A 71,115-nucleotide genomic window follows, 5' to 3' on the forward strand; every position below is an offset into this window, starting at 1 on the left:
GAAAACGACGTTGAACACCAAATAAAGAAAGAATGAACAGAAACCGCTAAAGGTACAGGGTCTTTTTTTTCATTGAAGAGAGTCATGCTCGCCGTCTTAGAGCTCTCTAGGTTATAACACCGTGTGGCAAGAATCAGACAGCAGAGCACATCCTGCAGGCTTGTCCATACCACAGTGCTTGAGGGACACCATCTGGCCAGAGGAGACAGCGCTACAAAAGAAGCTATAGGGCCGCAGAGAGAACTTGGAGAGGACAGCACGTTTCGCCCTGCAGTCCGGACTGACGATCTAACAGCGAACGACAAGAAGAAAGAAGAAGAAGATATCACATGGGGTAAGACCATCCAACCTCTTGAACGCATACCTCAACTCAACAACCTTGCTACTTCCTGAACAAAGTTGAAATTTTTGACGAATTTCTGTACCGAGAAAGCATCCAGAGTGTTGATTTGTGGTATGTGACCAAGTGGAGGGATGGCCTTTCCCCATATAAAGCTTGGCCAGGTCTGAGATGGTGAGCTGTATCGTTTCCACGGGGAGGAATGTGCCTTTTATGAAGAGAGAGGGAGGTTGTCTGTTAAGAGAAAAAAGATCATTCATTAAGTAGCCTAATACTGCCGATGACTGATGTGAAAGACAGCCCAGAGGAATCAACACTGATTGGAGTAGGAACGACACACATGGTTGCAATGAACATATGTTTTTTTATCCCCAAGATTACCTTTCAAGGAACACCAAACAACGCGTTCTACAGCTGTAACAATTGTCACAAATAGTCAAAAAGAACTTTTTGTCTAAATGCCTGTAAAACCCCTACATGTCAGCAATACCAACGTCAACCGCCTGCACAACCATTCATACAGTCACTACTACCACCACAATCGTTACCATCCAACCACCTCCATCACCACCACAACGACCACCACCACCATCATCATCATTATCATCACCGTAACGACGACGATCAACACCACCATCCCCATCACAACAACGACGACGATCGCCACCCCCACCATCACCGTAACGACGACGACCACCACCACAACCACCACCGTTACGACGACGACGCCAATGACCACCACCATCACCACCACCACCACAGCGACATCCATCCACCCACTCACCCTTGACCCTCTTTCCAGCAGAGCTTGAAGCACCCCGCATCCTATGCCGGTGGCACCGCCAGTCAGAAACACTCACCCTTGCCCTTCTTTCCAGCAGAGCTTGAAGCACTCCGCGTCCTATGTCCGTGGCACCGCCAGTCAGAAACACTCACCCTTGCCCCTCTTTCCAGCAGAGCTTGAAGCACCCCGCGTCCTATGCCGGTAGCACCCCCAGCCAGAAACACTCACCCTTGCCCCTCTTTCCAGCAGAGCTTGAAGCACCCCGCGTCCTATGCCGGTAGCACCGCCAGTCCGAACCACTCACCTTTGCCCCTCTTTCCAGCAGAGCTTGAAGCACCCCGCGTCCTATGCCGGTAGCACCGCCAGCCAGAAACACTCACCCTTGCCCCTCTTTCCAGCAGAGCTTGAAGCACCCCGCGTCCTATGCCGGTAGCACCGCCAGTCCGAAACACTCACCTTTGCCCCTCTTTCCAGCAGAGCTTGAAGCACCCCGCGTCCTATGCCGGTAGCACCGCCAGCAAGAAACGCTCACCCTTTTGCCCCTCTTTCCAACAGAGCTTGAAGCACCCAGCGTCGTATATACCGCCAGTCAGAAAGGGTGTCACTAAAACTCGAAAAGACACGAAAAGACGCGAAAAGACACCTTCTTGTAACAATCACCTCCTTACTTTTCTTTTCTTTATTTGGTGTTTAACGTCGTTTTCAACCATTCAAGGTTATATCGCGACGGGGAAAGGGGGGAGATGGGATAAAGCCACTTGTCAATTGTTTCTTGTTCACAAAAGCACCAATCAAAAATTTGCTCCAGGGGCTTGCCACGGAATTCGCTATCTCTTAAATGAGGCTTTGATCTGAGCGCATCAAACATTCCCACACGAACGTGTTATCAGCGGCTACCCCGGGTAACTCATAAAAGTTACGCAACTGACCACACGCCAGCTGAGCTGGTATTCTATCCATCCGATCCGACAAAGGAATTAACATCTACTTGACAAAACGCCGATTCCCCCAACATACCCAGTCAAGCTGGCGGCACATTACATTACGACCACCTGGGGCCCATGCGATCCGTTTATGGCGAGCTTTTCACAAATGACCGCCCACTTCAAACAGATAAAAACTTCCTTCACCCAAAGGAGACTTAATTGTGTGCAGCTGGCTGGACACGGCTAGCGAATACCAACACACATCCACACACACACCCTCGTATACACACACACACACAAGCTCATACACACTTACACACACACACACATGCGAGAGAGAGAGAGAGAGAGAGAGAGAGAGAGAGAGAGAGAGAGAGAGAGAGAGAGAGAGAGAGAGAGAGAGAGAGAGAGAGAGAGAGAGAAAGAGAGAGAATGTGCATGTTTTGATGATTGTTTATATTAAATCACCAATCTCGACTAAAAACAGTTACATGTACCAGGACTTTTCGCGTCTTTTCGCGTTTTAGTGACACCGTGAAACACTCACCCTTGCCCCTCTTTCCAACAGAGCTTGAAGCACCCCGCGTCCTATGCCCGTGGCACCGCCAGTCAGAAACACTCACCCTTGCCCCTCTTTCCAGCAGAGCTTGAAGCACCCCGCGTCCTATGCCCGTGGCACCGCCAGTCAGAAACACTCACCCTTGCCCCTCTTTCCAGCAGAGCTTGAAGCACCCCGCGTCCTATGCCCGTGGCACCGCCAGTCAGAAACACTCACCCTTGCCCCTCTTTCCAGCAGAGCTTGAAGCACCCCGCGTCCTATGCCCGTGGCACCGCCAGTCAGAAACACTCACCCTTGCCCCTCTTTCCAGCAGAGCTTGAAGCACCCCGCGTCCTATGCCCGTGGCACCGCCAGTCAGAAACGCACCTTTTCCTTCCACCTTCATTGTACGTTTCTTTTTCTGTTTCCACCTTTGGTGATCAATTGATGTTTGAAATATCTATATTCTCTTCTCTGTGGGAGCAGTGCAGTGTACTGATTGTATTGGTTCACTGGCCTAGTTGATGGCGGCTGCACCATCCTCGACCATTATCAATCAAATAAATAGTGATAGTATAAATAATAGTATTGGTGATAATACTTATTTAGGTTAGTGAGGGTACCATCCCCATCAAGGAATATTACTATAATGCCTTGATTTGTTTTGTTTTGTTTTGGTTGTTGTTGTTGCAGTATGTAAGTGGACTGGCGGTGCTACCGGCATAGGACGCGGGGTGCTTCAAGCTCTGCTGGAAAGAGGGGCAAAGGTGAGTGTTTCGGACTGGCGGTGCCACCGGCATAGGACGCGGGGTGCTTCAAGCTCTGCTGGAAAGAGGGGCAAGGGTGAGTGTTTCTGGCTGGCGGTGCTATCGGCATAGGATGCGGGGTGCTTCAAACTCTGTGTGTGTGTGTTTCAGTGGTTTCTGTGCTTAAAGCATCCCGCGTCCAATGCCTTCCCCTTCCATCTGCATTTCACGTTTCTTTTCTTTTTTCACGGCTTGGATGTTTGAAATATCTGTATTCTCCACTTTGTGTGAGCAGTACAGAGTACTGAGTGTACGAGTATTGGTTCACTGGACTAGTTATTGGTGGCTGCATGCACCATCCTCTAATTATCACAATGTTAGATACTGATTTAGGTTAGTGAGGATAAACCGCCCTCAAGGGTCCTATCATACAGAGCTTTAAAATAAATGTAAGTGTGTGTGTGTGTTTCTAGTGGCTATAGTGTGGTTCAGTGTTTCCGATTGTTGTCTCTGCTGGGTGAAAATGCAAGCAGAAGAATCCGAATGGCGAGTAGAAAACAGAAAACAACAGACAGACACACGCTTGTATTAGTGTTGTTGTTTTTGTTCTTGTTGCTGTTAATATGTTATTGTTGTTGTCGTCGTCGTTGATGTTGTTGTCGTTGTTGAATGTTGTTGCTGCTGTTGTTGTTGTTGTTGTTGTTGTTGTTGTTGTCCTGCTGTGGTTCTTGTTGTTGATGGGGTCGGGTGCAGTTAAAGATGCATCATTAAAGGGAAAATTCAGAGTGTGTTTCAGTGGTATTGTGTTACAATCAACCAGCGACACATGTATTTGTGTCTTCAAAGAACAGGTATGTGCATTACGAATTTCACTAGCACTGGGCTCGTTAAATTAGCTTGAGGGCAGGTTATTTTCGGGAAGCTTCTTAATGCATAAATAGATCCTGTCTTTAATCAAAAGCAACATAACACCACAAACACCACAATGATATTAAAACTGTGCAAACTAATGCAAGTATACAGGGCCATTGTCAGCAAAACAATCAGTGATTGACCCACATTTCAAGTTATCTCTTCGTTTAAAAAAATCTCTATTCTCTCCCACACGTCTAGTCTGTGAAAAAAACAGCGATGGCTTATATCACTGGAATGCAAAACAAAGCAAACGCACAGGTTTGTTTTTGAGCTGTGCTTCCCCTGACCTCAAAAGATATCCAATGCGCAGTAATCACCAATAAAATTAAGTAGATGTGCAACGCCAAGGCACTGCATACCCCAGCGAAAGACAAACCTCTCTCTCTCTCTCTCTCTCTCTCTCTCTCTCTCTCTCTCTCTCTCTCGCTCTCTCTCTCTCAAACACACACACACACACACACGCACGCACACACACACACACACACATACACACCCCAAGTCACACACGCACACGTACACACACTCACTCACACGCACTCACTCACTCTCACAAAAACTTCATACACACAAAACACACACCCATACGCACATATGGACAGACAGACATACACACCTTTACAAACAAACACACATACACGCACACACATACACTTATGCACACACACACACCACACACACACACACGAGTACAGACTCATGCACGCGTGCGCGCACACACACACATACACACACACACAAATACACACACACACACACACCACACACACTCACACACACACAAATACACACACACACACACACACACACTCACACACACACACACGAGTACAGACTCATGCACGCGTGCGCACACACACACACACACACACACCTACGCACACGCACACAAACACACACACACACACGTACACTCACACACACACACAAATACACACACACTCACACACACACACACACGAGTACAGACTCATGCACGCGTGCGCGCACACACACACACACACACACACACACACACACACACACACCACACACACACACACGAGTACAGACTCATGCACGCGTGCGCACACACACACACACACACATACACACACACACACACACACACAAACAGTAACACTAACACATGTGCACAAAATGAACACAAACACACACACACCGCGCGAGAGAGAAAGACTACAGGGAGGCATGACGTCATGATGCATTAATTGACGTCAAAGACTTTCGACCTTGACGTATTCTTCTTACGCGAGCTTTATCCATAGACTTGGAAACTACGGAATTTCTACCCGTCCAAAGCGGCCTTGGGTGGCGTTTGCTCAAAAAATGGGGGCGCCAATTTTAGAATACCCACCGTATTTTTGTTAGTATGGTCCCAATTTTTGGTGAACTTCCATCTCCAACTGTAGCCCATAATCGGGCACAACGAATCCTTCTTTATCATGTATTATCCCCCCCTCTGCTTCTTTCTCTCTGTAAACTTGTACAGTAGGGCTAGTTATTTTTCGGTAACTTACCCAACAACCAAAATCACTTACCCAACAACGGGCCTCAATCCTCGATAGCTCATGGGTAGAGACTGTACACATTGTGGATCTACTTTTTGCGACTCAAAAGTTCAGAACACTCTAAAGTACAAAATATACATTTCTGGAGCAAACAATACAACCATACCGCATTTAAACCAGCAACTACAGGCTTGAACACATGAATCTCAATATAGAATTCAGATCTGCCGTGCACATGCAATCGTTTATCGCTAGCAAGTACTCCGGTCATATTTAGTTTTAACCTTAAACATAATACCTTTTTAATGTTTAATGTAATAATTTAACAGATTGTTATATGTTGTTTACACATATCAGGAATATAGAGTTATATAATGGGGGAAACAAGTACTAAAATTAAATCAAAGAAAATAAAATTTACATTTGAAAATTGTGACCAACTTCGCCGACCATAGCCGACACAAGGCGATCTGACACATCCAGGTCAAGGTTACTGTACCGCCGCACTACGTGCGCTGGCGCGAAAGCGTCGTCTGCTGCTGGTTCATTTTTGCAACAACAAAAAAAGTCTGTTTAAACAACTAACTGAAGCAGAGTTACTGAATGTGTATACTTCTGAGATGGGTATTGATTGTTCATCTAAATGCTATACAAATGGATGACATTAAACTGTAATTTAAGGCTTTTTTCATTATTCCGAAAACAACATTTGTGTGGAAGCCGACCTATGGCAAAACTGTATTTCTTCTCAGTTACTAGTTTTCAAAATAAGTAAAGTAATGTTGTATGAGATGGTTTAAACACTTCTTGAATATACTCCTTCACTTGATATAAGTGCTGTTTTGTCTAGATTGAGTACTTGAACAAAGCCGACATTGAGCAGGTCACAGTGCCTGATCTCTTGCAGCTCATTGCAAGCTGACTCGGTTTTGATAAAGACCAGGAATATGGTTCTAAATACACGAAGAAACAATTGGAAGACTACTATGGCGTTAACATTGTTTTTTCAGAGAAGAAAGGAACGCCGAATGTTTCTTTAAAAAAAACAGCCAGCGAAATTCTTCGCCAATTTTACAAACAACCTAAATCCGCAGATCCCGAGACCCCGAGAAATTACAATGTACGATTATTAAAGGCTGCAGCAAAGCTCATTCGCAATTACCGTAAACTACCTTGTATGCGCCCCCCCCCCCTCCTATGCACCAATTTCGCCCAAAAGTTGAGGGTGGGCGTTTCCTAGGTACTATACCCTTTGCAGGAGCGGTTTCTTAGCTAGAATAACGATAATTTGGTCATTTGGCATTGAAGTGTTCAAAGGATGCGTTATTGCACAAAACTTTCCTCTCTCACACTCTCTCTCTCACACACACACACACACACACACACACTCACACAGGGAATTCTGCAAGCAAACCACGAAGATAATCTTATTGCTTTAGTGTCTGTTTAACAAGTTCATAACTTCAAAATATCTTTGACGACGCGGCCCTCTACCCGTTCTTACTCAAGAAATCAAAGAACACGTAAATCAACCTCTTCAGATATCACTTTTCGCCCAAGATGAAGCTTTTGTTTCTTCTTTTCCCTCACAGTCAAAAATGTATAGCGATTCTGTAACCACTCTAGAACCCGTTTTCTGTCCACTCCCCGAAACATTTCCGAGGAAGGAAATTTATTTTTTCATTTTCCTTGTCTATTCCACTGATCGAAACTGGGAGGTGGGCGTTTACTAGGTACTGAACCCTGTGCACAAAATGTGACCAAAAGCAGGGGGTGGGCGTTTACTCGATACTGGGTATATACAAGGTAGTTTACGGTACATCAAATCATAGTGTTCCGTCTGAGGAGGAATTCGAGAATATTCTTTCAGACATCGAACATCAGCTACTTGCACACAAAGAGAAGTTGTCAATATGCAGAACCAGTCAACTGTGGCTACAGAACCTTGCCATGATGGTAGACATTCTCCGTCAGTCCATCAAAGATGAGAGAACAGGCAACTTTCGTCTGCATGTACGTACAGAGTGTCCTGGAAATGTTGCCACACTTTGCTGCATGGACACACCAACTACTTGAAATGTGCTTGGCAGTATCTTCAGCACATGTCTGAGCTACAAAGAATACAACCTGCTGTATATCAGCAGCTCATGAAAGGCCACCACAACATCCGGCGCAGCGATCGATACTGGGCAGGACTGTCCTCAGACCTCGTTATTGAACAGCTTCTGATGCGCAGCTTAAAGACAAATTGAGGTTTGACGAGGGGAACAGGCATAGGTGAAAGTGAAAGACTGGTGTGAATACTTGGCATGCAGCGTGTGACAGGTGTGCCTTTCATTACAAGTGACCAGCATAAGGATTCAAGCAAGTCAAGACAGAAAAGGGCACACGCGGACACTAAGAAAATTCTGGAGTTTTTCCAGAGGAGGAATTCATTCAGCGGAGACGGAAAACTCTCTCCAGCGGAAAAGTCGCAAACGAATCTGTAAATGTGGACACAGTAAACCTACTGGGACAAATCGTCATTCAAGACATGGTTAGTAGGGTCTTCGCTTGCCGACCGTTCACACTCAAGAAGAGTGATCAGGCTGTCCTCTCTGTGGTGTCCTCTCAAGGCGAGGCCATCAATGTTGACCCAACACCGCTGTTCCAGCGACTAGTCAGGATCTTAGAGGCCACTCCAGAGCTGCTGCCATCAGCCATTGAACATGAGCTCTCTAACATTCCAACATCTTTGTTTGAGCCCTCAGATCTGCCACGAGAAGCCAGAAAGCACATTCTGGCTGCCCACATTTGGTTTCTCGCCAAACATGAAGAGGAAAACGTCCACGACGTACACTACGTCATCAACGGCGGTTTTCTTTTGCACCGTTTGGCATGGGGAAGCTGATCGCAAGCTATGTGGACTACGTTGGACGAAGATACCACAAAGCCAGCGTTGTTTTGACGTCAAAACGGTATTGTCTGCACAGCCCTGTGACGACGAGGAGGACGACGTCGATCAGCTGTGGTGACGTTTTCTACTGAATTGCAAAACAAGGAATGGCTTAAACCCCTAACACTAACAGTGTAAAGACGAATCAACAAGTGACAGTATTTTGTTATCTTATGTATCGTCGTCATATTAAATAAACAAACTGTCGGGTGTCATACCCTCAGTTTAGTAATTGATCGCCTCTTTCACATTTAGGGGGGTACGAAGCGACTTTGCCTAAAATGATGTTTTCAAAACACACATTTTCTTGAAGCTGCTCACTCTGCTTTGGGGAAACATATATAAGTAAGAACAAATGCCTTGTATTATTTTATATTTGCACACGGTGGCATAGCATGGGCAAATCGAATAATTTTCGTATAAAATGTGACTAGTCTTTTTGGGTTGGCACGGAAACAATCTGACTTTACAAGAGTTACAGCTAACTATTTCCTACTTTGCCTTTTCTACTATCAAAAACGCCTTTAACGTGAAGCTTTATGAGACACCACGGCCTCAGTAACAGACCACAATTCGTTTTCTGTAGTGCTTGACCATTTTGGAAAAATCATGTACGCACATAATACTAAACAAGCAAAAAAATACGATTATCCCCCACAATATTTTTCTATATTTTGGATATGTGATTCTTGTATGTATATAGCACTCAAAAAACTTTAAATAGCTTGTAAAGGAATTATGTTGATGTTGAGGCAATATTTGTCAAAATATGACCGGAGTAAAGATTCCAAGGAAAAGTAACTCTCATACTTTGTCTAGCGACACGAGTAGTTCCCCTTCCAGATTTCGGCTTCATCGACAAGACTGCAATCCGACGGTCAGTTTTCAACAATATTTCATTTTATAAACAGATCATACGCAATCAATTGCAAACATTTAATCAACTTAAAGAACATGCAGCGGTTTCATACACTATTTTGCCCCAGACAACTTAACTTCATACAGTTTTTAACGTTGGAACACGGGTGTAAAACTTCGTCTGCTAGTCACATTCGAGGAAAGAACATTTTCTGAGCGATACCAAAACATGAACAGAACACACACTATCTGCCTTTACCGCCACAGCAGAATGACAACATAACTGTGTACTTGATTTTAGTTCAAAACATGGAAACTGACAAGAAGTGTTAACAAAATTGAATGATTTGCACGGAACTATACAACCGCGCATTAATCGATAGCCTGCGCAGGTAGACTGGTTGGGTGAATATGATTCGATCAAACTTTCGCACAAAAACTCCTCTTTTCTTTGAATAACTGAAGAAAGGAGGGATAAAGAGGTTACATACCTCGTCTCAGTGATTATCAAAAATAATGGTCTCAGTTCGCGGTCATGAAAAAGCTCGCTGAAACTCGCATTTTTCATGATCCGCTAACTTCGACCATTATTTTTGATAATCACTGAGACTCGGCATGTAACCTCTACTTATCGGTGTGAACATTTCTCAAGTCGATTACAGTATAGCGTTCGTGGGATACCTGCAGCTTCGCTGGGATAAAAAAATGTATATACAGTTTGTTTGTTTGTTTGTTTGCTTAACGCCCAGCCGACCACGAAGGGCCATATCAGGGCGGTGCTGCTTTGACATATAACGTGCGCCACACACAAGACAGAAATCGCAGCACAGGCTTCATGTCTCACCCAGTCACATTATTCTGACACCGTATGTGTGTGTGTGTGTGTGTGTGTGTGTGTGTGTGTGTGTGTGAGTGTATATGTGCGTGTGTGTGTATGTGTGTGTGTGTGTGTGTGTGCGTGTGTGTGTGTGTGCGTGTGTGTGTGTGTGCGTGTGTGTGTGTGTGTGTATGCGTGTGTGTATGTGTGTGTGTGCGTGTGTGTGTGTGTACGTGTGTGCGTGTGTGTGTGCGTGTGTGTGTGTGTGTGAGGGTTTTCGTTTTGACAAGCGAAGGTTGTGCGTAAAACAGCGTGGGAGAGCCAGTCAGAGCGAGAAACATGACCCCATAAGTGAATGCGCTCCAGCCCCATACAGCTTTCTTGAATTTGATTTGACTATTTGGACCCTGCGAGCGACTGCACAGAGTACACGAGAATGCCACGGCGAAGGTGTAAAAACGGATAGTCAACTAATACCCCCATTCCACACATCCGTTCTAGGTCCTGTTCCCGTAGCGACTAAGGAACGGCACGGGAATGGGAGGGGACCTTAATGGAACGCCAATGGACGTTAACGGAACTCCTTTGAACGGTAGGAACGGATGAGTTCGGGCTGCATGTTCAAAATGTTAGCCATTACCCGCCCGTTCCAAATGAACGGTAATGGAACCTTAACACGTCGGCAACGGAACTCATGGATCGTTAATGGAACGCAATGGTAACGCAACGCTAGCGCTCTCACACACTGAGTTGTCATTCTCCCATTCCACACATCCGTTCTAGCTGCCGTTCCCAGCCGTCCTGAGGACGGCTGCCACTACAGTCAGACGCTGCTCAAAGATGCCAAAAGCGGCCGTTTGCGCAGCGTCTCATCGCTGTGGCACCCGTCCTCGGGACGGCTGGGATCGGAAGCTAGAACGGATGTGTGGAATGGGGTTATACAATTTTGAACATGCAGCCCGAACTCATCCGTCCCAACCGTTCCTATATACCGTTCAAAGGATTTCTGTTAACGTCCATTTGCGTTCCATCAAGGTCCCCTCCCGATCCCTCCCATTTCCGTGCCGTTCCTTGGTCGCCACGGGAACGGGACCCAGAACGGATGTGTGGAATGGGGGTATTCGCAGTGGGCGTTAACTATAATCAAATTGCGGTATCAGTATCACACATAGTAGGACACGGCCAGGAACAAGATACGTTATGTTTAATACATAACATCTCATGCGTGCAGTAGAGCTATTGCCCATGACATCTAACAAATACACTGTAGAGTGGAATGGCTCCTTCTTTTCGGCCCAGAAAATAAAATGAGCAAACGTTTCTCGAAAACCGCGATCTACAAACAGAGGTGACAAAAAACTTGGGCCAGAGCATTTGTCAGATTCCCGATCTTGATTACGAAAATCCCCACAAGAGTGCCCAAAAATAAAGTGGGTTTTTTTCTGAAGTAAAATTACCTGTAGCTGAATCTGGTTTGTTGAATCGAGATCGAGATTGACACAAGGACTGCTGCCATTGGTCAGAATCGGTTTATTTGTTAACTTTTTTTTAAAAACACAACCAGCCTAAGCCCATGAGGCATACGCCATGTTGACGTAATTTACCTGTGTATAGAACGGAAACTATCTGTATATATTTATTTTTGTATTAAGCTTAAGCCTATAAGGCTTAGGTCCGCATAGGTAATCCAACCGCCCTCCCTACCACCCCCCCCCCCCAAAAAAAAAGTCGGTCGACGAGAATCAATGTGAAACATAGCATATATCAAAGCTGAAATAATTGTAAGAAAGCACGATATTCTATATAATAAAAACACCATAGATTGGACTGCTTTCAGTGTGGAACCAATGTAACCGTTTATTTATCACTATGTTTAAAAGAGTGTCTTAAATCGACTAAAATGTATTTTAGTTACGATATATCGCCATATACAAAAAGAAGAACAAGCTACAATGGGAGCATATTTTTGGCTCACGTAAGTGTAGCCTATGCGATCGTAACTTTGTCTGTCTGTGCGTGCGTGTGTGTGTGCGTGTGTGTGTGTGTGTGTGTGTGTTTGTGCGTGTGTATGTCTGTGGTAGAAACTCTAACATTTGAAGACGTCACATTACATTGACGTCACATTATGACGTAAGAGGGTTAGACGTCACGCGAAGGAAGTACTGAAAGTCTCGGTCATTATTATTTTGAGCGGGCCGAAACTAGTGTGCATGCAGACAGACAGATCTAGATCTAGTGTCTCGCTTTCTTGCACAGTTTCACCTATTCTCTTTCTCTCTCTGTGTGTGTGTGTGTGTGTGTGTGTGTGTGTGTGTGTGTGTGTGTGTGTGTGTGTGTGTGTGTGTGTGTGTGTGTGTGTGTGTGTGTGACGGAGTGATTGAGGTTGTGTTACTACTGTTTGTCGATTTCTTACGTGAGCCTTGATGGCTTCGCCTCTTGTTTACCTTCATTGCACCTATCCGTTGCCTTTCAAATTTGCAGATGCATTAGCTGAAAGTTAGCTGTTTTCAGTTCCCCGTGAAAATAAGATAAACAAACATTTAAAAAAAAACCGGAGGTCTACGAACAGAGGAGACAAAGAAAAAAGGCTCAAGCTTTTTCAAATTCCCGAATTTAATAATGATAAACATCACAGGAGTATTTAAAAATAAAGTGGGTTTTTCTGCAGCAAAAATACAGGTGACCGAAGAATATGATCTGATTTAGTGAATCGAGAACGAGTTCATCACAAGGACCGCTGCCATTGGTCACAATCGGGCTTATCCGTTATCTTTTTTTTAACACTCGAGCGTAAGCCCGTTTGGCCTCAGCCATGTTGACGTAATGTTGCCTCTGTAGCTTAAACCTATCAGGCCTAGCTGGTGTGCATTAGTAATCGCTTACCCAAGGACAGTCGACTCACTCAAGTTTGAATATAGGATCGTTTGGAAAGCTAAGATTGTATGTGAGGAAACATTTGCACGCTAGGAAAAGTTCTGTGCTCCCTTGTTCCCGGTTCCTTGGGGGCCCGGGTAGCTCAGTTGGTAGAGCACTGGACTTGTGATCGGAAGGTCGCAGGTTCGAATTCGGGCCGGGACGGACACGGGTCAACTTTATGTGCAGACCCAGAGACGGTATCCATCTCCCACCCCCGTGTCACCACAATGGCACGTTAAAGATCTTGGTCATTGTGCCATAAGTGCAGGTGGCTGAATACACTTAAACACGCAGACACCTGGGTAGCGCGACTCCGTTGCTGCTAGCTTTTCACTGGAGGAAGCGACCCGAATTTCCCAGCGATGGGACAATAAAGTAATGAAAATGAAAAAAAAAAAAAAAAATGTTCCGCCTGTTTTACGCAAGCCCCCCTTTGACATGCGAACGTATCAGTCTTCATAACAACAAAAACTTAGACTTTCAAACAGTCAAGCTAGCGTAAAACAGTCAAGCTGGGCGGGGATATAGCTCAGTTGGTAGCGCGCTGGATTTGTATTCAGTTGGCCGCTGTCAGCGTGAGTTCGATCCCAGGTTCGGCGGAAATTTATTTCAGAGTCAACTTTGTGTGCAGACTCTCTTCGGTGTCCGAACTCCCCCCCCCCCCCCCCCCCCCCCCGTGTACACTACATTGGGTGTGCACGTTAAAGATCCCACGATTGACAAAAGGGTCTTTCCTGGCAAAATTGCTTAGGCACAGTTAATAATTGTCTACCTATACCCGTGTGACTTGGAATAATAGGCCGTGAAAGGTAAATATGCGCCGAAATGGCTGCAATTACTGGCCGTATAAAATTTCATCTCACACGGCATCACTGCAGAGCGCCTAGAACTGTACCCACGGAATATGCGCGATATAAGCCTCATTGATTGATTGATTGAAAAGGGGATCATGCGAGAAAACGGATTTTATAGGATGGGTGCACTTACTAATATCCTTACAGATATGAGTTTGGACGGGACTGGCTCGCTTTGAGGTTGAAGTCAACGGCACACTCCAACTTGCATTTGTGACAACTTCGCTGCTGACGTCGGGGAAACTGTATAGAGCTGAGACCCCCATCTGTTGGAAAACTGACATACTACTTTGTGCTTAAAATTACGTCCTCACAGACTTCTAAATATACTAGGGATGTCAGTTTGGTGATAAGCCAAAGGAAGGTAAAAGTGAAGACAAACGGAAGACGACGGGGAAGGTAGTAAAGGAAATAACGTTAAACATCACATAACAAAGGTTTCTGGCATTAAAGTTACTTTATCTTTGAGCGCGACTGCTTTGTTTCTTCTCCGAGGGATACGGGGTAGGGAGTTGTGTGTGAAAAAAAGTAAACTTTCAATTTTCCCCACACGTGTTTAGCATTAAGCGATACCATATCAAAGACACCTGTAGCAATTGAAACATTGTCGTCGTTGTTTGTACTGCAGCCACTGTTGAGAAACGCCATCAAATCACGTTAAATATGGCCATGGGAAGACTTAGCAACGGAACAGAAATGTGCATTTCAGACGAAAACAGGGGCAGGCGCGTAACACGTTCAGTCGACATGATGCGCCCGCGCGCAACAGGAGGCCGACAAGGCTATTGGTTTTGCACCTGCGAAAAAGCGCGGCAATGCTTGTTATGAAAATACACTGTCATGGATTGACAGACGTTAAATCACTAGACGATGAACATATTCAATGAAAGCTACCATTGCATATCATTTCGCATTTTAAAATACGCATTAATACTAAGAATGCGATATTCTACGACTGTATGTTTGAAGTTAATGTGAGTCAAAGTGTAATGGCATTGAATTCTGAAATTCCTGATTAATTTGTCGGTCTTATTTCATTTTAACTTGTGTATTCATACAACAGAAACAGTTTGCGGTTCTTCCCTTTCAACGTTTTTATTTTGATTGTTTATGTACCCGAATTAAAAAACAATGTCTACCTAAACCATTTTGCCTGGTCTTGCTTTAACAAATATGTCTAGCAGTGGAGAGACAAAATTCTCATGCTTCTCCGCAACAACTGCTTTAACATTCGAATTGAGTTCAAGTCATTATGTATGCTTTTACGTACACTCATGTTCCCCTGTCAAAGGGCCGGACGGCAAAAAAAAAGGCAAAGCAGCGGGGCTGGCTTAAAATACTCGGATCTCTCTCTCTCTCTCTCTCTCTCTCCCTCCCTCCCTCCCCCTCTCTCTCTCTCCCCCTCCCCCTCTCTCCCTCCCTCCCCCTCTCTCTCTCTCTCTCTCTCTGTGTGCTGTATTTAGAGTGTTTAATGGTCCTGTAGTACGTATATGTGAATGTTCTGTTTTATATGTCTGTCTGTTGGTCTTCATGTTGTGAAAATAAGTATGTCTTGTCTGTCTGCCATCTGCATCAGAAACGTGTTAGAATGTAGTATATAAAGTTGGTGTGGTAGTCTTTAGATATTCGTAAGTGCCTGATATTTATTTTATGAATCATAATATTCTAGTCTTTTTTTGAGAGGCTAATGTTGAAGGATGGATGACAATTAATTGTGTTGTTAAACGCCCCTCAATCATGTGCTTGGCACACGAAAAATAAAAATGTGACCCTCCACCACGGTATGAGTCGCATGTCACCTCGCGCGGTTCTGCGCTAGGCTTGATATAAGTCCGGAGAGTGTCTGGTAACAGTGATGTGTGAATGGACGACTTGTCACGCCTGACAGAACCCGTTGTGTCAAGAGCTGCGGTAGACGTTTGCTTTAAATGTGTGTGTGTGTGTGTGTGTGGGCCGGCGCGCGCGCGTGTGTGTGTGTGTGTGCGTCAGTGTGTGTGTGCGTTCGTGTGTATGTGTGTGTGTGTGTTTGGGTTGGTAGGGGTGTGTTAAAAATATCTCGAAAAACTGTTTCAAGAATTCTGAAAGTGCAGCTGATACTTGTCAGCTAAAATGGTGGCTTGCTGTGTTTGTGAATCGTGGTAATAAAAACAAATGTTTTTATGTCCGAGAAGCCAAGAACAAAGTCAGCAAAAAAGTTAAAGTCACAAAATGTTGATAATAACTCTATTTCTGAAGGTGTATTTTGTGTGTATGTGTTTTGAACTTAAATTTTGGTGGCTGATATACTTCCAATTTTGTGAAAGAATAGATAAGGCCATATCGAGTTCTCCATGATCATTTTGCTAAGCTACCTTCTTATACAATCATCATAACGAATATACATAATTTTCACAAATAACGCATGAGAACATTATTTGTTAGGAATGCTATTTTGGAATCGAAAACGCACCGGATCTGATCATATATGTCTGAGGCAAAAAGCAAAATAGAGTGACACGCGAAAAAAAACACCCGACAAAACTGCGTGTTCTAGTCTTATCAGCGAATCAGGTAGGCATGCATGTGTGTGGTTTGTCAGGCGTGACTGTGGCCAAGAAAGGTTGCGTGTGATAATCTGACCCAAATGCGTCCTCTGCAATTTTTTGCTTGAGTTCTGATTCAGTTGAGGAAGATTTATGCTTGTGCAGTGCATTGCGTCAGTGAGAAGCGTCTTTACAGATGATACCCGTACTGCCCCTAAACATGCTTTAATGAGTGGATAGCCGTGTCATTGTAGAATCAAAAGGAACACACCAACACACATACACAGGCACACACACGACAGTTAAACACGCACGCACACACTCACATTCGGCTTCAAGGGCAGTCACAACACAAAATAATGCTGTTAAGCAATATTGACTGCTTTTACTGCACATTTCGGCTACTTGTAAACATGTCGTTTATATTAATGTAATTCAAAAAAGAGTGATGAATGATGCTGAACATGTCGCATCTTCCGGTCATATCTGTCAAACTCATAACACAAAACAGAGGATTATAACGAGCCAAAAATAACAACATATGGAGAATAGCATAATGTAGCAACAACTTGAACGGACACAAGCACAAGACCGTGAAACCCTCACAGCTAGGTCTTGTCATATCTGTCAAGCACAAAACACAAACAACTTGAACAGACACAAGCACAAGACCGTGAAACCCTCAAAACTAGGGCTTGTCCTATCGGTCAAACACAAAACACAAACAACTTGAACAGACACAAGACCGTGAAACATCACATCTCTTGTCATATCTGTCAAACACAAAACAGAAACAACTTGGACAGACATAAGCAGAAGACTGTGAACACTCACAGTGGTTGATAAATCTGTCAAGCACAAAACACAAACAACCTTCAACAGACACAAGCAGAAGATTAATACTTGTTCTTGTTATATCTGCGAGTCAAGCACAAAACACAAAACAGGAACAACAGTTTATGTATGCGCGTATTGTGATGCAAAAAACGCAAATCAATAACTATTTGAACTGATACAAGCAGAAGATGACGAACCATTACATTCTCTCTCTCTCTCTCTCTTTATTTGTATAAAATATTATGAAATATTTTGAAAGAAAAGGGTTGAAGTTATCACTTGTTCGCCATGTCTTGTTATCAGAATGTGTATCGATTATCAGTTTTAGAACGTGTCCATAAGCAGTCTGCTTGTTAACGTTCTTAATGTTGTTACTGTTTAACCGTGTGTAGAAAGAAAATTCTTCTTAAACACGCGATTAAACCAACCAATTACACCTTCCGATCATATGTGTATCAATATTCTAACATTATTACAACATTTCTTGTACCTCAATTAATGTTTATCAGAAACCTACCGTTTTTGACGCTCATGCGATCGACACTGCACCAGTAGGAGTTATGGTATAAAACAAGGAATATTCCAGATAGCTAAACAAAACAACCTGTTCAGGATAGATCATCGATTTCACTTTCTCCTCGTTTGTAAAAGTTACAAAGTTGGTTATGCATATTCTTAATTTTCATCGATTGTTTCAATTAGTACCTTATGTTTTGTTCGGTCGATTTTTGGTGTATCGGCCTTACTTGAGCGGTGATCATGTGACCCTGGTAAAATACATCATTGACCCGAAAAGTGAGCCAGATGGCCAAGCTGAGTGCCCTTAATGGCATAGCAAGTTTGAATGAAATGACACGGGAATGTTAGTTATCGTTAGATATGGCCGTCGCGATATAACCTTCGTGGTTGAAAACGACGTTAAACACCAAATAAAGAAAGAAAGTTAGATATGGCTGTTATATCCAGATTTATCAGTCACAATGTCGAGAAAGAAGGAATCATATTCGACCGAGGCCTGGGCTTTTTGAATTTTGTATTTATCCCTCAGTGTTGTGACGTACACTTCACCTTTTGTATCTTTACACAGTCATAAATTGTTAAGTTTGCCATAATACTTTTCTGTTTTTGTATGTAAACACTATCTAGGGAGAGGGATGGATGTAAAAAACAAAACCTATTTTTGCTTATCTTTTACCCACGATAGTAAAAAAAAATCTAAACAACGAAGTGACTATGGTAAGATGAACAAAGTTAAAAAACAAAGAAATACTGTACTCACCGATACAAGAACGAGACAAAACGGTACGAATTTTCGCTTATGGAAGCTTCATCAGGAAAAACAAGAACACAAAAGACAACAAAAAGCAGACGCAACACGGAAAGAACAAGGTCTGAAAGAAAATGGAGGGGAAACACGATAGTAAAGATTTTGTCCTGTCTCTCTCATCGTCAGGTTACTTTCTAATCTCAGGGCTGTTGCAGTGTCAACCATTGTGTCTGCAGAAACTTTGCTTCCATTTGCTATGGTGTGGGCCCTCTTTCAAATTGTAGTCACAGTTATTTAGTTCGAAGGCGTTTGCTGCTGTTTTTTTAATTGTCACTCGTGGATTTTTCCCTGCTCTTTTGCTAATCTATTCAACCCTCGTCGGTAAGACTTCAATTTTAATTTTTAGGACAAACTACTGCTTCTGAAGATTTGGCACACTGGTCCCTTTTCGTTATTTTTTCTCAGCTTTTCACTCGTACTCAATTGTGTTCAGGGGAAATGTCTATGTCTAATGTGATCGTCTAAAGATGCGCAATATTAGTTGAGCTATGACGACTTCCTGCGATATATACATTGATATAGGGTGCATTTTTCGTTTTAGTTTTGACTCGTAAAGGCGCTATAATGAAATTGAATGTTTTTACTTGGGGTACGATAGTGTTGCAATATTGTTTTGCTCAGTTAGTTCACATAACAATCAGGGTAAAATCTGACTAACAACATGCCTTTTAAAACCAGTCCTTCACAGTCTGGTTCCCCATCTGAATCCTGGTCATGATTTTACATGCGTGGAGACCATCCCCGATCTCTGACACATACACAAAAAGTCAACATTCGGACAGCTTGCTGTGTAACGATTTTGATGAATTACTATCGCAGAATTTAAAAAAATTAACTCATTGCAAACATTCAATTCTGCAAATGTAGCTGCCAGGCTGTTGATTTTTGGTATGTGACTAAGTGGAGGGACGGCTTATCCCATGTAGAATAGCCATATGTAAGATAGTGAGCCAAATCGTTTTTAATTTTTTTTTTATATATATTCAGTTATTGGTTTTCATGCTATTTTATTTTGTGTTTATTTTTTTTTAATCACCCCTACAGCATAAATGGCTGAGAACAGGAAGTAGAACTAAAAGAGGTGACTCGCCCAATTGACATGTCCCAATGAAACAAGATAAACAGTACTGATAAAGAACTGAGTAAAATCTGGTATTTCGGCTTGAAAATCAATTTTTCTTTCTTTACGATTGTACACATTTAATTTCTGGTGTTTCCAGTGCACCCTATATTCGAGTGGCATGCGTTATCTTATAAACAAGGTATTAACGCCTTCTTTTCTTTTTATTTCTCTCCTTTGGAGTCCTTGAGTTAACATTAAACCTATCATTGAACAAATATCATGTAACTTTTATTTTCTTTTTCTCAGTGGTAGACTAAAGGCATATATTCTGAAAAATGGGTAGGGGTAGAAAGAAGCACCACAGATAAACATTTAGCGCGTCAAGGGGTATTCATATTTTGTACTGTGGTTAAAAGAATATCCTACCTTGGATGTGAAAAGTTTAAGAAATTTCTTATCACGTTTACTCGGTTAATTTCATGTTAATAATGTTTTGTGCTTGGAATTTAATTCAAATGTGTATACACAGTTTTCTTTTTTCAATTTACCTATAAAGTAACTGTATTTTGTGTTCTATTTTTTTGTTACTCTGTCAGTATTCTTCAGTTAGATGTGATCATTGTTGTGACAATATTTTGGTAATTGCTTCAGTAGCGCTTTTGGGACAAAGTCTGACACCCCATAATCAAGTGTCAGTCATTAGCTTAGAAATTAGCACTGTTTTGTTTGCTATTTCTGACCTTAGTACTCTGTGAAGTTACAGAACAAAAATCACTGTTAAAATATTCTTGTCACTTTTTCAATGGTTTTACAATAACAGTACTGCATAATAGCATAAACACCACAAAGGAAACACGGGAAGGGCTGTGCTTTTACTATACACTGCACAAGTGAGACATTTAAAATGAAGCTGTATAGTTCGCAGGAAGACTCCTAACGGTACCATAATTGGGGGTGGTCTGGTTTCTTTTACGTGTCTGCGAAGGTGCTGCGCTGGGGTAAAACCATACCGCTTATCAGTAAACAATGAAGAAAATATGTACTGTAGTGTTCAAACCTCTTAAATACATCAAGAAATCATTGGAACAAGGGTTTTCTAAATTGCTGGATTTGATATAAACGAATTTCAAACGACATTAGTGTAATTTTCTGTTTAAAGTTCTCACAGACTAGTACTCTGCAATATTTTTGTTTGTGAGTATGAAACGTACACTGAACTTATTCATGTACTCATTCATTTACAATTGTCTCAGGAACTTTATGCACAAAATGAAAACAAATGAAAGCTTGAATATTTTACAACTAGTAATAAGATCACTGAAAAGAAGACAACACCACAAGAATTACACCACAAAATGTCAAATGGTAATATTTCACCCTTTCATTGTACTGAATATCTTAAAAATCGCATTTGCAAGTGACTTGCAGCACAATTACTTCTCCATCGGCTCAGTTTGGTACTTTTCTTCAAGAGTAATGCCGCTCTGTTGACGGTCAGACCTTTCGAGATCGGGCACTGCATCGTGCAACTCTTTTCCCTGGACCTGAAATGTGCAACAAGAGGAAATCAGCACAAACCAAAAGCCTTCAATTATCAAGTAAAAGTAAAGGCCCATAAAATATAGATGAAGTTGGGGAATTCTTTCTTTCTTTATTTGGTGTTTAACGTCGTTTTCAACCGTTCAATGTTATATCGCGACGGGGAAAGGGAGGAGATGGGATAGAGCCACTTGTTAATTGTTTCTTGTTTACAAAAGCACTAATCAAAAAATTGCCCCAGGGGCTTGCAACGTAGTACAATATAATTATTACCTTACTGGGAGAATGAAAGTTTCCAGTACAAAGGACTTAACATTTCTTACATACTGCTTGACTAAACTCTTTACAAACATTGACTATATTCTATACAGGAAACATTTAACAAGGGTAAAAGGAGAAACAGAATCCGTTAGTCGCCTCTTACGACATGCTGGGGAGCATCGGGTAAATTCTTCCCCCTAACCCGCGGGAGGTAGTTGGGGAATGAAAAAAACACGCTTTACCAGTTTTGTTGTATAATTATTGTGTTGGATACCTCTATAGTGTCATAATATGTTACCAGTATTTTTAAACGGTAGGTAACAAAGCAGTGATTCGGTCAGACACATAGTTATGTGGGTTCAAAGATTCATTTTTTTCTGCTCAAAAAGACCTGATTGCTTTTGAACAATATTTAGAAAAGATGTCACAGATCCTAGACTACACCTACCCTTAGAATGTGTTTCAAGACATGATGTAAAATATTTGGATAGTTTAAAGCTGGAGTCTACCACTGAGAACAAGAAGTAGAATATTTTGTTTTTAGATATTTCGCCAAATGGACGTGTCTTAAATTAAAAAAAATTAAAGTAGAAAGTCTTGACAACAAACTAATTAAAGCCAGGTATTAATGCTTGAAAATGGCTGTTTCGTGTGCACAATCAGATACCCCATACTCAGGTTTGACACATTATCTTAAAAATAAGGGTTTCACGCTTCCTTTTATTTATTTATTTTTCTAATCAGTCCGTAAACTTACATAAGTACTATCATTTAAAAATGTTATGTCTATTTTAATCACCTTTTCTCAGGCGTAGAGTAGATGCATGTTTTCTGTCAAAATGAGTAGAGTGTATGGGCCATGAACAGGATCCCTTACCTTGAATGTGAAGAAAAGGTTAAAAAATGTCTTACCACTTTTACCCCTTTGGTTTCATCATGTTTGTTTGCTTCAAATTTAGTTTCAAAAGTTGGTACAAAGTTGTTGCTATAAAAAAACAACTTACCAGCAAAGTTAAAATTGTGCTTGTGTTCTATATCGTTCCTCTATCAAACTTTTAAAGGTACTGAACTTGTCAAATACAGGTGCACGGAGCCCCTGGGGCTTTTAGTCATACCTCAGGCAGCTATCCGTTAGAAGAACTACCAAGTTTCATTGACTTGCACCCAAAGAGTCAAGAACTGCGATTTTTTTACGAATTAATTTCGTACTCGGAACCGGCTGGTCTTGACCTATTTTTGGATCTAAATTTAGATCAGGTAGATCACCACATCATGCACAAAAAGACACGTCACTAGCAAACTATGTCAGACGTCATCATGAGTTTGTGTAAAACAAAATGGAGGCCGGAATCACTCAGTTGAATCGAACTCCGACCAAATACCACGTAATAACTAGGTTAATTTATGCACTCGCGTGAACAAGAAACTGTCGAGCTTCACAGATGTCGTCGTTGGGTAGTTTTGGGTTTGTTTTACTACCATAGGAGGATTTTTAAACTGTAAATGCACTCAGCTGCAACAAAAACGCAAAACGAAGGCTGTGAGCTGCACTGTGCCTTTAAGGAAATGTTCATTTCATGATTGATTTTTTTAAACATATATATATATATATTCACACTTGAATCTAAAAATATTCATCATATAATTTTGTGTGTGTTTAAAAAGTCTGTTTTCAAGTACTCAAGTTTAAGTCATTATCTTGGGAACTAGCACGTGAAGCAGTATTTAACTTAGCTATTTCTAGCCTCAGCACTCCTACGACTTACAGAAACGTTTTTTTTTATATTGGTTTCACTTTTACAAGTGGTAGAATCCAGCCTTAATTAACCAGCAGAGTATCCTCGTAGCCTCTAGAACTTGCCATCACCTGGATAGACAACTGGGCAACTGGGTTTCCACTTGTGACACTGCTTCCATTGGAAGGTACCATGGAGTCGCCCGTGACCATGTTTATCTCCAAGACAGCCTCCAGAGTGGACGATGGTGTACATTTATCAGGCGTTTCCAGGACCCAGGTAGCAGACGCAGGAAAGGTAGAACTCCCGCGCAGTATTTGAGAAATGTACAGCGGCTGAAATCAAAGGAAAAGATCTCTGATTTAATCTGTTTTCACACAATCTATTGTTGGTTAGGACTTTTGAGATTGTATTTGTATTAAACGATAACCATTGATGTACTTTCCTGCTGAATGTCAGACTGGTTAACTCAAACTTTCTTTACTGTTTTCCTCGAAGCCCTGATTTACCTACGCTTAGTAGATGCGTTTCTGTGTGTGGGTATGTTGATCTGTTTTATCAACATAAATCATCACCGTCAATTAACTCAAATGCATCCCTGTGTGACCGAGCCTTGGTCAACAAAGTGAATATCTTATCATTAATGGGATTTGATGAAGAAGTGACGAATTTATCATCAAACTTAAAAAAAAGACATCCCCAAAGTAGGCTTGTTGTGCTTGCCACAAATGAAAACACCACTGCCAGTTGTTCACAGACTCAAACGAAAATTTGGACCTGGGTTGAAAATATGAACAGAAGCATGTCTTCTTTACAAATAAAGACTGTCCGTTCAGAAGACCCATTAGGTCGACGGACAAGGGGTCAGAACAATGCGTCAAATAACAATAAAGTATGCATCAGTGTGCTTGACACCATTGATTACATCCGTGCCAAATGTGTACACAAAGGTGTTGTTCATAGACCCTAAGGACAGAAGTTCAGTTAGACCTGGATTTTGAAAATAAGTTTGTCCAAATGTTCTGGTAACCAAAAGGTTTTTTGCTCATCAGACCTCTTTACGTTTTTCAAGACTATCGGAATGTCCATCGCCAAGGGTTCAGAACAATGCTTCAAATAAAGAAGACGTATGCAGTAGTACCTAAAAACCAAGGCCTGAAAATAGAACAGTACAGTTATCCGTCAATGTATTGAATTGTACAAAACCTGTTCTTCGGGTAGCCCCACGTCGCCATCTTGGGTAGTACAATGCTCCCAGCTGTCCTTTCCTTCACCGTACGGGCGCATGCGCACAAGGAACTTAACATCGGAATCATTCGCTGCATCACATGGCACTGAAATCTGCTGCATGGCGATGATGTCATGAATGCTGTGTTCCTACACAGCAACACAAGTTTCTAATAAACATTATTTCAATCAGACACCCTCATTTTACTGGGTTTATCAAGAAAGAATTGGGGAAAGTTGCTTGAAATTCAAATACAACAGAAATAAAACAGAATTTGTTTCTGTACCCGAGTCTGGCCCGTTACCTTAGTTTGTTAGAAAACTCAGAAATCGTGGAACTTCAAAAACAGTTAGATTTCTGACGTTTCAAAATTCAACATAAAGAACAATAATGGTAAGTAATTTGAACAATTAATTGATGGCAAAATAAAGCATCATTTTTTCAATCAGAAACCATCACTTAAGTAAACATTGGCAAGCCAACGATACTCGTATCATTTTTCGTACACTGTTAGTTTTTCTCAACTTGTTTTAGCAGTGTGCACTGCCATATTGTCACTGCTGACTGCTGACAAGAAAACTCTAGCTGAGCAGTCAGTGGCAAGATTACTCGTTTTACCACAAGAATTGTTTTCGGGAGGGGGCGATGGGGTAGGAATAGCAACAGAAAACCAATACAAACTTGTTTTGACATTTTGCACTGCAATTTTCTTCCACTCACCTTCCTGAAACCTGCATTCAGAAGGTTTTTGTCGCCTGCGTAGATGTCCACTCGACCAGTTTCGTGTCCCACAGGTGACCTGGACACGGTGCCCGTTGTGAGAAGAATGAGGGTTTGCTTCTTCACATTATCTTCACCGTTTCCTTGTTTTTGACCTCGATTTTTCAATGAAAAAGGTGAAGAGATTGGACAAACTTCTTCCATCCCCCGTGCAGCTGTCATGACCAATATGTTCCGGTCATCAGTTTTCCGCGAATTACTTTCCATTCCTTCCCATTGCCATCTCTGCGCTTTCCCCCCAGTACCCGAGTCTTTGCCAGATATGTTAGTCTCTTGGTTCGGTTTAAAATTGTTCTGCTGGTGTGATATTACTGGTGGAAATGTTTTCATAAAACCGTCATCCATTCTCCCAACACTCTTCCTCTGAAAGAAAGAGTTCAACAAAGAGATTAAATCATGTATCGTCGCACGAAGATGTCTCCAACATTTCACTTGGAATGGACTCTTAGTCTTCCAGGCATGTTAATGGAGAGACTAGCAAAATATTATGTGCTTTAAAGGTCTACTATCTACGGAGCCGAATATTCAGAAGTTTCCTAGCAAATTACGTTTTAAACAATTAAGGATAATTTGCTGAGCTGAAACTATATACTCTTTATTATTATTTGCTTAATACATTTTTAAGACTATGCTAATTAATTACGTGGATTTAAATTGGCAAGCAGGTTTCTTCGTCAACTGTCCCGTGTCAGGAGTCCAGATTTCGTTCGTCGTCATACCTTATTTAGTCTTAAAGGATGATCAAACACTAATGCATTCCTCGGGTGTGGTGTCATTCATTTAAACTCTAACCCGAACTCTGTAGCTCATTAGATCGTTTCCAAATATTGAACTCTCACAACAGTGCGTGAAATACTGCCTTATCTTAGAGTAAAAAGTGAGACCGAAATAAAAGTAGACCCCGGTAACAGAAAGAAGTGGAGACAGGAAACGCAAACACCAAAACACAGCCGTTTACACATTAAATAACAAAGCGCTCAAACACTTATTCTTAGGCATTCCTTGTGTGATGTGATTCCTTAGAACACCCAACCCGAACTGTATAGCCCTCATGAGCAGCCGGGTGCTCTCTGTGCACAGTGGTATTTTTTGTTTAAAGAATTAATTTGGTGAAAGGCACTGGCGCCATTTTCGACAATCAATTCATAAAAATGCCAACTCACCACATCAAACAGCAAGGGTGTTAATATTGGTATGTTACCAAACGGAGGGATGGTCTAGCTAATACCATGGCCAGATCTGACACAGTGAGGCTCATTTTTTTCACGAGGCAGAGTTGGCCTTTAATGTTAGGACACCTAACTCTTTGGTTAAAAGTGTAATATATTACCTGATTCTGAGCCTCTTTGGGAGCTCTCTCCTCTCTGAAAAAACCCCATACGAACGCATTAACAAACAATACTATTGATCTTTCGCGTCAGCTTAAATAACTAAAAAGACAAAAACAAAAAGGCAAAGGAAAAACATAGTGATTAACAGTTGGTAGTGACAGTCAGCTCATTTAAGCATTGCAGATGAAAAGAAGATGACACACAGCTGTCATTTCTCAGTCTATACTTTTAGTCATTTATGTTGATCAATTTGTACAGCTCATTTAAGACATCTCAAAAAGTACATAAAATGTCAGCATTCAGAACAACGGCCAATAAGGCAAACACATTCTCATTCATTGTAAAAACAATGTTTCTGCTTTTCGCAAATACATGTATATAAATAACTGGGCACACTTTTAGAGCAACTCACAAACACTATTATTTTCTAGGGCTTAACAAAAAATGAGGATGTGCATGTTACACTCATTTTTTTCTAGACTAGCAAAGAAAAACAACCAGCTGCACATGTGAGCAAACTCACAACCAACCAACCAAAGCATCAAGGCAGGCAGCGAGCAAACCAGACTGATTTTCCCAGATAAGAAAAACGCATTTGAATCTGTACACGTCCATGTTATGATTTTAAGATTATCATTGGAAACCAGCCACAAGAGTGTTGACAGGGAAAATTAAACAAATATTAGACATATTGTAATGAACTGGGAGATCTAGCAACAGTAAAGAAAGGTTGAAACACAAAGACAGGCAGGTCAAAGAGAAAATGATACTTACATTCCTGAGCTGAGGCGCAGCGTGAAACTTATCTGAAATGAAGCAAATCATGTTTGAGTATGATCCTGGGTCTGAATCATCTCAGAAGGCAACCTTATGTCAAACAGCCTAGAGAATTCTGATGGCATGTTTTAACTGATATTTACTGTCACGATGCTCCAAGAAGAAAACAAGGCACTATCTTCGTCTTACATTAAGGACATTTAATTAAAAGACACATTTTCCAAGTATCAGAGACAGAGCGTCGTAATTCATAAACACATTTCTTAGTTTCATGATTTGAAGACTTGGAGTTCTGATAAATGTATTTAAACTCAATGCATGTTTTGCTATTATGGACCATTTCACTGATAAAGATCTACCAGGTAAGCGCAGTATACTGTAAAACGTAGATATGTTCATTATTTTGTGAAAAGTCAATGGTGACTGCACTGATGTGATAACATTGTCTTCCTCGTGATTTGTAAAAAATGTGTCAAGCTTCATGCTTTATTCTCTGTATCAAATGATGACCTATGAATGTCATACACAATGTCATATTTGGATTGGGAACACTCTTTATCATCGATTTATACACTGACTTTCGCGCTATTCATATTTGTAAGAGACAAATATTAATTCTGCGTAAGCACATTACTCCAAAGCATACAGAAAGTAAACCATTTCTGAGGACTTTCTGGACATTTGTCAGCACAAAACAATACTTGAGTGAGTGTATGTGTGTGTGTGTGTGTGTGTGTGTGTGTGTGTGTGTGTGTGTGTGTGTGTGTGAGGGGGAGGGGGCAGTTAAAAAGAATTTAAATAGAAAAAACCCTTTGTCATCATGAACAAGTACCATTCTACACATTCTCAAACTACATTGAGAGAAATCATTCGGCAGTGACATTTGGCGGCAAAGTACCATGGTAACATATTAAGTAGTTTACAAAGATCTTAAAGGCCCACTCCGCCTCGTGAAACAGTCCCCCTCACTGTCCCAGATCTAGTCGGGCTTTAATTTGCGATTAGACTAATCCTCTACTTGGTCACATACCAAACATGACAGTCTGGTGCTCTCTGTGCACAGTGGTTATTTTTTGTTTAAAGAATTAATTTGGCAAAAGGCACTGGCGCCTTTTTCGACAATCAATTCATAAAAATGCCAACTCACCACATCAAACAGCAAGGGTGTTAACATTGGTATGTTACCAAATGGAGGGATGGTCTAGCTAATACCATGGCCAGATCTGACACAGTGAGGCGCACTGTTTTCACGAGGCAGAGTGGGCCTTTAATGTTAGGACACCTAACTCTTTGGTTAAAAGTGTAATATATTACCTGATTCTGAGCCTCTTTGCGAGCTCTCTCCTCTCTGAAAAAACCCATACGAACGCATTAACAAACAATACTATTGATCTTTCGTGTCAGCTTAAATAACCAACAAAAACAAACAAAATAAGGCAAAGGAAAAACATAGTGATTAACATTTGGTAGTGACAGTCAGCTCATTTATGCATTCCACATGAAAAGAAGATGACACACAGCTGTCATTTCTCAGTCTATCTCTCCAGTAATTTATGTTGATCAATTTGTACAGCTCATTTAAGACATCTCAAACAGTACATAAAATGTCAGCATTCAGAACAACGGCCATTAAGGCAAACACATTCTCATTCAGTGTAAAAACAATGTTTCTGCATTTCGCATATACATGTATATAAATAACTGGGCAGACTTTTAGAGCAACTCACAAACACTATTATTTTCAAGGGCTCCACAAACAATGAGGATGTGCATGTAACACTCATCTTTTCCAAGACTAGCAAAGAAAAACAACCAGCTTCACATGTGAGCAAACTCGCAACCAACCAACCAAAGCATCAAGGCAGGCAGCGAGCAAACCAGACTGCTTTTCCCAGATAAGAAAAACGCATTTGAATCTGTACATGTTATAATTTTAAGATTATCATTGGAAACAAGCCTCAAGAGTGTTGACAGGGAAAATAAAATAAAATCAAGAATATTGTAATGAACTGGGAGATTTTGCAACAGTAAAGAAACATTGAAGCACAAAGAGAGGCAGGTCAAGGAGAAAGTGAAACTTACGAAGTACACACAACCATGATATAGGACACCTGAAATTTAAAAAAATCATATATGGTTATGTCGCTGTGTGTGAATCATCAGAGGAGGCAACCTGCTGTCATACAGCATTGGGAAACTGATGCGGGTTTGAACAGATATTTACTTTCACGATGCTCAAAGAAAAAATGCACTTATTTGTCTTATAATGAGGACACTTCAGCAATGAACACAAAGACACATACTGGTCGATCGACAATCAGACCAAAACTGCATGACTCAAAACTTGTCAATGTACTTCTTTTTTGGAGAAATCTGAAAGAGTTTGTGTTTATTTTTCAAATATCACGGACAGAGCCCGTAGGTCAAACGCAAATGTCCTCAGTTTTCTGACACGAAGTTTATGAGTTCTGATAATTGTATTTAAACTCACTGCACGTTTTCGTGATAATATGATCCAATTCACTAATAATGATCAAGCAGGTCAGCGCATCATACTCATGACCGTAAAGCGCGTACATGTTCATTTGTGAAAAGTCAATTTTGACTGATATGATAACATTGTCTTACTCATGAATGCTATTCACACTATGCTATTTTCCACTGAGGAAACTTCATCAATGAACACAAAGACACAGGCAGATCGACCGACAGTCCGACCAAAGTTGTATGACTAAAATACTTGTTTATGTACTTCTTCTGTTGATAGATCTTACAGAGTTTGTGTTTATTTTACAAATATCACAGACAGAGCTTGTAGTTCAAACACAAATTTCCTCAGTTTCCTGACTCGAAGTTTGTGAGTTCTGATAATTGTATTTAAACTCACTGCACTTGAGTGTGTGGTAATATGGTCCAATTCACCAATGAAGAACTGCCAGGTAAACGCATTATACTGTAAAACGTGTTTATGTCCATTTGTGAAAAGTCAAAGTTGACTGATGTTAAGTATTGTCTTCCTCATGCTTTTTGACCAATGAACGTCATGCACTCTATTTGGATTGGCAACACTCTTTCTCGTCGATTTACACACTGACTTTCGCGCTATTCATCTTTTTTTAAGAGACCAATAGTAAATCTGAGTCAGCACATTACTCCTAAACATGCAGAAAGTAAACCATTTCTAAAGACTTTCTAGGCATTTCTCAGCACAAAACAATTACTTGAGTGTGTGTGTGTGTGTGTGTGTGTGTGTGTGTGCGTGTGTGTTGGGGCGGGGGTGTTCAAAGAATTAAAATAGAAAAAAACTCTATCTTCATGAAAAAGTACAATCCTACACATTCTCAAACTACATTGCAAGAAATCATTCGGCAGTGACATTTGGCGGCAGAGAATTATGGTAACAAATTAAGTAGTTTACAAAGGGTTAGAAAGGTCCTAAAGGCCCACTCCACCTCGTGAAACAGCCCCTCTCACCGTCCCAGATCTGGTCTGGCTTTTACTTGGGATTAGACTAATCCTCCTCTTGGTCACATACCAAAAATGAGCAGCCTGGTGCTCTCTCTGCGCGGTGGTATTTGTTTTAAAGAATTAATTTGGTAAAAGGCACTGGCGCCATTTTCGGCAATTAATTCATAAAAATGCCAACTCACTACACCAAGCAGCAAGGGTGTTAATATTGGTATGTTACCAAATGGAGGGATGGTCTAGCTAATACCATGGCCAGATCTGACACAGTGAGGCGTACTGTTTTCACGAGGCAGAGTGGGCCTTTAATGTTTGAACACCTTACTCTTTGATTTAAAGTGTGATATATTACCAACAAAATGAGCTCCAACCGCGATCTGAAAAAAATACGAAGGCATTAAAAGAAACTTCTATTGATCTCTCGTGTCAGCTTTAATAACAAAATACACAAAATTATAAGGCAAACTAAAAAGATAGTGATCAACATTTTATCGTGACAGTCAGCTCATTTATGCATTCCACATGAAAAGAAGATGACACACAGCTGTCATTTCTCAGTCTATCTCTCCAGTAATTTATGTTGATCAATGTTTACAGCTCATTTAAGACATCTCAAACAGGACATAAAATGTCAGCATTCAGAACAACGGCCAATAAGGCAAACACATTCTCATTCAGTGTAAAAACAATGTTTTGCGCTGATCGCAAATACATGTAAGATGTATATAAATAACTGGGCAGGATTGTAGAGCAACTCACAAACACTATTATTTTCTAGGGCTGCACAAACAATGAGGATGTGCATGTTACACTCATCTTTTTAAAATTAAGAATATTGTGATGAACTGGGAGATTTAGCAACAGTAAAGAAAGTTTGAAACACAAAGAGAGGCAGGTCAAGGACAAAGTGATACTTACTCTCCTTCGTCCCAGCACAGCTCAGCCTCCTGAAATGAAACAAATCATGTTTGGTTATGATCCTGGGTCTGAATCATCTCAGAAGGCAACCTGCTGTCAAACAGCCTAAGATTTCTGATGGCATGTTTGAACTGATATTTACTTTCACGATGCTCTAAGAAAAGAAGAAATGCACACCTTTGTCTTACATTGAGCACATTTCATCAATTGACACATGTTCCAAGTATCACAGACAGAGCGTCGTAATTCATAATCACATTTCTTAGCTTCATGACTTGAAGAATATGAGTTCTGATAATTGTATTTAAACTCAATGCACGTTTTGTGTGGTAATATGGACCAATTCACTGATAAAGATCTACCAGGTCAGCGCATTATACTGTAAAGCATGTGTTTGTCCATTTGTGAAAAGTCAAAGTTGACTGCACTGATGTGATAACATTGTCTTCCTCATGCTTTTTACAAAATGTGTCAAGCTTCATGCTTTACTCTCTGTATCAAATGATGACCTAAGAACGTCAGGCATTCTATTTAGATTGGCAACACTCTTTATCATCGATTTACACACTGACTTTCGCGCTATTCATCTTTTTTAAGAGGCCAATAGTAAATCTGAGTCAGCACATTACTCCTAAACATGCAGAAAGGAAATCATTTCTAAGGACTTTCTGGACATTTGTGAGCACAAAACAATAACTTGAATGTGTGTGTGTGTGGAGGGGGGCAGTTCAAAGAATTAAAATAGGAAAACCTCTTTGTCATCATCAAAAAGTAAAATCCGACAATTCCTAAACTACCTTGCAAGAAATCATTCGTCAGTGACATATGGCGGCAAAGAATCATGGTAAAAATGTAAGCAGAGGTACTGAAGGCCCACTCCACCTCGTGAAACAGCCCCTCCTCACTGTCCTAGATATAGTCTGGCTTTTACATGGGATAAGACTGATCCTCCACTTGGTCACATACCAACAATGAGCAGCCTGGTGCTCTCTGTGCACAGTGGTATTTTTTGTTTAAAGAATTAATTTGGTAAAAGGCACTGGCGCCATTTTCGGCAATTAATTCATAAAAATGCCAACTCACCACAGCAAGCAGCAAGGGTGTTAACATTGGTATGTTACCAAATGGAGGGATGGTCTAGCTAATACCATGGCCAGATCTGACACAGTGAGGCGCACTGTTTTCACGAGGCAGAGTGGGCCTTTAATGCTTGAACACCTTACTCTTTGGTTTACAGTGTAATATATTACCGATTCACGTTCCGCAGCCTCTCTGCGAGCTCTCAGTCTGAAAAAAAAATACGAATTCGGCATTAAAAAAACCTTCTATTGATCTCTCGTGTCAGCTTTAAGAACAACAAACACAAATATATAAGGCAAAGGAAAAACATAGTGATCAACATTTGGTAGTGACAGTCAGCTCATTTGTGCATTCCACATGAAAAGAAGATGACACACAGCTGTCATTTCTCAGTTTATCTCTCCAGTAATTTATGTTGATCAATGTTTACAGCTCATTTAAGACATCTCAAACAGTACATAAAATGTCAGCATTCAGAACAACGGCCAATATGGCAAACACAATCTCATTCGTTGCAAACACAATGTTTCTGCTTTTCGCATTAACATGTACATAAATACCTGGACAGACTCGTAGAGCAACTCATAAACACTATTACTTTCAAGGGCTGCACAAAAAATGAGGATGTGCATGTTACACTCATCTTTTTCTACACGTCCATGTTATAATTTTAAGATTATCTTTAGAAACATGCCTCAATAGTGTTGAAAGGTAAAATAAAATAAAATAAAGAATATTGTTATGAACTGGCAGATTTTGCAAAAGTAAAGAAGCACAAAGAGAGGAAGGTCAAGGAGAATGTGATACTGACTCGTTTGGGATTATGCGTATCTCGGTCATCTGAAATGAAACAAATCATGTTTGGTAATGATGCTGTGTGTGAATCATCACAGAAGGCAACCTGCTGTCAAACGGCCAGGGGAATTCTGATTGCATGTTTGAACAAGCATTTACTTTAACAATTCTCTAAGAAAAAAAGGCATCAGCTTTGTTCTACATTGAGGACATTTAATCAAATGACACATTTTCCAAGTATCACAGACAGAGCGTCGCAAATCATTAAGTGCAACGCACACAAAAGTACACACACCCACATACACGCACACAAACACACACACACCCACATACACACACATACACACACATACACACACACACGCACACACACACACACACACACGCACACACACACATACACATTCACACGAACAAACACGTTCGCATACACACACTAACAAACGCACGCACAAACCCATCCACACAAACACGCACACACACACACACTCACACGTACAAACACACACACACACACACACACAAACACACACGTACCCACACACACGCGCGCAGAAACACTTACACACACTCACTCTCACACACATTATCCATGCACACAAAGCACACACTCACACGGTCGTAGTCAGACACCCACACACCCTTACCTGCACCTACACTAGCCCACACACATACACACACACACACACAAACACACACAAGCACACACAAGCACACACACACACGCACGCACACACACAGACATACACACTCAAACACACACACACACACACACACACACACACACAATGATCTATCCAGAACAGGTTGTCTTGTTTTGCTATCTTGCGTATCTCTTGTGTTTTGGCATTTCTACTGATGCAGCATTTTTGGCTCACGTAAGTGTAGCCTATGCGGTGCTAACTTTTGTCTGTCTGTGCGTGCGTGCGTGCGTGCGTATGTATGTGTGTGTGTATGTCTGTGGTAGAAACTTCAACATTTGAAGACGTCATATTACATTGACGTCACATTATGACGTAAAAGGGTTAGACGTCACGCGAAGGAATTACTGAAAGTCTCGGTCATTGATATTTTGAGCGGGCCGAGACTAGTTGGCAGTCGTGTCCCTGTAAGTAGGCTACGTGCAGACAGACACACACACAAAAATCCCTGCGCTTAGAACTGTACCCACGGAATACGCGCGATATAAGCCTCATATTGATTGATTGATTGATTGATTGAGACAGATCTAGATCTAGTGTCTCGCTTTCTTGCACAGTTTCACCTATGCTCTTTCTCTGTGTGTGTGTGTGTATACATGTGTGACGGAGTGATTGAGTTTGTGTTACTGTTTGTCGATTTCTTACGTGAGCCTTGAAGGCTTCGCCTCTTGTTTTAGATGCACTCAGCGGTAACCGCTGTCTATAGAAAACAGCCAGAACGTTCAATTTTTTCTCATGTGTTTTAATGGCTAGCAAATGCCCGCCAGTGGTTATATTCGAATGACACTTTGACAGTTCTAGTAACAATCATTAAATGATGACTGATGTGAAAACGCTTGTCTTCCTCATGCACAATTGTGTCAACCTTCATGCTTTATGCTCCATGTACGTCATATATTATTATTATTGGCAACACTCTTTATCATTGGTTTACTCACTGACTTTTGCACTATTTACCACTGGCACTGCAAAGAGACCCATAATAAATCTGCGTCATGGCATTTCTCTTAAACATCTCAGAAATCAACCTGCTGCCAATCAGCTGGGGGACTTCTGCTAACATGTTCAAACACATATTTTTTTCGCGATGCTCTAAACACACACACACACACACACACACACACACACACACACACACACACACACACATTCGCACATCCCACACACACACACACAGGGGTGTTGCTAGACATTTTCATGTTGGGACATTTGGCCGAAACTGTCAGAAAGCTTTTGGACATCTTGGAAAATTGTCGGCCATTATTTTGGCTCATACAAAGTCACCGCAACATTGAAGCACAAGACTCAAGAGGGGAACACCAATACATATATTCATTATCTTAGGAACACAGATTACAGGGGCGGAACAGTTAAGCCAGAGGGGGGGGGGGGTACAACCTGGGGTCCAGGGTCCCGTTGGGGGTCTGGAGGGCAAAGCCCCCCTGAAGCAGAAGAATTTTAGCTATTTTATAAACAATTTGTGGCTTATCCTTGATTTTAAACATGATCAACTGGTGTCAGCAGCCACTCATTATTTCTATTAACGTTAGTATTAAAATTTAAATAATGGCAATTTATCTTCACTGGTCTAATATAGGCCTATGCTGATATCTGCTCCCGACATCATATAGTATGGTTAGAAGGAAGACATGTCGCATACTGTGACAATTAAACAATTAACTCTTCCCCCGGCTTTACAGACAGAATTTTTTTTTTTTTTTTTACATTTTATTTTAATTTTTTTTGGAGGGGGGGGTCCGGAACCCCCGTAACAACCCCCCTAATCCGCCCCTAGATTATATGTTGCTTACTGCAACTGAAACAATCAGCTTTGCTGATTTAACTACATCAGACACCAGTTCTCTGAAACTTTTTCAAACCATTAACTTTAATTTCTTGAAAGTAAAACTCTTCCAATCTTGTGCTAATCTTGACAAGCCTTGGGAAACATGACTGGTAAAACACCAATAATTAACCGTGTAGGGTGAGCCATTTGTTTGGAAACCACGATTTGGAGGACGCTTTTCATTCTCTGGCTCAGCAGATTTTGATTCGCGGTGACTATCGTCTGCTCTGTCGTCTGCTTCGATCGACTCGACAACACTACTACCACTCACATTGACACTGTCCACATTCGCGGTGTTGCTGTCATTTTGTCCGGAATCATTTACCTTGGCGAAGGGTAGCAAACCTTGGCCAATTTAGTTATTTCTTTTTTGGTTGCGACATGATGTTCAAATCCAAATCGAAAGCACTGACTGATTGATATAAAACTATCGCGAACCCATGAACGCAAACGCTGAGAGTGTGGTTTCCCTTGTCCAAGGGAAACCACTCTGGCATATATATTTTTTGGCACTGGCTTCCGTTCAAAACATTGATGTATCGTTTTTATATTTAGTCAAGTTTTGACTAAATATTTTAACATCGAGGGGGAATCGAAACGAGGGTCGTGGTGTATGTGCGTGTGTGTGTGCGTGTGTGCGTATGTGTGTGTGTGTAGAGCGATTCAGACTAAACTACTGGACCGATCTTTATGAAATTTGACATGAGAGTTCCTGGGTATGAAATCCCCGAACGTTTTTTTCATTTTTTGGATAAATGTCTTTGATGACGTCATATCCGGCTTTTCGTGAAAGTTGAGGCGGCACTGTCACGCTCTCATTTTTCAACCAAATTGGTTGAAATTTTGGTCAAGTAATTTTCGACGAAGGCCGGGGTTTGGTATTGCATTTCAGCTTGGTGGCTTAAAAATTAATGAGTGAGTTTGGTCATTAAAAATCTGAAAATTGTAAAAAAATATTTGTTTTATAAAACGATCCAAATTTACGTTCACCTTATTCTTTATCATTTTCTGATTCCAAAAACATATAAATATGTTATATTTGGATTAAAAACAAGCTCTGAAAATTAAAAATATAAAAATTATTATCAAAATTAAATTGTCCAAATCAATTTAAAAACACTTTCATCTTATTTCTTGTCGGTTCCTGATTCCAAAAACATATAGATATGATATGTTTGGATTAAAAACACGCTCAGAAAGTTAAAACGAAGAGAGGTACAGAAAAGCGTGCTATCCTTCTCAGCGCAAGTACTACCCCGCTCTTCTTGTCAATTTCACTGCCTTTGCCGTGCGCGGTGGACTGACGCTGCTACGAGTATACGGTCTTGCTGCGTTGCATTGCGTTCAGTTTCATTCTGTGAGTTCGACAGCTACTTGACTAAATGTTGTATTTTCGCCTTACGCGACTTGTTGGTATTCGCGAAGGAAATAAACGTGAGTCAGTTGACTAAGTACATCGGCAGCAGTTTTAGCAATCAAAGCCTGACCAATACAAAAAAATGGACAAACTTTGGCCGATTTAGGCGAATACTCTTCGGACATTTGGCCGATAGGGACAAGAAAGTGGACTGGGTGGCCGAGTGGTAACGCACTTGCGCTCGGAAGCGAGAGGTTGCGAGTTCGACCCTGGGTCAGGGCGTTAGCAATTTTCTCCCCCCTTTCCTAACCTAGGTGGTGGGTTCAAGTGCTAGTCTTTCGGATGAGACGAAAAACCGAGGTCCCTTCGTGTACACTACATTGGGGTGTGCACGTTAAAGATCCCACGATTGACAAAAGGGTCTTTGCTGGCAAAATTGTATAGGCATAGATAAAAATGTCCACCAAAATACCCGTGTGACTTGGAATAATAGGCCGTGAAAAGAAGGATTCGCGCCGAATTGGCTGCGATCTGCTGGCCGATGTGAATGCGTGATGTATTGTGTAAAAAAATTCCATCTCACACGGCATAAATAAATCCCTGCGCCTTGAATATGTGCGCGATATAAATTGCATACATTTTTTTTTAAATCCCTGCGCTTAGAACTGTACCCACGGAATACGCGCGATATAAGCCTCATATTGATTGATTGATTGATTGATTGAAAGTTTCGGCCAAAGTAAAAAAATAATCGGCGATTGGCCGAAGGGCCGACCCAAACGACACCCCTGCACACACACACACACACACACACACACACACACACACACACACACACACACACACACACACACACACACACACACACACACGGTGACACACATACACACACACACACACACACATACACACACACACACACACACACACACACACACACACACACACACACACACACATTCGCACACAATCTTGTGGCCGTATTCCAGTTCAGTGAAATCGGCAGCATGTGTAGGCCAGTCAAGAGTCCTTATATTTTTGGTGAACAGTTTCAAGACTGTCCTTGTTGCCAGTGCTTTATTCTACTTAGGTTGTACTGTGAAGAGAAGCTCATCTCTGTCATCCTACGGACAATCCCATTGGATTTTACAATAAGACGGGAGTTCGTTGACATTATTAGTTTTCATTGCACAAAAACTGGTCAAATAAAAAGTCATAATATTATAAGCATTGTTACTTTATTGTTTTGTAGAGTACAAAATATACCAGAGCGATTTACCTTCTGGCAATGGTGAGAGATGTTCACGACTCTTTGGCACGTCTGGTTTCCACTGAACAGAAAAAAGAAAGCATATAGCCAATCTCTGTGTTTGCCCAAACAAGAACGAAAAGTAACTGACAGAGATACATTAAAACAAGTTCTTAGAAAAAAATCTATAGATCTTAGCTGCTCTGAGATTACCATGTGCCTCGGATCCATCAGTTTTCAATTGCAGCTGTCCCCCTACCACCACATCGTCTCGGTACTTTTTTTCATTTCATAAACGTACAGTGCAGATGGCGGTCAAAGGTTTTGGTTGTTTAAAGGCACAGTAAGCCTCCCGTAAACCATCACAGAGCTCCCCGAGCGTCTAAATACAGTACAAGCATACTTCCATTTGAACGCTCACCGAACGGGAACATCCTGGCTGCTTTCTGTCGAGCGTGAGACATTTTCAAAGAATTTATTTTCGTAGACTTGTTCGTTAACAACAACGGCGCCTCGTTTTTGCGCTAGACCTAACTTTTAAAATCTAAATAATAAATTGACAGCTTGTTACACAAACATTCTTTAATCATAAAAGAATTCGTTTTTCATCAAGACAAGATCAGAACAATTCGAAGTTGTGAAAGTTTAAAAAAAAGAAAAGCCCGGAAGCAGGGTCACGCAAGGGTCGTAGCAGACGAAGGTTTATCAGTGCAAACTATCGCCGTTCCTCTCAACAGTCAAAAGCCATCGCTAGAGTTCTTGTGACCACAGCCGTTGTTTCGTGCATAAAAAACGTGCTATTGTAGATAAGCTCACATCGAGTCGCATTCATGACTAACTGACGACTGCATTGTGAAAAAGGAAAACTGGATCACACGGGTTCACGATGGCTCAGGGGTAAGATAAACCACGCAAAAATAAATTCTTTGAAAATTGTTCGCTCTTTACGGAGGGCACCTAGGATGTTCTCAATTGGTGAGTGTTTAAATGAAAGGGTGTTTGTACTGTGTGTAAAAGCCTGACCGTATCTGTGATGGTTTACGGGAGGCTTACTCTGCCTTTAACCCAAGAGAAATTCCCCTAGAAAGTGAAATGAGCACATACAGAAACTCTGCAATGGAAACGGGCATTAGCTATCTACTTGATTATATCCATAACTGGGTGGATTTAAATGCCTGTATCACTTGTCATTTTCAGATGTCGTATATATTGTGATCATTGCTTCATTCCTTAGCTAATGGTTATTTCTAAACTACCAAACCAAATCTGAGCTCATGCTTGGAAAAACATATAGTTTCAGGACGATTTATACTATCTTTCGTTATAATGATTTGTGTCTATTTTTTCGAGATCAAGCCTTGTACATGTATGATTTCCTAATAGAAAACAAATCTGTACTCATAAAGACATCCATGCATTCGTTATTATTTTGATACGTTCATATGAACTCCCGGGATTTTCAAAAATGTCACAGTGTTAATGTATTGCAATGAAACAGAACCTATTTGAGAAACGCTCGCACATGGCACACCTGCCTGGCTGGATAGAACACTGCGATTCCTCACTAAGACTTCTTCAGAATTAATTGATATTGACCTGCATTTGGTAATAAATTATCACTCAAAATTGTACCTGAGTAGAACAAAACCAACTATATCTTAGTCATGTATACACAAACATTACTTATTCCCCCCTCTGCTTCTTTACCTCTGTAAACTTGTAGAGCTAGTTATTTTTCGATAAACACCCAGCAACCAAACAAATAACGACCCAGCAACAGCCTGAATCCTCGATAGCGCAATGGGTTGAGAAGCTGTTCTGCGTCGGTACTACTTTTGCGACTGAAAAGTTCCGATCGCTCTAATGTACGAAGTATACATCTCTGGAGCAAACAATACGAACATGCCGCATTTAAATTAACAACTACAGGCTTGAACACATGAATCTCCATATAACATCCATGAGTTTGGTTGTTTTCTGAATCTAGATCTGCTGTGCACAAACGTTCATCACAAGCAAATTCCCAAGGCAAGTAACTCTCATACTTTGTCTAGCGACAAGAGTAGTTCCCCTTTCAAATTTCTTTTCACTCAGTTTCTTCGACAACAGACAGCAATCCGACGGTCAGTTTTCAACAATATTTCATTTAATAAACAGATCACACGCAACCAAATGCACACATCTCATCAATTTAAACAACATAAAGCGGTTTCATACACTATTTTCCCCAGAAAACTGAACTTCATACAGTTTTTAACGTTGGAACACGGGTGCAAAAGTTCGTCTGCTAGTCCCATTTGACGAAAGAACATTATCCTAAGCGATACCAAAACATATACAGAACACACAATATCTGCCTTTGCCGCCACAGCAGAATAACAGCATATCTGTGTACTTGATTTTAGTCCAAAATAGGAAAACTGACAAGAAATGTTAACAGAATGGAATGATTTGCACGGAACTATACAACCGCGCATTAATCGGTCGCCTGCGCAGGTTGACTGTTTGAGTGAATAGGATTCGATCAAACTTTCGCAAAAAAACCTCCTCTTTTCTTTGAATAACTGAAGAAAGGAGGAATAAAGAGGTTACACACCTCGTCTCAGTGATTATAAAAAATAATGGTCTCAGTTCGCGGTCATGAAAAAGCTCGCTAAAGCTCGCATTTTTCATGATCCGCAAACTTCGACCATTATTTTTAATAATCACTGAGACTCGGCATGTAACCTCTACTTATCCCCCCCTCTGCTTCTTTCTCTCTGTAAACTTGTAGGGCTAGTTATTTTTCGGTAACTTACCCAACAACCAAAATCACTTTCCCAACAACGGGCTTGAATCCTCGATAGCTCATGGGTAGAGACTGTACACATTGTGGATCTACTTTTTGCGACTCAAAAGTTCAGAACACTCTAATGTACAAAATATACATTTCTGGAGCAAACAATACAACCATACCGCATTTAAACCAGCAACTACAGACTTGAACACATGAATCTCAATATAAAATCAATGAGTTTGGTTGTTTTCTGAATTCAGATCTGCCGTGCACAATCGTTTATTGCTAGCAAGATTCCAAGGAAAACTAACTCTCATACTTTGTCTAGCGACACGAGTAGTTCCCCTTCCAGATTTCGGCTGCATCGACAAGACTGCAATCCGACGGTCAGTTTTCAACAATATTTCATTTTATGAACAGATCACACGCAATTAATTGCAAACATTTAATCAACTTAAAGAACATGCAGCGGTTTCATACACTATTTTGCCCCAGAGAACTGAACTTCATACAGTTTTTAACGTTGGAACACGGGTGTAAAAATTCGTCTGCTAGTCACATTCAAAGAAAGAACATTTCCTGAGCGATACCAAAACATGAACAGAACACACACTATCTGCCTTTACCGCCACAGCAGAATGACAACATAACTGTGTACTTGATTTTAGTTCAAAACATGGAAACTGACAAGAAGTGTTAACAAAATTGAATGATTTGCACGGAACTATACAACCGCGCATTAATCGATCGCCTGCGCAGGTAGACTGGTTGGGTGAATATGATTCGATCAAACTTTCGCACAAAAACTCCTCTTTTCTTTGAATAGCTGAAGAAAGGAGGGATAAAGAGGTAACAAACCTCGTCTCAGTGATTATCAAAAATAATAGTCTCAGTTCGCGGTCATGAAAAAGCTCGCTGAAGCTCGCATTTTTCATGATCCGCTAACTTCGACCATTATTTTTGATAATCACTGAGACTCGGCATGTAACCTCTACTTATTGCCACCAAAAAGCTTCATTCTTAAGCACAGTGTAAACATTTGTTTTGTTTTTGTTTTGTAATAATTCAAAACGTCTAACACTGACCCCTGAAGCTAAAACAATGCTAAGCTGCGATTATGTTAACTCTGCACATATCTGCATGTCTCATCCCATTAGATGTGTATTGAATTGTAACAATTGCACACAGTGTTAGTCTTTTGAAATGTGTCTGTGACTGATTCATTGTTACTGATAGGTTATAAATGTAACGTAGATTCTCTTGTAAATAACATTATCCGTTGCTCCTCCACTCCTCGGCAATATTTACAAATATATCAAAACGATTTCCAAAATATCGAGTCGGAAATTTCTGAAAATAGGTAACACAAATAAGTATAACACTCTCAAATTGTTTGCTAAATCCTACCCTCATCATCGGAAACAAAATGCAACATTAAACACCTCATTTTGTGACACTTATTCACTCCGTCAGCTTTTGGATACGAGTGGAATAGTTTCATTAAATTAATCCTTGATATTATCATTGGTACAGTATTTAGTTTTCCTAACTCAAAACTACAACAAGAGCAACAACAGTCCTTACCTTAGCGCGATCAAGCTGCCGAATACGCACAGGATTTGGCAGCAGTATTATTGAATTGCGTCCTTTCCCTCTACCTGTACTCTACAGTTTGGATTGTATGCATCGCCCTTACGACATTGGCATGTCGCAGAATGGGAATTTCCGAAGTTGTGACCCGTTGGGTGGAATCCTGAATGAATAAAAATGCGAATTCCCAATCATCACGATATGAGTAGAGATCTATTCCGATCTTCCGAGATTCTGGTTGGTCGTAATTTTTCTTGCCCAAAGACTTAGGGGCACCGTTGGCAAACCACAACGCTCGACGAGCGCAGAGAGGTTTACTTGTCTCTATATCAACGAAGATGGCGAAAAGTGGTAAGTACATCATACCTATCCGTAGGGTATTTGACTTAGGTGTTTAATTTAATTTCTATTTCGGAAAATAAAAACTTTCGTGACTGTTGTAACTTCGTAAATATCCATTTCAGCACAAATAAAATTCGAAGTTAGAATGATAGAATATTGTGGTGCATAAATTCGTATGTTTTCGATTACTGTGTGGCAATCTGACAAAACAACATAAACAACACTGACCTTCTGTAACATAATATTTTTATGCAATATGCTTAGCGAAATAATATTCCTACCCTTCCCCTTCTACACAATGTGACATTATCATTTTTTAGTGGGTGGTATTTTTTGGTATCACTCTGTATAATACGAATTCAACGCAAGAAAACATGTTTTCAACTTGACAGTCACCACAGGGACAGCAAATGCCACTCAGCGCCAGTGATATGCACGACTGAGCTGTGCTACAGAACAGTCGTATCGATTTTTCTTAAAATGTATAAATCATTGTTTGTACTGGGTAGCTGTTGAGGATAAATGCAATTTAACTAATATTATTAGTAACTTTATTTTTAATAGTTTAGTTTGTCAAGATTAAATGGTTATTAGTGTGTTTAAATAGCTCGTGAGATTCATTACACATTTTGTGCACAGGTTCCTCCAAGCAATATGGACACATCTGTGCAAAGAAAAAAGAGAGTCTCCTTTACACTACACTTTTTATTTTTACTGTGGGAGGTCAAATATGATTTTGTGAAAAACACTGTGATTCTTAACGTGATCCCACCTGACATTTTTAGCTCTAGAAATAATACATTATTTTGTGCAGATAAATGAATGGAGAGTATCAGTTTATCATAGTACGTTACTTATCAATGTGCATTTTCAGAAAATTATCGAGGTTTGTCGAGGGCGTCCACATAACATTATCACTCATGTAGTGGTAAAAACGTTATTTCACAAAAGTTTCAGCTCAGATCATAACCAAATTTGAACACAGTTAAGTTCACTATATACAGTTACAATACCTAACAAATAAAAGGTGTTACCTTGTTGCTTACTCCACAATGATCCCCGCTAAAGAACAAAGGGGGAGGGGCTTGAATCCGTGAAGATAAGCAGAATCATTGAATCGGAAAAGGATAGGTGTCACATGTTCACTAGCACAACTAGCAGGAAAAAACAACAACAGAGCAACAGTCTGTCTGACATTCAAACATTAATAAGAATAAACTGCTGACGAGATTTCAGGGTAGTTCAGTTTCCGTTTGTTTGTTTTGAATCAGCGGTCAGTTCTTATTGGAAACAATCATTATGTGCAGGATTTAGACTATCATACAAATAGTTGGTAGTATGCATAGTCAAATAATTTTGATTTAAAATTGAAAGAATAGTGGTTGCCCAGTAACTGCTGATGTCATATATGCCTTGATTGGTTGCAAAACAAGAACAATATTTTAACACATGTTTTCTTGTCACTGTTCTAAGAGGTAAGTATTACAAGAAAAATCAAAATTCAACAAATCCAAAAATTAGAGTGTTCACATGTACTTCGCTGTTTGTGTTTCCCTCCCCTTCTTTTACCCAACATTATATATATATATGTCGCATAAACGTTGCAGTTAAAATTAAATCTTGGGCGTGGCCTGCTAGGTAGAATATAACTGAGAATCTTGAGTCATCAATACCACCGTTCCATAGGATACCGTGCTTTTAACCATGTTGGAATCTATCGTAATTATTAATTTTTACTTGTGGTATATCTGATTGCATGGACATTATTTATATAACTTTGTCGTTGCATTTTTTGTTTGCAGACTACATGACAGTGAAGGGAACTTTAAGCGGACAAGGTGGCGGGTTTAACATTGGCGTCTCCATTGGCCCCAATGGACGACATCCAAAAAAGACCAAGGTACTTGAAATTCTTCACCTCTTGGCCCCTCTTCTATGTCCATCTTCGTCATGTTCTTACCAGTTTACCTCAACTTGTTCTTTGAATATTTGTCAAATAACATGCTTGAGGCTGAAAATCGAGATGCTGTGTGTGTGTGCTTTGTGTGTGCTTTGTGTGAGTGTTTTGTGTGTGTGTGTGAGTGTGTGTGTGTGTTTGGTGTGTGTGTGTATGTGGTGTAAGTGTGTGTGCGTTTGGTGTGTGTGTGTGTGTGTGTGTGCGTGTGTGTGTGTGTGTGTATGCGTGTGTGTGTGTGTGTGTGTGTGTGTGTGTGTGTGTGTGTTGCTCCCCTCGGACGCTAAACCTAGAGGGTCCCTCGAGCCCCAATTTTAATGTTTTTTGGGGTTCAAGGACCCCATCAGTGGAACTTTAGAGTGCCCAAAGACAAAGATTGATATACTTGCTCTTGGAAGGCACATTCCTCGCCGACACGTACCCCATTGAAGTGCTCATGTCAAAGAAGTACCGGCTTTTTGAAACTCTCAGCCCGTTACACAATATATTATGGTCAAATGGGTAAGATTACCTCCTTACACTTGCATCGGTATAGATCTGGCAGAGCGGTACTGATGGTACGCATGAATACGAATATGTAATGCGTCCCGGGACCCGCTCTGTTTTTGTTTTAGTGCGTCAGTGGTAGGACTCCCTGAATTTCAGACGTGTTTTAGGCTACTAGTGCGTGTAGGACGCAGGGACGCACCGTTTGGGGCGTGTGTGTGTGTGTGTGTGTGTGTGTGTGTGTGTGTGTGTGTGTGTGTGTGTGTGTGTGTGTGTGTGTGTGTGTGTGTCCATTAATAGATGAAAACTGATTGTCGCACGAAGCGTCGTTCCTGAAACAGTATACTTAATTATGCAAAATATGTTATCTTACAGTATGAATTGGACTCGGTTGAAAAGGACCTGCCCGCTGATTTAAAACTCACAGACAACCTGGTAGCTGAACTGAGTGGCCAAGGGAAAGAAAACCTGGTCTCGCAGCTTGCATCCGGTAGTCTTCAAGAACAGGTATATGCCGGAGGAAAACCATGATGCCCACACTTTGTACTGTGTCTCTTTAGGTTTGATCAAATGGTTTAAAAATGCGGACTGTATTCTTTGTATATTCCTATGTGTGTATTTGATGTTTAAACTGCATGCAATCAATGACGAGTCACAGGGAAAACAGCAATCATGAATGAAACACACCTACCCTACCCACCTAGGTTGTGTCATATTCGTGTTTATGACACTGATTGATAGTTGCATATATATGGCCGACTCTGACAATTGTGAGATAGAGAAAGTTTTGTTCACTTTTGAAACTTCAAACGCTTTTAAGGGTTAACGACCTCCAGACATAACCCAAGTCGAACTGACCGCAGTCATACTTAAAGGTCGTAATGGGGTCAAGTTCAGATTCAGATTTATAAAAGAAAGTTATAATTTTGTTAATGTTTTTGAAGCTGCATCTTCTATTTCTTCCAGTGTCCTGCCCTTAACTTCCATCGAGCAACCATATCGAACCGTGTTTCTACGTTTAATGAAGGTCAAAGCAAATGTAGTCATCAGTGAAACTGAAGTATAACTTTAATCCAGAAAAGAAACACGGATTTCTGAGTAAAACAGCAACATTTGCCTGAAACCGTGTCATGCACGGAGTACACCAGGCTCTACGGCGTAAAACCGGTCATCCCCCTTAGAAATTCCCAAGTTCGATTGCTTTAAGTCAAAATTAAGGAGAATATGGACCCAAAACAAACAAGAGGCGAAGCCTTCAAGGCTCACGTAAGAAATAGACAAACAGTAACACAAACTCAATCACTCCGTCACACATACACACCCACACACACAGTAAGCTTAGGTGACACTGTGCAAGAAAGAGAGACACTAGATCTAGATCTGTCTGTGTCTGCATGTAGCCTACTGTAATGTTGTTGGTGTTGAGTGCGAGAGAGTTCATACAGCAGCACAAGCACTCGTGAACATGAGGCTGATCCAGTTCAACAGTGTAATATCAAAATAGAAAGGCACAGAGTTGTGGTGTGAAGTCGTTGGACCTCGTGCAGACATCGCATGTAAAGTTCCCGGATGTACATCTAGATCCTGCGCAAAGATGCGCAAAAGCCTAGGACACTACATCCCTCCTCACCTCTGAATAAAAACACATTTGTAAAACTCCGTTGAAAGCAAAGCTGAAAAATAAAACAAGTAATACATCTCTGACCGACACTTAGGTGAGATAGGATGAAGTGAAATTAAAATAAAAGAAACGCATGCAAACTTTAAATTTTAAAACTAACAAATGAAGCAAAAGTCATTTCGCAAAATTGAATCCGCAAAGGTCATTCATAGTCTTGCAAGTACTGTGGCAGATGCCGCACCCTGGACGACCTTCTGGGTAAGTCAGGCGGTGGCTCAGGTGACTCAGGTGGGCAGGTATCAAACTGTGGCACAGTGGGTTCTACATCTTCCGGCTCTGCATCAGGACTGACTTCGGGCGGCTCTGCATGAGGAGGCATTTGCAACGGGACCTTCTTGAAGAACGAGGAGTTGCGTGTGACCTTGCGACCCCCTCCATCAGCAGTGACCATGGACCCTTTGCGTGAGGTCACTTTCATGGGGGTTGGAGAGTAGTGAGGGCAGAGTTTGTTTTCTGGGCGCTGTCGGACGAGAACTGGGTCACCGACTTGAATGTCAGGTTCTGTAGCTCTGCGCTTCACATCAGCATATTCCTTCATCTTCTTTTTGTTGACTTCATCCTGAAGTCGGATCTTCTTGTCAAGCTTTGTAGGGGACGTCTTCTTGCTGATTTCAGGCAGCTTGATTTTCATCTTCCTGTTGAAGAGCGCTTCAGCGGGGCTCACCCCAGTCGTGCTGTGGGGAGTTGCACGATAGTTACGCAGAAACCGATACAGTTCCTGCTTCCAGGCTTTCTTCTCCACTTGTGCTGCCTGGACGGTCTTCTTGATGGTGGACATGAAGCGTTCAACACCTCCGTTTGCTTGAGGCCACAGAGGTGTAACTTTGCGATGCTGAAATCCCAAGTACTCTGCAAACTGTGCAAAGTCATGGCTGTTGAAAGGCGGACCATTGTCGGACTTGACAATGTCTGGGACGCCGTGGCGAGCAAATATTGCATCAAGTTTTGGGACTGTAGCCTTGGCGCTGGTCGAAGTGAGGATTTCAACCTCTGGAAACCTGGAATAAGCGTCAATAGCAACAAGGAGGTATTCTCCAGAGGGGAAAGGTCCACAAAAGTCAATGCTGACTTCGGACCAGGGACGATCTAGAAGGGTGGTCATCTTGAGGGGTTCTGCGGGGTGATCTGGGGTTGTCGAGAGACAAGCAAGGCAGGACTGGACTTTCGTCTCGACAAGACGATCGATGTGAGGAAACCACACCTTTTCTCGTACGAGCTGCTTCGTTTTGACCATACCCTGATGGCCTTCGTGGGCAATATCGATTGCTCGTGACTGTAGGCTTCTAGGGATCACAATTCTACTCGAACGCAGGAGGACGTTGTGTTCGTCACTGAAGGAAAGTTCATCTCGGACAGTCTTGAAGATGTTGAACGAAGTGATGTCAATGTCAAAGTCATGCGGTGTGCACCACTGTCCGGACTTGAGAGCTCTAGTTACTGCTTTGAGCGTTGGGTCAGTTTTCGTTGCTTCAGTGATTTCTTGCAGAGTCATGGCCTTGGGGACAGTGTGACTCAACAGGAAGCTGATATATTCGTCTGCTACTTTAGACTCATGACGTGTAGTAGCGTTGGCGTTTTCAGTGGGATGACGACTGAGATAGTCAGCTGGGTTGTCACTCCCAGGTCGATACTTGAGAGTGAAGTCGTACGCTTGCAGTCGAAGATTCCATCGTTCGATGCGACTCGAGGTTCTTGATGTGGGCTTGTTGTAGATTCCCTCTAGTGGCTTGTGATCTGACAACACTGTGAAGTGATGACCGAAGAGGTAGAGATGATAGTGTTCGCACGCCCAGACGACTGCAAGGGCCTCTCGCTCCGTTTGAGAATATCTGGACTCCACGTCTGTCAGCGCACGGCTGGCGTAAGAGATGATGTGTGACATATGCTTGTCGCGTTGTGTAAGAACAGCTCCGATGCCGAAAGGACTGGCATCCACCAGGACCTCTGTTTCAAGGTTGGGGTTGAAGTAGGACATCGTTTTCACTCCTGTTAGTTCAGTCTTAAGGCGGTTGAAGGCGGCTTCTTGGTCTGGACCCCATGTCCATTCCACGTTGCTCTTGGTCAGATCTCTCAAAGGTTTTGTGATGTTGGCGTAGTCAGCGATGAAACGTGAGACGTAGTTGGTGAGACCGAGGAAGCTCCGGACTTCTTTGACGTTGGTTGGAGTCTTCATGTTTTGAATCGCTGTCACCTTCTTGGGGTCTGGGGAGACGCCCGTCTTGCCGAACATGAAGCCGTAGAACTCAATCTGATCCTTGTTGAATTCACACTTGCCTTTGTTCAAAGTGAGATTCTTCTCCAAGAGCCTGTCGAACACCCGTTTCAGCGCTTGATCATGTTCTTCTTGGCTCTTGCCGTAGATGAGGATGTCATCTGATGTGTTGAGAGAGCCAGAAATGTCTGTCAGCAGTTCAGCGATGTGATTTTGGAAAATCTCAGCTGCAGACGTGACACCAAAGTTCAGGCGTTTGTAGCGGCGAAGCCCTACATGTGTTGGGAACGTTGTTATGTTGCGCGATTCTTCATCCAACTCCAACTGATGATAGCCAGAGTTAAGGTCAAGCTTGGAGAAGACAGTGGCTTGGTCGAGCTTTGACAAGATGTCGTCAATCGTAGGCATGATGTGACGTGTTCTCTTGATGGCTTGATTCGGAAGGCGCATGTCGACGCAGATGCGAATCTCTTCTGGCTTCTTCGGCTTCGGTGCGACGACGATCGGAGACACCCAGGGCGTTGGGCCGTCTACCTTTTCAATGACATCAAGCTGCTCGAGTCGTTTGAGTTCAGCTTCAACTTTCTTCCTCAGGTGAAAAGGGATTCGACGATGAGGTTGCGCTGTGGGCTGAACTGACTCATCTACGTAGAATTTGACCTTGACATCTTTCAGCTTCCCCATCCCTTCAAAGAGTTGAGGAGTTTTTTGGACAAGATGATCAGCGACCGTTTGGGGTGGTGCTGATGTTGATATGGCAAACTTGTAGTGTAGGAGTTCAAGTTCTTGTGCTGTCTTTGCGCTGAGAAGATTTCCACATCTGGCGTGTGGTGTTGACTGAACAACAAAGAAGGTCGTGGTGACCCTGGTCTTCTTGTACGACACTGTCGTCTCGAAGGTTCCTCTGACCTTGAGCGGCTGGCTGGAGCCGTAGGCAAAGATGTTGGTGGAGGTTGGCTTTATTTTCAGCGCTGGGGCATTGATTTTCCGGAACACGTCGTCATCGAGGATGTTCACTGATGCCCCCGTGTCGATGAAGAAGGGAACGGACTCCCCGTACATTTGAAGGTTGACTTTGGGCGTCTTGCTAGTGACAGATGAGACCCCATAGGCATACTCTGACTCTGAGCGTTCTGAGTCTGACGAATGTTGACTGGGTGAATCTGCCCGTGTGTTGATCATGCGAGCGTCGTGCGATGCGTTGGAACGACCTTGAGGTTTCGAGCGACAGACCTTGGCAAAATGTCCCATCTTCGAACAAGATCTGCATTGTTTGTCGCGAGCGGGGCAGCTCGTTCTTGAGCGACAATGACCTCCACACCAAGCGCAAGGACGAGAGCTGGTTGTGCCTCCGTGTTGGTGTGACCATGATGTCTGACCACGGTTTTCTTGAAGCGGCTGCTGCTGACTCTGAGTGTTGCTTCTTCGTCCGCCTTGCTGGGGGTGCTTGTTTCTGTAGACTGCATTCACAGCCTCGTCAGCTTCCATTTCTGTTGCTTGTACGTCAGAAATTTCAAGTGATCTTGCTGTCTTGAGAAGATTCTCTAACTCCATTTCATCTCGCAGACCTCGGCGGCGCAGGCGTGTTGAGGTGCAGCCTTGCAAGATTTGACTCTTGAGTTCACGATCTGTGTTGGTGAAGTCACAAGTTGCAGCAAGAAGTCTGAGTCTTGTGCAAAAGTTGTCGACAGTTTCACCAGGTTCTTGTTTCATCTGACGAAATTTGAAAACCTCAAACTCAACATTCTTCTTTGGTTCAAAGTAGGTTGATAGAGATGTCTTGACTTTGGCGTATGAATCATCAGCATTGCCCTCATCTTCTCCCTTCTGTGCAGCCGAAATGATTAAAAAATGTCAAAGACTTCCTCCCCAGCATAGTGGAGCAGTAGAGCTCGCTTTCTGGCACCATCAGTAATGTTCATTGCTGTGAGCAACACTTCGAATCGTTTCAGCCATTTCTTCCATCTTTGGCCTACTGTGTGTTCAGTGGAGGATGAAAAGACAACAAACTTGTCGAAAGTTGGAAGAGCAGTAGCCATGTCGACAGGTGCAGCAATATTTAAGTCTAGATTTACTGCCGCTTCGTCGTTGTAACTGAATGTTCGGCGTACCACAATGACAGCGTGACGTCACTTACCTGTGTGTCGATCTATTTTCACTGTTTTTCTCGCCGGAATGACTCGTCGCCAGTGTAATGTTGTTGGTGTTGAGTGCGAGAGAGTTCATACAGCAGCACAAGCACTCGTGAACATGAGGCTGATCCAGTTCAACAGTGTAATATCAAAATAGAAAGGCACAGAGTTGTGGTGTGAAGTCGTTTGACCTCGTGCAGACATCGCATGTAAAGTTCCCGGATGTACATCTAGATCCTGCGCAAAGATGCGCAAAAGCCTAGGACACTACACCTACTTACAGGGACACGACTGCCAAATAGTCTCGGCCCGCTCAAAATAACAATGACCGAGACCACACACACCACGCGAGAGAGAAAGACTACAGGGAGGCATGCCGTCATGATGCATTAATTGACGTCAAACACTTTTGACCGTGACGTAATCTTATGCGAGCTTTATCCATAGTCTTGGATAACCACTCACACATAGACTCGGAAATGTTAAAGTTTCTACCACAGACATACACACACACGCACACACACACGCACACACACACGCACGCACAAACGCACAGACAGACAAAGTTACGATCGCATATGCTACACTTCGTGAGCCAAAAAAACTTCTACTTTTGCATATCTCTTCGATTCGGACGATGTCTTTGAGTCCCTGTCTCATTGGGCCCCCGTCTCGTTGGGTCCCCAAGTCTAGATATTATGACCTTTCAGGGTCAATGTAATTTAAAGGTCAAAGGGGGATTTAGGCATTGCCACCCTTCTTGTGAGTATTACTAGTCCGTCGAAAGCTGACGAATTGAAATAATCTAAAGTAATGAGCTGCGTCTACATCCCATTACTGGATTGCGTAAATGTGTGTAGATGGCTGTTTGTCTTTCAGTTACCATGTAGAAACGTTTCTCAAGCTAAGAAACGTTTGTGAACCTGGCAGAATCATACACAACTGAAAACACTTCCACTGTACATGTGAAAAAAGAACACGTGCCAAAGTCCCAAGTAAATATATTCTTAGAGCGGCACAGGCTAGAGCCCCGATCGCGCACGAGTAGGCTACCGGCGCCCAGACTGCTTTCTTGAAACTGTCTAACCAGATCAAACTAGCATCCTGTCACTTTAAATGAACGTGGAGGGGTTCTACCTTTGATTTGCATTGCTGAAATACAGAATATACCGTTCAGGCTTGTTTTATTATGCTGGGGGCCCAAAGAAACGGTGGCCCAATGACACGTTTTCTTATTACTACAGAAAAGTGTAGGGGCCCAATGAGATGGGGGCCCAATCAGACGGGAGCCCAATCAGACGGGACCCCAATCAGACGGGGGCCCAAAGAGCAATCCCCCTCATTGAATTCGTGTGTGATTGGCAGTCACACGCTATTTCATGTTTTGTTTGTTTTATGTTACACGTAATTGATTCCACTGAAATGCGAAGTCAAGTGCATGAAAATAGTTGACACGTGCCAAACTTCAGGAATCACCGAGTTCTGAAACATTTGGCAAAGAGAGAGTGAGAGAGAGAGAGAGAGAGAGAGAGAGAGAGAGAGAGAGAGAGAGAGAGAGAGAGAGAGAGAGAGAGATAGAGAGAGAGAGAGACGCAGACGCAGGCGCAGACGCAGATAATTTATTCAATAGGCCATAGCCCCTTATGAAGGAGTGTGAACAAACGGTTAACGTTGCAAATAATTTAACTTATCAGGTGCAAAAAAGGTACAACATAATAATCGCACAACACTACAGATTAAAACATACATTACACGGTATTTAACTAAGAGGTTACAACATCTCTTAATTCAAAGGCTTTATACAAATACAGGGATACATTTCTAACAACAGTTTCTTGAGGTGAAGCCAGGACGGCAAGCTGAGTCTAAAAGTGCTTGGGTTTTTATAATATTTAAATGGGATAAGTTTTTCTCTTAATCTGTTTAAGTATGGACAACACAAAACAAAATGGACTTCATCTTCTTGCTTTACTTTACAAAGGGGACACATCAACTGATCGGCATTATGCTGTTTATATCGGTTAGCATGCACATTTATTTCTGAAATACCGAATCGAAACCTAGTCATAATAAACTGTAGATGTCTATCCACATTCAACAAAAGGTAGGGTTTCATGTCATGTGCAGTACAAAATGTCCGATGAACAGCAAATCTATCACTATTTTGTATATGATAATCCCACTCTTGCCATCTGCAATCGACCAACCTTTCCCTAAAAACACGCAAAAACTCTTTTTCATTAACAACGCCCTGATTCAACCACACAAAACCAAAACCGTACTCATACAATTTACAACGGACACTTGAGACCCAGTTCTTTTTACCACTCTCATCCATTTTATACAACATATCATATGATTTACGAGGAAGTCTGTGCGCCTCCATCTTTAACAATTTCATCCAGTAGCTGACGCATCTTAAAATAGAATTCAAATATATCGGATATCTGTTTGTCTCGCCATATACCAGGTCATTAGGTGTTCGCATACAAACTCCTGAGAACTTCTTCAAAGCAAATAAATGGACTTTTTCACACTGCAGAGCAGCTTTATCCAGTCCCCATATCTCAGCACCATACTGTACTATTGGTTGTACTTGGAATCAAACAACTTCAAAAAAACATTCAAACTATTATTATTAAGCACAGATAATCTTTGTATAATACACATCAGAGCATGTTTGGCCCGGCTTGAGAGATCGCTACAGGCAGCAGTGAAACTGAGTCGAGTTGAAAACAATATTCCTAAATACTTATACACGTTTACAACAGGTAAAATATCAACCCCATATGTCCATCTTTTCCTTGCACTCAGATATCCACCTTTCCTAAACACAATAATGTTACTTTTACTCATGTTTACCTTTAGATGAAGAGAGGACATTGCCCTGCGTAAATTATTTAACTGAGTGTATACCCACAACAGTCTCTGATAACAACAATAAATCATCAGCAAGCAAAAGAATAAACAATTCCAAATAATCATCAGTAAATGTGGCACCATGTCTTCTATTCTCAATTATCTCAAGTGCTAACTCATTAATAAAGAGAGAAAATAAAACTGGGTTACATACATCGCCCTGTTTAACACCAAATGTACAATTAATATAATCCGTAAACTTTGCTCCACATCTCACTTTTATTTTTACATTACCATACATACTCTTCACACACCTAAAGAGTTTCCCTTTTATACCATTTTTTAACAGAATTGGCCCGAGCAAAGCTCTGTTGATGGAATCAAACGCCTTCTCAAAATCTATAAAGGCAACATACAGCTTACGATTCAAAGAAAATTGTTTCTGTACAAAGGCCAACAGTGTAAACATATGATCAATAGTGGAATAATTCTTTTTAAAAACCAGCTTGATATTCACCCGTACTGTTATTACATTCAATCCATTCTTGCAACCTGTTATTAATCACAGTACTATAGACCTTGCTACTAACATTACACAGCGAAATTCTACGATAACTATTTGGATCATTCACATCGCCTTTCTTAAACAAAGGGATAACAATGGACTCTGTCCAACTTTCTGGAAATACACCCTTGGAAAACAAAAAATTAAACAAGTGTACCAAAAAGTCAATCCCTAAAGAAAAAGCATTTTTCAAAAGTTCTCCTATTATTCCATCAGGCCCAGCAGACTTTTGAGGTTTTAACTTTCTCATTGCAATCAACACTTCTTCTTTTGAAATAGGACGATTCAAAATACCTTCATCGTCTTCATATTCAATTTCTTCAGCCTCAATTACATCTTTTTCCAATAATACTTTGAAATGCTGAAACCAGGTATCAACTGGTATGTTGTTCTTTATTTGTTTTTGTTTTGAGGATAATTTATGCATTATATTCCAAAATTCTTGTTGATCATTAACAGATTCAATAAGTTTTTGTAATGTCAAATCATTATACAATCTTTTCTTTCTTTCTAACATGTTTTTATATTCCCGTCTGGCTAAACAATAAACATTGCGAGCGTGAATGTCTTCAGGCTGATTACCGTGGATCTGCTTAACAACCTCCACACATTTTTTCGGGTTATTCTACACTCTTAATCGAACCAATCATCCGATTGATTATTTGACTTCAAATAAATTCTTTTCTTCATGCAGTCAGCACTTTCCTTAACACAAGTGTTAAATAATTCCAAAGCTCCATTCATATCAGATTCAATCATATTTTGAGCAGACTCTAACCTTGCACACATATCATCTGCACACATCAAATTCACATACGTTTCTGCCTTCTTGATATCCCAAACATACTTCTCAATAAAGCAGTCTGCATTCTCACGCATATCATGATAAACATTATCACATGGGAACGTAACATGAAATTCAACTGGCATATGATCTGACTCAATCCGGCCAGCCACCAACAGTTCGCTCGAAGACAGAGTAATTGCAAATAAATCATAAGACAGCAAAAAATAATCATTAACACTACTCCCCCTCTCTGACATGTAGGTAAAACAGCCCTGCTTATCCCCATTACACACACCTCACTGCCACAGCATAACAGCATTTTGGTATTGCTGTGTGCCAGGGCAAAATTTCGCTTTCTTCGGTAGGTTCACTAATCTGTTCACTGCTCGATCATTTATTGAGATATCTCTTAGATCTTTGGCATGTGTTTTGCTTATACCCTTGGCTATTATGTGTTGACATGATCATTGGACTTTGTTTGTGGTTGTTAAAGTAAAAATTGATATAATGACCATTTTCGTCAAAAACGACAGTTTCCGGACTTACACACACACATTGCAGCACGTAAAACCACACAAAACACTGCTAAAACTGGTGTCAAACATCAGGTACTCACATTACAGCCCATAAATGTATTCTTCTGTGTGGTAATCCATAAATCACTTCTTGTAGAGCTTCCAGAACACTGTATTGCTTGAAAATAGGTCTACGAGTTGAGGTCCGACTTTCGGCCGCCATTGTGAATTCTATCTATGGTTCTACACTTTTAACAAAGTTTTCAACACGTGGTACTAACTTATCCGAACGGTCAATGGGAAAGAACTGTGTTTAGAACCCCATACAAGAACTTGGACAGTGGTTACCTCCCATTTAATTTTGAGAAATGTCCTGAAATGTTGCTGACGCAAATCCCCCGTACTAGGTACGGTTATGGGCGTACGGCAAACCGAAAATGACCACGTACCTAGTACGGGGTGGGCAGTGAAGGGGTTTTAAATTAAATTAAGAATACACAGTCCAAGTGCAGTGCACATATTTAAGAAATATTTACCATAACTATTCAATGTCTGATCTTGTGATTTTCGATTCCCGCAAACTGACTGACTTTTGTGCAATAAATCAAAAACATCATGATCTTGTTATACAGGCTGGGACATATTGGCTGTTCTGCTATTCAGGTCACCCGACAACACAACATAAACATCACCTTCTGTCAACAAACACTCAGTCAAACATTCTTCTAGTAGAGAAACACCATTATTCAGATAAAAAACAACGAGTAATACGGCAAGCCCTCGGGCGGAACATAAGCACACACATACAAAATATCCTTAGAAATTCCAAAGAGGCTTTTATCAAGGACAAAAACAATGAAGTTAGAACAGTCAACATCAAGTTTACGCACAAAGGGAGCAAACTCATTTCTTATTAGGCACAATACACCGCCTGACCTTCGGCCCTGCTTGGTAAACTTCACTGCAGGTTTAACAAAAAGTGAATAACCATCAAAAACAGTTGACGTGAATTCATCCATAAACGTTTCTACAAGGCAAACAAAATCAAAACTCCCTACATAATTTACAAATTCTGTGTCAGTTAATTTGGAGTACAAGCCGTTTACATTCCACTGTAAAAAAGAAAAGGGCTTATTCACACTTCGAGTGACTTCACATGCACAGCTAATAACATTTGTGGCGTGCTCGACTTAATCTTTTTCATTCACAACACGCATTTCTAGGTTTGCTATCAGAATAGGATTCCTATATGACCCCTGACCCACTGTGTCACTCACACTCGCACTGCTTTCACAGTCACATTTTACCGAGGGAAGGAGGGAGGGAGAGAGAGAGAGAGAGAGAGAGAGAGAGAGAGAGAGAGAGAGAGAGAGAGAGAGAGAGAGAGAGAGAGAGAGAGAGAGAGAGAGAGAGAGAGAGATGGAGTTTTTGTATCTGTGTTTATCAGGAGAGAACACGTGTTTCTTCATTTTCAGAGCTTCAGACTTGAAAACAACAACGGTTTCATCCACTGGGAATTGAAAAATGAGAATGGATCTGATCCTTTGCGAGTTTTTGTTGCTGTCTACAAAGTTAACAGAGAAAGCGGTAAAAAGGACAGTGTCAAGCAATTTTTACTTGAGGTAAGCAGTCCTAGCAACCTTATTATCTTTGCTTGACATCAGTGAAACTTGTTTTGTCGTAAGAGTGCGTTCATGACATTTAATAATTCACATCTTCGTCTTCGATGGACACCGACTAATGCCGAAAATCGACTTTGCCTATATTTGGCTAATATTGTGCCTGTGACATTTTTAGAGTGTGTTGAAACAAGTGTTGAAAAAATGAGAGCAATCTAACTGACAGATTCTATGATACAGATAAAATGTTTGAATATGATGACATGCCAAGAATCATATGAATGAGGATTGGGTAATTAGATGGGGTATGACCGATCAATTACAATCACAGAACTTATTGTGTAAGTGGTAAGGTACACGCACTCTTGTATTACATTTTCTTTTTAGTAATTTTTAGCGTGTTTACTTTCAGGCCAAAGTCGACACAAGTATGAGAAATGAAGACACTGCTGGCAGGTACTTTTTGTAGATTTTTGTAGAATATTTTGTTGCCGGCGAAACAAAAAATAGTGTGTTTGTGTGTGTGTGTGTGTGTGTGTGTGTGTGTGTGTGTGTGTGTGTGTGTGTGTGTGTGTGTGTGTGCGTGTGTGTGTGGGATATCCCATAGTTTGGCCTATTTGTCTAGTTGCGCACCCGTATACACGGGTTGTGCATAGGGTTTAGTCTGTTCGTCTGTTGTTGTTTTTTGTGGGGTTTTTGTTTTATTTTTTGTAATAGCATTTTATACATTTGAATCTGTGAATGGATTCGGCAATGAACGTACAGGAAAATTGTTTTCAATTACTTTGTTTGTATAACTTCTTTTTTTAATGCCGTCGTAACAGACGATGTTCGGGAATAAATGTGCGTCTTGGGTCGCCTTGTGGTGAGATATGTGCGCGTTATAAATTATCGTATTATTATTATTATCATTATTATTATTATTATTATTATTATTATTATTATTATTATTATTATTATTATTATTATTATTAATAAATAACTCTGTCTTTTTTTGTCTTTTTTTTTAAAATAACTCTGTCAAATTGTTATGGATTGTGGAAGAGTTGGTTTCACTTGTTTTTCTTGCTTTTCCATAGATACTCTGAGGCAAGCTGCACGTGCCATATTGTAGGCCAATCACTAACGAATCGATTGACTCGGCAGCGGTCTGTGCCAGTGAAATAATGCGACCAACTGACATCCCAGTGATGATTAGCTCCAATCTGTGCTTTTGCACTGTCTACTCATTATAAACCCTTTTTCGTTCGAAAGAACACTAATCGGAGCTGTCAATCGGCATTGCCGATGTGGTCGCGTCCCTCCGTACACTGATCGAGGGATCACATATGGAAACAACCCGCTCGCTAATGATTGGCCTTCAATGTCACGTGTAGCTTGCCTGAGTATTAGTATTGAAAAGCAAGGAAACACAAGGTAAAACAACTTTTCCACAACCCATACAAAACTGACAATGCTATTTCCTGAATGTGTCTATTTGCGCGATTTCTTGCCAAAAACATTAGTTTGGAAATCATCTTTACGTTGCAGATTGTATAACATGAACGCGTTTGAATTACCAGTGGGTTCTCATACGACGAAGGGACTTGAGAACACCAATCGCCAAGAAGAGGAAGACACTACAAGGATCCAAGAGCTAGAGAAACAGCTTCGTGAAACTCAAAACAAGCTTAAGGGAACCGAGGATCGTTTGGTTGCCGCGATAAGTCAGCTTGAACAAGAGAACCGAGAGCTGAAGGATCAGCTACGTCAAAATGTTGACGAGTCTCGGGAAAAAGAGGCCCGTTTAACTGACACTATCAGGCAGATAAAACACGAGATCTGTCTAATTCAAACCGAGCTGCAGGAAACAAATGCAAAAGTTCAAAGCGAACATGATCGCTTTAACCAGATTCCGCCATCGGACAATTAAGGTGTGTTTCTGTTTGCATAAATAAACAGTGTGTGGCGTGCGTGCGCGCGTGTGTGGCGCGCGCCGCGCGCGCGCGTCCGTGTGTGTGTGTGTGTGTGTGTGTGTGTGTGTGTGTGTGTGTGTGTGTGTGTGTGTGTGTGTGTGTGTGTGTGTGTGTGTGTGTGTGTGTGTTTCGGATGAGACGAAAAACCGAGGTCCCTTCGTGTACACTACATTGGGGTGTGCACGTTAAAGATCCCATGATTGACAAAAGGGTCTTTCCTGGCAAAATTGTATAGGCATAGATAAAAATGTCCACCAAAATACCCGTGTGACTTGGAATAATAGGCCGTGAAAAGTAGGATATGCGCCGAAATGGCTGCGATCTGCTGGCCGATGTGAATGCGTGATGTATTGTGTAAATAATTCCACCTCACACGGCATAAATAAATCCCTGCGCCTTGAATTCGTGTGTTGAGATATGTGCGCGATATAAATTGCATAAACATAAAAATAAAATAAATAAATCCCTGCGCTTAGAACTGTACCCACGGAATACGCGCGATATAAGCTTCATATTGATTGATTGTGTGTGTGTGCTTGCATGGTGTGTTTCCGAGTGTATAAAACGAACAGTGTGTAAGTAAGTGTGTGTGCGCAATGCGTTCAGTTTCATTCTGTGAGTTCGACTGAGCTTGACTAAATGTTGTATTTTCGCCTTACGCGACTTATTAGATTTTCTGTTCATGATGACTGAACAAAATGTACCCCTATTTAAAAAAAAAAACCTCTTTCGTTAGTTTAAAGACCCCTCTTTCATTTTATGACCCTATTTTCCCCAACAAATATTTTAGGTCTTCAATATCAGAAATATACTGACCGACTTCTAAAGCAGAGAACTCACATTCACAGAGCTGGCACGCAATGTTGGTCACGTTTGAAGCCCAGCGGACAGTGCTTGTCACAGTCAAAGGGAGGGCACCCTGCGAAAAATAAAGTCAGAGTTAATGGGAGAGCACCCTGCTCTGTCGGCCACACATTAAAAACAAGTCGCGTAAGGCGAAAATACAACATTTAGTCAAGCTCAGTCGAACTCACAGAATGAAACTGAACGCACTGCATTTTTTCCGCAAGACCGTACACTCGTAGCATCGTCTGTCCACCGCTCGTGGCAAAGGCAGTGAAATTAACAATCCAGAAAAGCGCTGTAGCGGTTGCGCTGAGGAGGATAGCACGCTTTTCTATATCTCTATTCTTTTTAAATCGATTTCGGAAAATTTATTTTAATCATAATTTTTATATTTTTAATTTTCAGAGCTTGTTTTTATTCCGAATATAACATATTTATATGTTTTTGGATCAGAAAATGATGAAGAATACGATACACGTAATTCTGGATCGTTTTATATAAAAAAAAATTTTAATTACAATTTTCAGATTTATAATGACCAAAGTCATTAATTAATTTTTAAGCCTCCAAGCTGAAATGCAATACCAAAGTCAGGCCTTCGTCGAAGATTGCTTGGCCAAGCCAAAATTTCAATCAATTTTATTGAAAAATGAGGGTGTGACAGTGCCGCCTCAACTTTTACAAAAAGCCGGATGTGACGTCATCAAAGACATTTATCGAAAAAACGAAAAAAACATCCGGGGATATCATACCCAGGAACTCTCATGTAAAATGTCATAAAGATCGGTCCAGTAGTTTACTCTGAATCGCTCTACACACACACACACGCACACACACACACACACACACACACACACACACACACACACACACACACACACACACACACACACACACACACACACACACACACACACACACACACACATACACCACGACCCTCGTCTCGATTCCCCCTCTATGTTAAAACATTTAGTCAAAACTTGACTAAATGTAATGAGACTAATGAGGCTGGAAAATAAATGTTGTGGTTATCGTAACCCGCCGTTGCTTCCTACCAAACCTAACACGGTTTTGTCACTTCACTAAGTGCAATGAGGGTACTTATTTCGCTAACGTTTTCTTTTTGAAGTTTTACAGAGATCTGTAACCTGAATGAGTGGTAGTAGTGTAACACAGTATAGAGCCAGCGTTGGTATGTTCCAGCCCAAGGCGGTTCAACTGTCTAATAGACACTAACAATGGCTTGTAACATGAAATTGTTCTCGCTGAATACTCGATCGAGGGTTAAAGGCCAACATCCGCGGGAATTTTTCTCCTGGAGCGACCTAAACTTGAACCCGTCGCTATTCTTGCATGTCCGTTTACTTCGTGTTGCACGCAAAAATTGAGCGACTTCCTTGCCGCGTGGATTGACGAAGCTGTTTTATACTCGTGACTGAAAACACTGCAGTGCGTGCAGTTTTATTCTGTGGGTTCGACAGATTGACTAAATGTAATTTCGCTTTCACGAATCAGGAACCGACAAGGAATAAGATGAAAGTGTTTTTAAATTGATTTCGACAATTTAATTTTGATAATAATTTTTATATTTTTAATTTTCAGAGCTTGTTTTTAATCCAAATATAACATATTTATATGTTTTTGGAATCAGAAAATGATGGAGAATAAGATGAACGTAAATTTGAATCGTTTTATACTTTTTTTGTTTTTTACAATTTTCAGATTTTTAATGACCAAAGTCATTAATTAATTTTTAAGCCACCAAGCTGAAATGCAATACCGAAGTCCGGGCTTCGTCGAAGATTACTTGACCAAAATTTCAACCAATTTGGTTGAAAAATGAGAGCGTGACAGTGCCGCCTCAACTTTCACGAAAAGCCGGATATGACGTCATCAAAGACATTTCTCCAAAAAAAGAAAAAACCGTTCGGGGATATCAATCCCAGGAACTCTCATGGAAAATTTCATAAAGATCGGTCCAGTAGTTTGGTCTCAATCGCTCTACACACCATATATCCGGCTTTTCGTGAAAGTTGAGGCGGCACTGTCACGCTCTCATTTTTCAATCAAATTGGTTGAAAGTTTGGTCAAGTAAAAAAAAAAAATTTTTATAAAACGATTCAAATTTACGTTCATCTTATTCTCCATCATTTTCTGATTCCAAAAACATATAATTTATATGTTATATTTGGATTAAAAACAAGCTCTGAAAATTAAATATATAAAAATTATTATCAAAATTAAATTGTCGAAATCAATTTAAAAACACTTTCATCTTATTCCTTGTCGGTTCCGGATTCCAAAAACATATAGATATGATATGTTTCGATTAAAAACACGCTCAGAAAGTTAAAACAAAGAGAGGTACAGAAAAGCGTGCTATCCTTCTCAGCGCAAGTACTACCCCGCTCTTCTTGTCAATTTCACTGCCTTTGCCGTGCGCGGTGGACTGGCGATGCTACGAGTATACGGTCTTGCTGCGTTGCATTGCGTTCAGTTTCATTCTGTGAGTTTGACAGCTACTTGACTAAATGTTGTATTTTTGCCTTACGCGACTTGTTCTTTTGTACATTCTCAGCAGAATTCTTTTAGTTCAACCCAATGTACTGCCCAGATAACATCTTGTTTACTGTCGGCGTTGTTTTCATGCATTGTACCACGTTCTATGATGTTTTGGATACATAAATAACAAGTCGCGTGAAGCGAAATTATAAAAAAAACGCTGGCGCTGGACCTGAGTACTCTTCAGACTGGCTCGCTCCCCCAGTATAAAAGTTTTTGTCTTGTGCACGTGGATTAAAAAAAAAATTTAAATTTTTTTTATAATTTATTTTACACAATTAAAAAAATTATTAGAGTAAAATAAAACATTAAAACGTTCATAATAAACAATAGCAAACAAGAATTAAAAAAAAAACACACACAAAAAAACATAGACCACACATGCCGGGAATCGAACCCGGATCACTTTGGCCATAGGCGGACGGTCGTGCTACGACAACTTTACTAGAGTTGTGCGTTTGAATCACTGTGTCCCTGTCGCTCTCTCTCGTGCTCTCTGTCTCTCTTTCAGTCTCACCGAGACAAAACACTGCATTGTAGTTTCTTTGCCGAGACCAAATCCCCACCCGCTGCATGCTTTTCTCGTGATCGGCGGTTCTTTTTGGCGAACTGCCTCGGGTTCAAGTTTAGGTCGCTCCAGGAGAAAAATTCCTGTGGATGTTGGCCTTTAAGAACCAAAAGAAAAAGGAAAAGTTTGTTTACGTTTTTCAGAAGCAAAAAGTATGATGTCATTTGTTTGCAAGAGTCGCATATTACTAAAGGTGTCAGTGAAGAATGGAGGAGAGAGTGGGGTGGTGATCTGTTTTACAGCGAAAGTACCGTGCATAGCGCGGGACAGGTTATATTATTAAAAACAAGAGGCGAAGCCTTCAAGGCTCACGTAAGAAATCGACAAACAGTAACACAAACTCAATCACTCCGTCACACATACACACACACACACACACACACACACACACACACACACACACACACACACACACACACACACACACACACACACACACACACACACACACACAGTAAGCATAGGTGAAACTATGCAAGAAAGCGAGACCCTGGATCTGCCAAGAAGTCTCGGCCCGCTCACAATAACAATGACCGAGACTTTCAGTAATTCCTTTGCGTGACGTCTAACCCTCTTACGTCATAATGTGACGTCTTCAAATAGTTTCTATCACACACGTCGAACACTTTTGACCGAGACTGACGTAATCCATAGACTCGGAAATGTTAAAGTTTCTACCACAGACATACACACATACATACATACATACGCACAGACAGACAAAGTTTATCATCGCATAGGCTACACTTACGTGAGCCAAAAAGGGGTTGTTTGTGATCATGTAAAGATCGTGTGTGAAACGAAGCGCATTCTTGCAGTGAAGATTCGTAGTGATAACCAAAGTTTGATTATCGCAAATGTTTATGCACCAAACGAGTCTAGAGAGAAAATGACTTTTTTTGCAGATGTTTCAGACATGTTAAAAAAGGAAGATGGTGATATAGTGTTGTGTGGTGATTTTAATTGTGTCATGAGTAATGAGCTCGACATAATAAGTGGAGGGAAACATTCAAACGTTGTTGTGAAACAATTTAATGACCTGGTGAATGAATGTGATTTATACGATGTATGGAGAATGCATAATTTAGATAGAAAAGAATTTACATGGTCATAAAATATTCCACTTGTGGCAAGAAGACTTGTCTACGTTTTTAGTAGCTTAAGTGTGTTTGAAAAGATTGTTGATTGTGACATAATCTCTGTTGCGACGTCGGACCACAGAGGCTGTAGTATTCATATTAAACTATCTGATGTCGTAAGAGGAGAGGGTTATTGGAAATTTAATAATTCTCTGTTGCATGATGTGAGCTTTGTTGATCAAATGAACAAAATGTTCGACACATTTCAACTTGATGTTGAAGAGGATTGTCAACTTGGTTGGGAATTATTGAAAATGAGAATCAAGGATTTTTCCCAAAATTTTAGTAAGTTTAAAAGTTTTGAAATTAAAAATGATGTTGCAAAACTGTATGGTGAATTAAATGAGTTGGATAAAGCCCTTGGGATCTCCCCTGACTGTATTCAAACGCAAGGTAAACGGCAGAAGGTCAAGCTGCAGTTTGAACTGTTAGAGCAGCGTAAATATCGTGCAGCACTGGTGCGTGCAAGAGTTAAATGGATCGAGCAGGGTGAAAGGAACACACCTTTTTTTCTTGGGTTAGAAAAGGCGAGAGCAAACGCAAACATAATGGAGAGTGTAAAAGATGATAACGGACGAATTGTTACAACGCAAGAAGATATTATTCTCGTCCAAAAAACGTATTTTGCTGATTTGTATAAACGGAAAATTGATGAGGGAAACATGAGCTTAAAAATTGACACTTTTTTGGACGGAACAAAGGTTTTAAAAATAAATGATCAGCAGAAAGACAGCTGTGAAGGGGAAGTGGTAGAAGGAGAAGTTTTGTCAGCTCTAAAGCGTATGAATAATGGTTCTGCGCCTGGAATTGATGGATTAACAGTTGAGTTTTATAAGTTTTTTTGGAGGAGCCCAAAAAGGTATATACTTGCGTCTTTTAACTCTGCTTTTAAGAATGGAACTCTATCTAATTCACAGTGTAAAGCGGCAATTACACTGATTCATAAAGGGAAGGATTTATCAAGAAATGATTTAAAGAATTGGAGACCTATTTCACTGACCAATACAGATTATAAGTTATTAGCGAAATGTTTAGCTCTTCGGCTCTCTGATGTTGTAGGGAGTGTTGTGAATGAGGATCAAGTTGGGTATATAAAAGGTAGACGTGTCTCAACCTTATTGCGGTTAGTTGATGATGTTTTAGAACATGCAGATTTACATAATAAGCCTGGATTGATGGTGTCAATTGACTTTTTTCATGCATTTGATTGCATCTCCAAAGAGTTTATGTTGAAGATGTTTGAAAAATTTGGTTTTGGAACTGATTTTGTGAAATGGGTTGATGTTTTGATGAAAAACGCAAAAAGTTGAGTAAACTATTGTGGTTGGTTATCTGAATTTTTTAACATTGATTCCGGAATAAGGCAAGGGTGTCCTTTTTCCGCACTAGCCTTCGTATTAGCAGTTGAATTGTTAGCAATCAAAATTCGAGAGGCCAAAAATATAAAGGGTATGTCATTATGGAACAACGGAGATATGAATAAAGTTTTGAAAGTATTGTTGTATGCTGATGATGTTACATTGTTTTTGCAAGATGAACATGACATGTTCCAAGCCCTGGCTTTGATTGGTAAATTTTCAGAAATATCAGGTTTGAACATAAATCACCAAAAATCCAAACTAATGTGGTTTGGGTCGCGGAAGAATTGTAGGAATGAGTGTTGCGGTTTTGCATGTACAGACAAAATGAAAATTCTAGGTGTATATTTCTGTAATTATATGCGTGCGTAATTGCCCCTGTTACGGGTGCAGGTTGTGTGTGTGATTTCGCTCGTGTCTTTTTCATATATTTTGTTGGACTACGACATTTGATAGTCTCAAAAAACTATCTAAAGTGAACATGTGCTGTGGTACTGTGGATTGAGTACATTTTGGTGACTTTGACTGTGCTTGAGGTTAACGTTTCATCCATTTTGTCCCCGGAATGCTATGTAATATGTGTACCAGCGTGAGGTGAGAAGCGAACCGGTGGTAGTTCAGTACAGAGTCGCTGCGCACGGGATTTTCGGATTGCCGAAAACAAAAGCTGCAAGGTCAGTCAGTGAGCACTGGTGACGGTGCCTCTCAGCATGAGCGATACCACAGGCACAAGAAAGAGTAAGCGGGCTCTGGTCTTTTCGCCGACAATCTCAGAAGAGAAGCGCTTCCGTGTGGACACAGAGATAGAGCGCGGAACAGGTATGGAGGCTTGTAACATGGAGGGAGATGTGGATTTTGACGTCGCAGAGCTGCATGAATGTATACTGACAAGCATCAACGAGGCCATCAGCCAGAGCGGACAGGGTCAGGGTAAGAGTGGTGGCGGTGACGGTGGCGGTGGTGCCGGCAAGGCTGGTGACAAGTTCCTGATGCAGCAACTCGTCCCTGCTATAGTCACTTCAGTAGCCTTCGCAGTAGGGGAGGTCATGAAGAAAGTCATCCAGAAGATGCCCAAACCTGCAGGTGTGAGCCACGACTCAGCGGTCATCCAGCACTTGCAGAAGAATGTTCTACTCATGAAGTATGAGAATGACAAGCTGGAACAGTACAGCCGCCGTGAAACTTTGAAGATTGTAGGTGTGAAGGAGGAGGAGGGCGAAGACATCGAGAAGAAGGTTCTCAACATCTTCAAAGCTACTGGTGCCGATGTGTCTGCCGACGACCTATCAACAGTCCACCGCTCAGGGGACCGCAAAAGGAAAGGCCGCCCAGTCTTCGTTCGATTCATCTCGAGAAGGAAGAGAAAGGAGGTGCTCCAAAAGAAGAAAACCTTGAAGGACAAGAAAGAACACGAAGGGATCTTCATGTTCGACGATCTTACGACCCTGAGGGCAAGAATGCTACACTACATCAAGAAGAAGGTGCCAGAAGTCGAACACGCGTGGTCAATCGACGGCAGAATTCACTGCACCAAGCGGCGACCACCAGGCCTCTCCGACAGAGACAGCCCCAGGAAGGTCATCGTCATCGACAATCCCGACGATCTTTTCAAACTGGGAGTGGATTCGGTCGACTTCGAGGACCTCGGCCTTGTCAGCCTACTAGCAGAATAGGAACCCCCTGGAAGTATCATCGGCAAACCGAAAGTTAGAGGTTACGGCCCCTCCAGCAAGCAGGCAGTTTCGAGCGCCTGTATCTCTGCCAGAGTACAACCCCTATGCACCGAAACAGAGCCGGGAAAAGGCGAAGATAGCACAGGATTTTCGGTCACTAAACCATCACAGAAGGGCGGTTACCCTATACGGGTGTCATGCGAGGTTGGGGACACGCGATCTCCCCACCCACGCACATATGTCAACAAATACAGTGCAGTAACCAGCTGGCTAGCAAGCGTTGGTGTCAGAGACAGTGACAGTGCTAGCGAAAACAAGGACTCTGCTGGTAACAAGTGCTCCAAGGATGATGTGTCGCAAAGTAACCAAGTAAGTAAAACCGGACTGTTCTGTGTTGACTTTATTGGTGTTATACCCTATGATGGGAACGATAAACAAAACATCATGCCAGAAGAGCATGAAAGAATCATAAACTGTGGTAAAAACAGCGATAGTAAGCCGTGTTTACAATTGACAGATAAGATAGTGCTAAATCAGGATGAAATGACGGACACAATGTGTTTTTTGGAAGATGAGAATGCGAAGCCAAGTATTAATGCACACATGAAGAGTGAGACTGAAGTGAAAGTAGGTCAAGTGGAGGAAGAGTGTGAGAATGATGTTGATGCAGTGTGTTTGTCCCAAGACGAAAACAAAGTGCATGATGTTGATACGGATTGGGAGTCAGAGGTGGCTGTGTGTATGTCCCAAGATGATAACAATGCGCATGCTTATGATGAAAAGGGACGTGAGACTGATGTTTGCTGTGTGTTTGCCCAAAGATGAAAACAATGTACATGTTTTTGAAGATAAGAGTTTGGAGACCGAGGTAGCTGTGTGTATGTCCCAGAATGCAAACAATGTTCACTATTTTGATGCCAAGGTTTGTGAGAACGATACTGATGTGTGTATGACCCAATATAAAAATAGTGTGCATGATTCTGACAGTAAGGGTTGCGAGAATTATGTTGCTGTGGCTATGACCCAACATGAAAACAGCGTGCATGCTATTGAAGATAAGGGCTGGGAGAATGATGATGCTGGGTTTATTCCCCAAAATGAAAATAATGTGCATGATTTAGAGAATGATTGTGAGAATGATGTTGTGTGTTCGCACCAAGAAGAAAACAATGTGCATGAGTTTGAAGATAAGGGTTGTGAAAGTGATGAGGCTGTTTGTATGTCCCTAGAGGAAAACAATGTGCATGACTTTGCAGATATGGGTTGTGCGAAGGATGATGCTGTAGGCATGTACCAAGATGTAAACAATGTGCATGACCTTACAGATAACGGTCGTGTGAATGATGGTGCTGCAGGAATACCCCAAATTGGAAATCATGTGCATGACTTAGCATTTAACGGTGACTGGGGTGATGATGGTGGTAAAGAGGGAGGCGAAGAGAGAGTGGTGAAGGTCTGTGGTGATACTGATGATGTTGATGTTGTTGATGTGTATGCAAATGCTTCTGATGTTTATATTTTGCATGACGCTCTGGATGTTGGCAATGCACATGAAATGGATAATGTTGTTGTAATGTCAGATGTTGATGTTCACTTTGACTCGTTAGATGTTGAGAATGTATGTAACAAATCTACTGTTGAAATAGATGTACATAATGGTAATAGTGAGATTGGAGATTCCTTTAGTACTGAATATAGTATTGAGGATAACCCTGATATACTCTCATGCTTAGCGCTTAATGTCTGTGGAATCACTTCAAAGCTAAAATTTCCTGAATTTGTAAAATTTATTGCTAAATATGACATTATTTGTTTTAGCGAGAGCAAACTTGATGATGTTGATGAGATTAACATTCCAGGATACGTAGCATTTTATAAGAATAGAGGAAAATTTCGCAGAAAATCAGGTGGTGTATTAGTTTTAATACGGGAAGTGTTTGCTAATAATATAACTATTTTTGAAGAAAAAAAGCTGTCACATAAGATAAAAGAAGAGATGAAAATATGGTATAGATTTTTGGATGTAGAAATGTGTGAGAATGCGCTATTTTTTAAGTTAGATAAGAAAATACTTGGCCGTGACACCCTTTTCTGTGCTTTATATATTCCCCCAGAAGGATCACTTTACCATAATAAAGATGTTTATGCTGAATTAGAAGAGGTGTACATGCAGTTTGGGGTAGATAATGATTATGTCTGTCTCTTAGGAGACTTAAATTCCCGCACTGGTCATCTGAGTGAACTGTTGTATGAAGATGATCAGCATTCAGAAGGTTTTGTTGATAATGACTTGTTTGACTCTGATGAGGTTGGTACTCTAATAGGTGAGCGGGCCTCACAGGATAATAATACTAATAACCTTGGTTTTAAATTGATTGATTTTTGTAAAATGACTGGCTTAGTTATTGCTAATGGTAGAGTTGGCGATGATACAGGGGTTGGTAAATGCACATGTAAGGATAAGAGCGTTGTTGATTATTGCATCTTGTCAAAAGATCTGTTCTCGAAAGTTAAATATTTTTCGGTGATGGAATTTTGTGAAAT

General features: G+C 41.2%; 3 protein-coding genes across 5 annotated transcripts in view; 1 reads left to right on the forward strand and 2 right to left on the reverse strand.

The window, feature by feature from the left end:
- The window catches only part of LOC138950737 (15-hydroxyprostaglandin dehydrogenase [NAD(+)]-like), a 23,632-nt gene extending 10,737 nt beyond the window's left edge, over positions 1-12,895 (reverse strand). Inside the window, exon 1 of one of the 2 annotated variants that reach the window (XM_070322466.1) lies at positions 12,812-12,895. In XM_070322466.1, the coding sequence (XP_070178567.1) occupies positions 12,812-12,817 (6 nt within the window). In that variant the 5' untranslated portion in view covers positions 12,818-12,895. Of the gene's footprint in view, positions 1-1,276; positions 1,626-12,811 lie in introns of those variants that run through there. The other variant, XM_070322467.1, reaches the window with a different exon arrangement.
- Positions 12,896-17,029: 4,134 nt separating this feature from the next.
- On the reverse strand, positions 17,030-43,435 carry LOC138950741 (uncharacterized). Of its 2 annotated transcripts, none has more exons than XM_070322469.1 (12): positions 43,310-43,435; positions 38,980-39,031; positions 33,813-33,841; positions 33,172-33,208; positions 31,922-31,950; positions 31,356-31,380; positions 29,621-29,649; positions 26,761-26,794; positions 25,371-25,793; positions 24,629-24,799; positions 23,548-23,757; positions 17,030-21,430 (listed from the first exon to the last, which is right to left on the reverse strand). In XM_070322469.1, exons 3-12 carry the CDS (start codon positions 33,839-33,841, stop codon positions 21,320-21,322), a joined length of 1,098 nt encoding a protein of 365 aa, XP_070178570.1. In that variant the 5' UTR covers positions 38,980-39,031; positions 43,310-43,435; the 3' UTR covers positions 17,030-21,319. The 2 variants fall into 2 exon arrangements, with proteins under 2 accessions (XP_070178570.1, XP_070178571.1); XM_070322470.1 differs by having other exon boundaries at positions 23,554-23,757; positions 43,310-43,425.
- A 74-nt stretch (positions 43,436-43,509) lies between these two features.
- Positions 43,510-58,506, forward strand: LOC138949945 (uncharacterized). Its single transcript, XM_070321729.1, has 4 exons — positions 43,510-43,666; positions 45,460-45,557; positions 46,473-46,604; positions 58,324-58,506. The coding sequence occupies exons 1-4, from the start codon at positions 43,654-43,656 to the stop codon at positions 58,504-58,506; spliced, it is 426 nt and encodes a 141-aa protein (XP_070177830.1). The 5' UTR covers positions 43,510-43,653.
- The last annotated feature ends 12,609 nt before the right edge of the window (positions 58,507-71,115 follow it).

This window comes from Littorina saxatilis, linkage group LG16, assembly GCF_037325665.1.
Source record: "Littorina saxatilis isolate snail1 linkage group LG16, US_GU_Lsax_2.0, whole genome shotgun sequence".
Taxonomy (NCBI): domain Eukaryota; kingdom Metazoa; phylum Mollusca; class Gastropoda; order Littorinimorpha; family Littorinidae; genus Littorina; species Littorina saxatilis.

Excerpts from the sequence above, each read along its gene's own strand:
- LOC138950741 (XM_070322469.1), bottom strand. The coding sequence starts at position 33,841 with ATGACCGAGATACGCATAATCCCAAACGA. Across the intron at positions 33,209-33,812 it reads ATACGCATAATCCCAAACGA|ACTGAGAGCTCGCAGAGAGG; the intron begins GTCAGTATCACA and ends TTTTTTTTTCAG. Across the intron at positions 21,431-23,547 it reads AGTTGTCTATCCAGGTGATG|GTCCAGGGAAAAGAGTTGCA; the intron begins GCAAGTTCTAGA and ends TGCACATTTCAG.
- LOC138949945 (XM_070321729.1), top strand. Across the intron at positions 45,558-46,472 it reads GACATCCAAAAAAGACCAAG|TATGAATTGGACTCGGTTGA; the intron begins GTACTTGAAATT and ends GTTATCTTACAG. Across the intron at positions 46,605-58,323 it reads CCGGTAGTCTTCAAGAACAG|AGCTTCAGACTTGAAAACAA; the intron begins GTATATGCCGGA and ends CTTCATTTTCAG.